Below are 72089 nucleotides of genomic sequence, written 5' to 3' on the forward strand. Positions count from 1 at the left end.
AAAATACATGAAACATTCCTTTTTTCTGCTGCCAGTTTGAGGGGAAAGGGCCTCCTTTCTCTGGAAAGGAGAAAGTGGTGGAGGAGAAGACCCCATTTGGTGGGGAAGAAGAAGAAGAGGGGAGTGGGAAATCTGGTGTGGAAGTTGGAAGTGAGTCTAGACATGAATGGGAGGCTCCTTCTGGACCAGAGGATAAGTTTGCTGTGGGGGATACTGTTGCTTTTTGCAAAGCTCATAGCTTATGGTGAGGAAGCCACTGAAGTTAAAAGAGAGCGAGCTTCTGTTAAGACCCTCCACCAGGGAAAGTGAGGCAGGAATTTCTCCCCACGTCTCAGGAAATAAAATCTCTTGGTTGTGTTGTGTGTCTCTTTGGTGTGTTATGTGTTGGCGTCCTCTTAAGTTTAGTCTCTCGAGAAAGGGCAGGGGTGACCATCCTTCTTTTCCAGGACACGTCCTCCATGTCAGCCTTATGTCCAGGAAGGATTCCAGAATGTCCTCCTTCTCAGCCTTCTGTCCAGGAGGGACTCCAAAATGTCCTCCATGTCAGCCTTCTGTCCAGGATGGATTCCAGAATGTCCTCCTTTTCAGCCTTCTGTCCGGGAAGGATAGCAAAATGCCCTCCATTTTGAACGTGACTGAGAAGCCTGGCTTTACTTTTCTGTGTTTTCAGCTTTTTAATTTTGGTCACGTCCTCCACTATTATCGAATGCCCTCCCTTTTGAGCCTGACCGAGACGCCTGGATTTCTATTTCTGTCCAGGAATCCATTGGTCACGTCCTCCATTTTGTTTGAATGCCCTCCATTTGGAGCATGAGAAGCACGAATGTTTATTTCTATGAGTGTAAAATTGGTCATGTCCTCCACTTTTCCCGAACGCCCTCCATTTTGAGCATGTCTGAGGAGTGTTTTGGGCTTCTTCTTTTTAAACTTTTCGGCCACGTCCTCCATTTTGCGCTGCCCTGTCCTCCTTCGCAGTCACCACATCTAGCCAACTCTGGGTTTACTCCGCCTCTTCTACTCCTCAGAGGCCCCTGAAGCTGAGGCGGGTGTGTGTGTGTGTGAGGGTGTGTGTTATCTTCCTTCTCCACACATTTGCAGCACTGAGGTAAAAAGAAAAAAAAGAAAGCAAAAGAAACCAGGAAAAAGTCTCCAAATACAAAGTTTCCAAAAGAGAAGGAATATCAGAGAGAGAGAGAAAGAGGGAGGGAAGGGAAAGGGAAGGAAGGAGGGGGGGAAAGAAGCCACAACAACAACAAGAGCAGCAACAACAACGCCTCTGCCTTGGAGTTGCCAACTTGTGGGGCTTCTCTTGCAACTTGGGCGCGTGTTTGTGTGTGTGTGTGTGTGAAAGAACTGTGTGTGTTTTTGTTCCTTCAGGGCCCTATTGCCTGGTCGAGGACGAAGGGGGCTCTCGGGGTTTTTGCTACTCCAAGGAGAAAGCTGGCAGATGTCCCAAGCCAGGGATGAGGACCTTCTTCCTCAGGGGCCTGAAAGGCCAGAAAAGGGAGCCCTGGCTGGAAAGGGTGAGTGAGTGGCTCTTTTTCTTTGGACATGACACGTTTTGTGCAATGAAGTTGTGGGATGTTGTTGTGTGACTTATGGCGACCCTAGGATATGCGTCTCTTCTCACAGGGTTCTAGGAATAGTAAAGATCTGTCACAGGGTTCTACTAAAAGGCAAGGAATAACCTTAGCAACAACATTCATTTGTCCAGGTTTCAGATACCTTTGCAACTCCAGTAGCAAGAGCAATCTCTAGACTGGGCTTGATTATTATCTCATTTTCTCAATGTTTAATTGTTGGTGGTTTAATGAACAAGACGTATTTTAACTGTATGTTGTGTATTTTCTGATGTTGTGAGCCGCCTTGATCCTACGAGAAAGGCGGCATATAAATAAAACTTTGTTCTTATTATTTCTATAGAGCTTGTCAGGTCAATCTTTTTTAAAAAATTGGACCTGCAGCTTCCTTTCCATACACAGAGGATTTGTAATTTGAATTGACATCCTCACATACCAATGACACACGTGTGTGTGTGTATGTATGTATATATGTATGTTTGTACCTGGCTTCCACTCCACCAAATGCATCTGAGGAAGTAGGCAGAAGTCTAAGAAAGCTCATGCTGCCCATTTCTTCTTCAGTTAGTCTCAAAAGGTGCTACAAGATTTCTCTATACAATGTATACACCAATTGCCCCCCAACTAGTTGGGTACTTTCTGGCCAAGTTTATTCAGGGGTGTGGGTGTGTGTGTGTTTTGCTATGGCCATCCTCTGAGGCTGAGAGTGTGTGATTTGCACAAGGTCACCCTTTGGGTTTCCATGGCAAAGCCAGCATTTGAACCCTGATCTCCAGAGCCATAGGTCCAAAACACACTGCAGAAATAATCCAGTTTGACACCCTGCGCTCAGTGCTAGGGAATCCTGGGAATTGTAGTTTGTTGTGGCACCAAAGCTCTGACAGAGAAGGGCATAATGACTCACAAAACTACAGTTCCCAAAATTCACTAACATTGAGCCAGGAGAGTCAGAGCAGTTTCAAATTGGATTATTTCTGTATTGTGTTTTGAACCATAGTCCAACAAACTATTGCACCATGGAGGACACGAGGAGGGTGAATTTCCCAGCACACAGGATAGTTGTCCCCTTCCACAATTTGTTTTTTGTTGGGAAGGGAGGGAGTGTTTTCTTCAGACTGCTGAGAGGATGCCTTCCTTGCTTCCATTTCCTCCCCTCCATCTTTGCCAGAACACTAGATGCATTCATAGTTGTGCCTGGTTTCCTAAAAACTTTCTTTTGGCCTTTTGTTTATTGCCACATTGGTTACGCCTCCCAAATTCCTAGGCGAGGCAAAGGAATGCAGGAGCAATACTGCTCGACCTCGATCACCTTGTAGGGTGGCTTTTGAAAGTTTCAAGGTGCGATGGGGAGATAAGATGGTTGCTCTTGGATCTTCTCTCCTCCTGCCCTTCCCTCATCTGCAAGTTGCAAGTCATTCACATGGGCAACTGTTCTGGAGTTTAGTGTTGACATTTGCCAAAACAACAACAACATCTATGTGGGTCCTTATTGTTGTGTGCCTTCAAGTCATTTCCAACTTACAGCAACCCTAAGGCAAACCTATCAGGGATTTCTTGGCAAGATTTGTTCAGAGAAGGCTGTGCCTTCCTCAGGCTGAGAGAGTGTGACTCAACCAAGGTGGCTTTTCAAGAGTCCTAGTCCAACACTTGAAACCACCACACCATGGTCATTTGGGTCATTCCTTCTCTCTTTTTAAAAGCCATTGGGGTCTTTACTGGCTTGAAAGAAAAAGTTGTTTAGCTTTGCTCTGGAATTAAACAGCTGAGAGGTTTTGAGGCCAGTAAATGTGATGTTGGAAGAAGGTCACATGGCAGGAATTTTGTTTATGTGCAGTGCTCTGAAGGTTTGGGAGGAGAGAAGTTGGATTTGGGATCTCCTTTTCTTTACATTGTGTTTAGGCCATTTTTTAAAAAAGACAGTACACAGCACACTGGCCACTTTTTCAGTTTTATTGTTCTTTCTTGGGCAGTTGACATGTAAAGGAAAACTGTTTAACAGCTGTTTGGTAGGAACCTCAGTTTGTTACATTTTTGTGGCAATATTGCATTACTGCTAGTAGCAAACGAAACTGGGAGATGAATTGGAAACACAAGAGTATGTGATATGGATGGTCATTATCATTTTTCCTGCTTGTCAAAAGTACTTAAGTGGATTACCTTTGCTGTGGAGCAGTTTCTTCAGTGTTTTTAAGAGTTTATACAGAAAATCAATGAAAGCTCAGTCCAGAGCATGTTTAAAATCCAGAGCATGTTTACATAAAGTTACATTGGACTTTATCACTCAGGGACCTATGTGCATCCATCTTGAAAATGATTAAAGTCTCTGCATCCCGGAAAATCACACAAATATACAATTGATTATCATACGCAGAGCACAACCAAGCACTAAAAGCGCATTGCTAATGAGAGAAAGTGGTATAAAGCACATTTGGTTTTCAGACAAATGTGCACAAATCCTGTTGATGGTTTGGGAATAACTTTTTTGCGCATGTGCACAGAAGCAGCAGTTGCGTTACCAGAAGTCACCCAGAGTCACCCACAGAAATAAACAATCTTAATTAAACTATTTTATTTATAAAAATATATATACTGTACTGCCCATACTTTCCAAGAAATGGTCTCTGCTTCCTGTCAGGGAAGGAAGTTGCTTTTTCTAAGAAAAATGTACATATGACTGTATGGCCCAAGAGCCATTAATGCAGAAGTTAGTGCATCTGGCTTTTCTATATAGTTGGCCCTCCACATTTGCAAGTTTTACTTTTGTGGATTTGATTATTCACAGATTATTTGCTGCCACCTCTGCTGTGATTTTAATGGGGACTCAAAGTCTTGTGAGACTGAGTGAGGCTTGTAAGTCCCTATTTAAAATGGGGTAGGGCAGCAGCAGAGATGGCGACAAGTTCCACCACCTACCCGCTTCTGCCTTATGAAGGAACCCCGCTTCCTCAAAGGCATCTATAGGGGGTTGAATCTGCAGATTATACTTTTATTCTGTGTTAAATGTGGCCGGGAGGGGGTTAGTGGTTTTTGCACTTTTGTGGGATTCCTACACTCCCTAACCACAGTGAACGTGGCGGGCCGATTGTACACACAGAGAGAGGCTGTTTTAGAATCATAGAATCATAGAGTTGGAAGAGACCGCAAGGGCCATCCAGTCCAACCCCCTGCCATGCAGGAAATTTAAATCAAAGCATCCCCAACAGATGGCCATCCAGCCTCTGTTTAAAGACCTCTAAGGAAGGAGACTCCACTACCCTCTGAGGGAGTGCATTCCACTGTCGAACAGCCCTGACTGTCAGTAAGTTCTTCCTAATGTTGAGGTGGAATCTCTTTTCTGTAGCTTGCATCCATTGCTCCAGGTCCTAATCTCTGGAGCAGCAGAAAACAAGTTAGCTCCCTCTTCAATATCCCTTCAAGTATTTAAACAGGGCTATCATATCACCCCTTAACCTTCTCTTCTCCAGGCTAAACATCCCCAGCTCCCTGAGTCATTCCTCATAGGACATGGTTTCCAGACCCTTCACCATTTTAGTCACCCTCCTTTGGACATGCTCCAATATTGAAGGATTGGTTCCCCATCAATGTTAACAGTATGGTGTATAGCTGCTTCACTGTATGTGAGGTTGGACTTCTGTCCAGACCACAGCACATGGGAGAGAGAGATGTGACTCTTCCACCCCATCAGAATCCTGATGAAAATGGTTGCTCTTTTACATTGAAATATGCTGTAGGAAACACTTCCTAATGACAAGCTACATAAGGACAGCATGTGGGCATGGGTGCTTTTTGTCAGTACAGTACCTGTGGTACAGTTAAACCTCCCTTCACTTACTGTAGTTCTAAAGGAAATTGTGTGCTACTATGCCAAGGGTTAAATACAGTCGACCCTCTATATCCACAGATTCTGTACTCAGCTTGAACGTTTGTTTTTTTTTAATTACAAAAAGCAAACCTTGATTTTGTCATTGTATGTAAGGAACACCATTTTACTATGCCATGGTATATAATGAGACTTGAGCCATTTAATGGAGACTCTGGAACAAAGCTTACACAGATACCAAGGGCCTACTGTATTTTAAAAATCTTGATTTGGCTGCAAGGTATACTATTAATATAATATTTATTTTTACTCCCTGAGGAACGTTACCAACATTGTCTGTTGTGTTGGCTTTTGCCTTTTCTGTCAAGAAACAAACAACAAACAAACAAACAAGTTCATTGAATAGCCCAAGGGCCGTTTCAAAATATTCAAAACATAGTAATACAAGCAATACCTTTTCTGTCAAATGTGGACCTCAGCTCAGTTACACATGTCCTAGTTCAGGGATGGAGAATGCTATGACTACTTTATTGTAGTTGGTCATTTGAACTATGTTAGTCTGGTTTTGCTAAATTCCTAATAGATTATCTGTTTCCAGGCTACATTTATAATGTGTTTTTTTTTCTAAAAACAGTGACTGAGGCCTAGATATTGTAGAGACTGCTCTTCTCCGTACGTGTGTCTATGTGTGCTCCATTTGGCAGCTGAGACCTTGCTTTGAGTGCTGTTGTCCAGTGAAGTTTGAGGGATGTCCACCAGGAATAGATCAGTTTCTGTACTGGAATTTTCCTAGAGAGGTATGCTGGATCTTGACATTGTTTTTTTAGATATCAGGTGAAAGTTCTGGCCCTTTGAAAATATTTAGGCTTATGTTGATTTAGATATATATATATATATTGATTCTTGTTTTAACAACTTGTATTATTTGTATGTTTTCCTGCTGGAAAGGGGTTTTTATTACACTGTATTTTTTGCTTCTCTCTTGGCCCTTTTCTCTTGGTGTTAATGTTTGTATTGTAGTGGCAGAAAATCTCACTCCACATTTTGGTTTTATTAATGTGATTTATATAATCAGCATGTAGAAGCTATGAAAATCTCATCTTTCTACTGCTCAAATAATTAAACTGGTATCATGAACAGTTCTACATGAGAAAGCCAACTGCACTAACCTACAGCACTTTAGGTTCTACAGTTGTCCCTCGACATTTGCGACTTTGACACTTGTGGTTTCAATCATTTGTGAGGTCAAGGCCACTGCACATGCACTCCTCCTTCTCATCCCTCCTGGGCTTTTCCCCTGGGGAGGGAAAAAGCCTAGGAGGGAGAAGCTGGGAAGAGTGTGCTTGCCAATCCCACCCATTTCCAGGATGGAGAGCTGCCTCTTTCCCCAAGCAGCTTTCTGCCTTGGGAAGGGGTTTGGGGAAAATAATACCCCACCCTTTTCCAGAACAGGGAGTTGTCCTGGGAAAGACAGCTCTCTTGCCTTGGGAAGGGGTTTGGGAAAAGTGAATGTGCCCTCTTTCCTGCCATTCCAAGCCTTCAGAGAGCTCCCCGGAGCTTCTTGAAGCCTTGGAAGGGAAAGAGGGAACCATGAATACATACTCCCTTGCCCTTCCAGTGCCCCAGAGAGCTTGCTAGAGCTGTTTCTTTTTTCGGAAGAGAGATGGGGTGCTCCCGCTTCCCCACTTTGTTTGCGAATTTTGACTTTCGCAGGTAAGCCCCCCCCCCCCATGAATGTCAACAGTTGACCCTAGTATTTGAATAATTGGGATATATGGATAGTTTCTATCCTGCCCCTTTTTTTCTACATTAAATCTAGGATGTGCATTTTCTGTTCTCTGCAGGCTTAAACTCATGAACCTTTGAGTTGTGTTTGCATTGGAAAGTAGGTTTTGTTTTGGGGTTGTTTTTTGGGCGGAGGATTCTAAGAGTTTTATTCCTTTAATCCCTGCAAAGGTGACTTCTGTTCTAAGGAATACTTTATTGATAAGATAAAAAGATATCCTTCTTGATAAAAGTTTGGACATTTCCTGAGTCAAAATCCAATGTTGACTAGTGAGTGTAAGGTAATATAAGAGGACTGTCTCCTTCCTCTCCTTCTCAAAGCTCAACATCTGCTCCAACTCTTATTGTAGAAGAATCAAACTAGTGTTTCATACACTGAAGCAGCTTTGTGGTTTCTTCTCAGCTTATGAGTACCTGGTTTTCTTAAAACCCATGGAGATACAAACTACTTCTAGTAAAAAGTAATCTGCATATGGCCAGAGGTTATTGTATCACTTTTCACAGTGAAGGCACCTTATGGAGAATGCTTCCCAGAGTGCGTTGTCTGGTGCCTTCCTATTTTGACATCAGGGAAAGACTTTTCATATTCCCAAGTTTTTGGGTGCAGTTTTGACTCTTGACTGTGTTATGTTGTGTTTATGAGTTCATGCCTTTTAGTTCATTGCATTCTTTTGTATTTATATTCTCTTTGTTTTGTTCTTTTTTGGTAAACTGCTTGGGGAATATAATTGAAGGGTAGTATAAAAATGCTTACAATAATAACTTGAGCAATTCACTGACAAACTCTCCCACAAGTTGATCCAGAAGAATGCCAGGCAGCAGCACTGTCCCTCCCTTGTTTCTCACCATTGAGGAATGGCAAACATACTTACTGTTCATGGTTTGCTGGTAGATTTTGAACCAAACCCATCTTTCTGCTCATTGCATTATTTTAAATATCTAAGTAATGTTGTATGACAAGTCCTTCCTTGCCATAACAAAAAACATCACAAGAGTGGATTTTGGTCTGATAAATGCCAATATAAATAGCAAATACTGGTTAACTAAAGATAATCTCACTCACAGTTGAAAAAAATTATCTCTGAGTAAGAATTAAGATTTGGCTGCTCAGGTATAACAGCACTGGGCAAGAGAGCAGGGCAAACCTTCTGCAAGTGAAGACAAGTGATAGCCTAACTATGTGAGAACGTAGACTAGCAATTCTTAAGCTATTTGACATGAGAAGCAAATTCCTTTTCCCTAATGTGACAAAGGTCAAGAACCATATTTGTGCCTATTGGTTGCAATTGTGTTTTCTTTCTTTCCTGGAAACTTGCGGCAGACCAGCAGCCAATGATTTGTAAACTGCCAGTACTTTTAGACCCACCATATCTATCTTGTAATGCACTCAAGGTGTTCTTTCTTACACAGTCACCTTTTTTGATTAGGTACTGGGCTATAATCTCAGACCAAGTCAGTAGTTGTGTTAGATTTGCAGGAGAATGCTCATGGTAGCAATTCATATGTGCAAAGTTTTGTCTGAGACATGACAACTGGTCATTTGCCTAGTGAGTGGATGGGTTGTGTGGGAAGGGATGACTGGCTATTTTCCAAAGAGAGTCAGAGTTAGCTGAGTCATTGCTTCAGTTAGTGTTCAGATTTATTTATTTAATTTATAAATTGTGTCCTAATAGAGTGTTTGGAGCAATGTACAAGGAATTAAAGCAAAGAAGTGCAAAAAGTTACAATAAATATATAAAAAACAAGTAAAGTCTAAAAGAAAGCCATTCTGAGTTTATCAGTTCACTGGAGCCTCAATGTAAAAGGATGGATTTCATAGTACTCCCAGATTATTAACCTTTTCATGCAATTGGTCTGTAACCCTGTCTATAAGTAGGTACCCCCAGGTTGCAGTAGCCACCCACCACCAAGGTTTTTGTCTTAGTAGGATTCAGCCACTGCCTTGTGCACTACACTAAAACCTCTAATATGGACTTATTTTATGCTGACTCCTGTCCAATACAAAGTAGTTTTTTATTCATTCTTGTCCAGCTCATTGTTGAATCATTTCACTTCGAAATGAATATTAATGTGGAGAACTAGCACAAACAATTACAGGGATCCAATCAACGTTGTTGTTTTTTTAAAGATAATATTTTGGCTTTGTAACACCATCAGTTTATTCCCACATTCAGTCCATAATGCTAATTCCTTGTTTGGTAACTGGTGTGATCTGAAAGTACCCTAGAGGTTAGGGCCAGAATAGAGTGGCAAGAAGGGGTGGCTCCAATCCACCTTGAACCCGGCCCAAAAAGGAATGGAAAAGATTCATTCCTTTTTTGGGGCTGGGAAAGAGGCACTTTTCCTGGCACCACCATAGTCTGAAGCCAGCCATCTTCAAGATGCTCTGGCTTCATGCTGCATGTAAATGCAGCACCATCACAGTGTCTTGAAGTTGCTCACATCTGGGCAGCCGCCTGAAATCCGGTCAGCTTCAGGTGGCTTGGCAGTGTGCGGCTTTAGTCGGCCCCCCCCCCCTTGCTTTTATAAAACATTCATATGTAACTGATATTGCCACTTTGCTAAGGAACTTAGAACACACTGAAATCAATTCTTATGTTGGCATGCATGAAATTTAGTGGGAAAGGAGAGGAAATGTAAATATGGAATCTTGATTTTGAGTAACATTCAGACTCTTTAAAAGACAGATAACCTATGGACAGGTTTTTTTTTTTTTTTTTTTTTTTTTTTTTGGTAATTCAGGACTTCAGTGTTTGCCTTAGTTGTAACAGTAAATAAATTACTAACTGATATTACTAAACCCCAATGTTTCACAGTCGTCATTTTCCAGCATTCTATATCACACTTTACTGGCAATGTTGTTTGGTTTAATGTTATGACTGATAGGATTTTTACTCATTTACATGCTCTACTGTTGAGCAAGTTACTAACATTTAAATATTACTCATCAGTGATTACTAATACTTTCAGACAGTTCTGTTGTGCAGTTTTCTGAAGTTAAAATGTTCATCTTGTGTGATTTATTAGTAACAACTAAGACATTAAAAATTTCTGGAATATCTTCAATGGTAATACTGTACACTTGTCCCTCCACATTTGCGGCTTTGACTTTTTGAGGATTTGATTATTCATAGATTTTATCAATATGTTCTCACTAGGGATATCTAGGTCCTTCAGTGCAACTCTGTGGTCAACTTTAACAAAAAGTCGCACTGAAGGACCTAGAGATTCCTAGAGAGAATACTCCATTAGGCATTCGTAGCTTCTCCAGCACAATTCTATGGTCAATATCTTGCAGATACTGAACACAGAGTTGTACTGGAGGACCTAGGTGTCTCTCAAGTAAAAAAAATAGTGTTTTTGTTATTTGCAGTTTTTCCACATTCACGGGGGTCCTGTGCCCCTAACTCCAGTGGATGTGGAGGGACGAGTATACCACCAAAACACAATGCTGCTTTCAGTTTCATTGTGAATAATTTCAGTTAACATAATGAATGCTCATCTGTCAATGACATCTTTACTTCTGAAATCAAAACCTAAAGTACAGCCATCTTGGGATTTGCTTAAGCTGTGTTGGTCTATTTAGTCCATTGGTCCCCAAACTGTGCCCTTTAAGAGATTTTGGACTTCATCTCCCAGAAGCCTCAGCCATGTTGGCCAATAGTCTGGGACTCTGGGAGCTGAAATCCAAAATCCCTTAAAGAGCACAGTTTGGGGACCGATTTAGTCTAACTTTTTCAACTTGGATTCTTTTTCCAGCCAGGACCTAGCAGCATGAACAATTGAGATAGAGTCAAAACTTTCCATGTAATTGTCATAATGTTAATAGGCAAGAAGCTGTGCTGTTTTGTTGTTGTTGCTATTGTTTTTTTTCCAAATGTTTGTCTCTTTGTCTGTCTGGGCAACTGCTATGGAGCCTTCAGAGAGTCTTCTGGTGCCATTCACAGCTCTTGCATACATACATATACATTTTACATACGTTGAATGCAAGTGTTTAAAGTTTACATTGCTAAAGTATCTGATGTATCCTTCTTAAATCTGGTTATTGTATGGAAATTATGTGAAGTCGAAGGCTTTCATGGCCAGCATCCATAGTTTTTTGTGGGTTTTTCGGGCTATGTGGCCATGTTCTAGAAGAGTTTTTTCCTGATGTTTCGCCAGCATCTGTGGCTGGCATCTTCAGAGAATGCCAGCCACAGATGCTGACGAAATGTCAGGAAGAAACTCTTCTAGAACATGGCCACATAGCCCGAAAAACCCACAAAAACCTATGGAAATAATATTTTCCCTTTAGTTACAGTAGGTTTTCCTATTTTAGACTTATATAGTCCAGGTTTGGGTAGTCCAATTACTAAAGTCATGGTGACTGCTTCAAAAGTTGCCCCAGTAAGTACAGTCAACACTCCACATTTGAGGCTTTGGCTATTGCAGATCTGATTATTTGCAAATTTGATTAATATAATAATAATACAGTAATAATAATAATAATAATAATAATAATAATAATAATATTTATGTTTCCCCGCCTCTCCCATTGGATCGAAGCGGGGTTACAGACTGTGTGAAGGTACATCTACCTCCATATTCTAGGATTCAACCATCCATAGATTCAGTCATCCATGGCTTGAAAATGTTTTTTAAAAAATCCAAAAAGCAAACCTTCATTTTGCCATGTTATCTAAGGGATGCCATGTTATTATGCCATTGTATGTAAAGGTACTTGAACATCCATGGATTTTGGTATCCATGGGAAGTCCTGGAACCAAACTCCAGCTGATACCAAGGGATCACTGTATATGCATATAAGAGAGGGTTGACACATGGCTCTCAGGAGTGGTAATCCTTCAATTAAGAAGGTTACTTACTTTTGTGTTATAGGCTATACAAGAGTCAAGGAGGTTGCCACATAGAAGGAGTTTGAAATGGAGATATAAGTAATAGGTAGCATCCATGGCTTGAAAATATTCAAAGAATGTATAAATTCCAAAATGCAAATCTTGATTTTGTCCTTTTGTATAAGGGGCACCAATTTACTATCTGTTGTATTTAATGGGACTTGAATATCCACAGATTTTGGTATCTGCAGGAGGTCCTGGAACCAAACCCCAGCTGATACCAAAGGCCTACTGTACTGACACCCAATCATGTAAGCTACAGCCACATATTTCAAATGGAGTGTACTAAGGATCTGCAGTATGAGAATGATGAAAATGTTGCTATTGCAAGACAAGCCCATGTTCTTTGGCTGTATATCTTAATGTAGAAAGGAGGTTGAAGAGGAATCAATTTTCTTAACTTCTTACAACTTTTACTAACAATCTTATTAAAAATTGGGATATTGCTGTTGTGATTATTTTACTTAATCAAAATTTATTTGCTGTTACTTAATTCCTGCACCTTTAGCCATGTGCGGGAAGTACAATCAAAATAAAATTGTGGGAAATTCTCAGTAATCAAATAACTTATAAACAAAGAATAAATCTTGTTATTGCTAATCTTTGTTTTCTCTAGAAAATGTTGATGGTGACAGAACAGCTGTAGGAGAGCGAGACATAGCAGAGCCTTCAAATAAGCAAAGCATACAAACAGATACACAAGATCAGCCTGTTTGGGGAAATTGCACTGACAATGACCTCATCAGAAGTAAGTATTTCCAGAACTAATTGTTGCTTATCAGATATGCTTTTTATTTGTATTCTGGGAACAGACTGTTCATGTAGATAAATGTGTGTCAGATGCATTTGTCCAATATCATATCCATGTCAAAGGAATTTCTTCTCAGGAATGTTTATGTTAGTCTTCACCATCCAAAAGTCAAAGTCATGACACAAACAAGCTTTTTTGGTAACTTGAATGAATGTGCATTTATACCAAATCAGCTATAGCATTTGTGTCATTTATATTTTAGAACACTCACTGTATTCTGCTTTTCACTGATCCATAGCAATACAGATATTTATTGTACAGAACAATTTTTTGAGTTATTTATGTGCGCGCACACACACACACACACACACACACCATATAGTGTGTGTGTGTGTGTGTGTAGAGAGAGTATAGTTCTAGTTGTATGTTTATGTACAGTATATTTAGAGTGAGCCCTGTGAACTTCTCTAGATATTGTTGGACTACAAGTCCCAGGAGCTTTGACCATCATAGTCATAGATGAGGAATGCTGGGAGTTGCAATTCAGCAACATCTTGAAGACTGCAAGATTCCCACTGTTCATGTAAATGTACAGCAGAGAAGAATGTACCTTAAGATATGCTATGAAAACAAATTATTGAAGTTTTCATGTAGAGTGTCCAAAAAAATTACACATGAGCAATACGCTGTGTGGCACTCATAGAATTTGGTTATTGTAAAGCATGGGTTTGTGTCACAGTGTGTCTCACACTGATTGCAGCACACTGGATTTTATTTATCCCATTGCTGCCAACAATTATGTGATGGAGACACTCGAACTCAAGACTCTCTGTCGTGTTCCTTCCATTTCGCCTTTCTCAGGTGCCACTCTTCAGGAAGAAAGAGCACTCACTATTTTGAGTGTTCTTAGCTATATAAGTATTGTCAGTTCCTGGTAGCATTTTATTTATAGTTTCTTAAAAACCCTCAAGCGACCACATGTTCAGCCAAAACAATAGAAAACTTTATTTACAAGATGGTTGGTTATAGTATCCTTCTAAAGTTTGGTATTCAGAATTGATATGGTGTTTATTTGCTTTAAAGGTTACAAAGATTTACAGTATCTGTTATTCTATTCTATAAGTGGTCTCTAGGTTACAGTTTCACATAGGACTTTTGACTGGACTCTGAGCTTTAAAACCTTGTTGATACTTTATGATTTTCACAGCCACACCAATGCAACTTCCACACTAGACTTCTTTTAAGGCCATACACTACTCAAATGGTTTATCGTGGGTTTCCCCAGCCTTTTCCTGGCTGTAATCCCTCAGGATTTTTCTGGACACCTTTTACCAAGGACTCTCCTAGTCCTTAACCTGGGTACTCAAAACCCCCATCCAACTACCCCTCTCAGCAGTATACCTCAGACACCTTGGCTGTTAAAACCCTTCAGGGTCTAATAAACCTCTAACTCAGAACTCTGTCTCCATCTGGTCCCTATCTAACTCATACACATTCTTCTCTTCCTATTTATACTTGCTCCTGGGAGTACCCCCACCTGTTTTCGGCCAAGCTCCCATTGAACACAGTGGAACTTATTTTTTCAGTAAAGATGTAGAGGATTGCACTGTTACAGTTTAAGTGAATTCTGCAATCCTGTGCAGAATCTTATTGGGAAATGTGGTTGCCTTCTGTTTCAGGAAGGACATGGCTGTGACTAGGCAGATGGATAGATAGATAGATAGATAGATAGATAGGCGCTCTACAGACGGGCGCCATGGAGCGCCGTCGTGACGTGCGAGGGGCGGCGCTTTCAGACACCCCTCGCATTTGACGAGGGCGTCAAAATGGCGGCGCCCTGTACACATGGGCACCACCATTTTGATGTGACGGACGCCTAGTGTCCGCACGTCCCAGTGTCATTGTGACGCTGCGAATGCGCCATTGATGCACTGCGGCGTCACAATCACGCCACAAGAAGAACCTGGTTTTTGCGGGTACTTTTTGCTCCGTGGGAAGCCCCGCGGTCTGGAGGCTGCGGCTTCCCCGTGGAGCAAACCAGGGCACCAGGATACCACCCTTTTTGGGTGGTCTGTATCCCGGCATAGATAGATAGATATCTGCAAGCAAGCATTTGAAAACAGATGCATCATACTGAAACTGTAAATGCATCTGTGCCCTCCAACCCCAGTTTGATAACTGCTAGCTGAGGTTTGTTGCACAAAGCATACATAGGTTTCAGCTTCTTCAGTGTTTTAGTATAGCATTATAGTTGTGAAGCTCATTCAGCTCCATAATGTTAGATAAGGTACAACAAATAATTTGATTAAACAAATGCCTGATGGACATGATGGATTTTCAGTGTTTAAAATTGGTTCCGTGTCTATGTATGGATTTTCCCACACTTTTCTATCCAAAGTATGTGAATCTTTAGATTCAGTGTCTTGTGGCACTCCCTTGAACAGCAGCAATTTCAGCTAAATGTTGGTCAGTCTCTGAGACTGGTTTAGAGAAATTTTAGCCCATTCCTTCCTCCAGAATTTAGATGTGATTAGGTATGGACTTTGATGAGGCCATTCTAAAATACAGGTTTTCTTCTTCCATCAGCCATTCTTTGATAGATTGCTTGCATATTTAGGATCATGGTTGTGTTGCATGACAGATCAGACATTCTTGCCTATCATCTGCTGCTACACCGCAGTATGTATTTTTGTGAATGATGACAAAATATCCAGATTGTGAGGTGGAGAAGCAGGCTCAAACTATCATGTTCCCACAGCATGCTTGATAGTTGGGGGTCTTTTGTTTGATCTCATTCTTCATTACCTGACATTTCTCATTTGGGGCAGAAAATACTACCTTTGACTTGTCTTATCCAGATAACATTGTTTCAGAGGTCTTAGGGATAATTTTTAGCGATCTTTAGCAAATTTCGGATGGGTAGCAATACTATTTTTAGAGCAAAATGTTATTTTCTTTAGCTCCTATCTGATAAAAAACATTCTTATTCAGTTGATTCCTGATATTTGAGTCATAAACACACACATTAGCTGAAATGAGAGTGATCTGAGGATCCTTGGATTTTCTAGATGGTTTTAATGCTAGATATTCTTGGTGATTTTCTGGGTGATTCACTGCTCTATTCTTAAAGAAAGCTGCTTCTGCCGGTGGATCGCAGTGGAAGCCTGCTTCAGGTACGAGATCCTGAGGCTGGAGCAGCCTCTGGCAATTCCTTTTGGCCCAACTGTTTCGCCCCCTAGAGGTCCATGTCTAAATTGCAGTGCAGACTGATCCTCTAGGTATGTTGTCTAAGGCTGCAACCCACACTGCAGAAATAATCCAGTTTGACACCACATTAACTGTCATGGCTCAATGCTATGGAATTCTGTAAACTGTAGTTTTGTGAGACATTTAGCCTTCTCTGTGAGAGAGTTCTGGTGCCACAACAGACTGCAATTCCCAGAATTCCATAGGATGATAGTTGAAGTGTCAAACTGGATTATTTCTGCAGTGCAGATGCATCCTTAGACAATAATTTCTTGGTTTCTTTTTGCTTTGCCCTTTGTGCCTGCAATATGAAAATAACATTAATATATAGTATATAGTATATAGTTTGGAATACTCACATTTTCACTAATAATATTTTATATTTATGTTGTGGAACTTAATTAATAAATGGAAATACTTTTTTAATTAAAAAATTAAGTATATTTTTTAATATAGTTGCATGAGACCCTACAATGAGTACCCTTATTTCATAAAGTCAGGAGGGCAGTATCCACAGATTGAGCCTACTTTGAGGATTCTTGACATGCACTGTTTCTAAAATTTAACTACCAGATGATAACATTTTAATGAAAATTATTCTTTAATTTGTGTAGGGCTTTAACTTCACCTAAATCCACTTTTATTGCTAGTGTTTTTAAAATTATTTTGAGGTATGAGTATTTTAATAACTGTCACTTTTGTTTGAAAAAAGATTTTTTTAAAGCTCTTCATTTTATTCTCTGTCCTCAACATTTGTAGGCTTACCACCTGCAGATTTAAACATCTCTGGCTAACCAACCCCATTGCTTTCAGTGGGCACATGTCATGCCTGCCATTAAGGATAATAGGACTCGAGGGTCTTTCTTTTTTACTATCTGTAGGGGTAGGGTCGTTTGAAATGGATCCCCTGCAGATATGAAAGGAAGACTGTATATTGTTTCCTGGGTTGTTTTCTTTAACATTTTGTAATTTTTAATATTAATTAAAATGGTTATGTAATTACAAAATGATGCAGTGTTTTCAGAAAAATGTAACAATATGAAATAGTTAGATGCTGCAGGCTTCCTTTACTTAGTTACAGGAATTTACAGAACTTCCTAGTTTTTCCTCACAGAAGAAAAATGAACTGGTATAAGAACAAAGATGAATGGAGGGGGCAGGTGAAATTTTGAGCTTGAGGAATTAGTATGGGCAATTAGCTGTGATAGCATTGTTTCAGCAGATTTTTGTGCAAAGCAGTGTTCAGTTCCAGCAAGAATGTTTGATAATTTGCCAATATTTTTAGTTTGATTAAGTGTGTGGCATAATGTGTGTGCATAAATAAGAAATGAAAATTATGACTTTAAAACAACTTCTTTGTTGCACAGAATTTTGCTCTGTTAGTAGTGTACTGCTAGACATGAATACAGTACAGTGCTTCTAGCTGCTGAGAATTAAAATAGCCATTCTGTTCAACACCTATATTCTGCCAGTGAAGTTTAGAGTGTTCAGCACAGTATGAGAACTTTTTCAGTTTTAAGTTCAGAGGGCTGGATTCTGCTGTACGAATGAAGAAACGGGCTTCTGTATTTGGCATGCAAATAAATGGGAATGTTCACAAAAGGGCAGTGAATATCGGAAATAGTCATGTGTAAAAACATCCTGTGTGAATCAAAGACTGCATTAGGATGACTGCTTATATGTTTTTGTGCAGCACATATTTTTCATATATCATCCTAATGACTGACTTAAACTACATTGGAATTTCTCAGATAAATAAAAATAGTACTGCACAGAAAATAGAAGGCCCGAACAGACAGGCCAAAATAAAGCTGGTTTGGGTCACTTTGGAGGTATGCTGTTTAAAGATGTATGTGTCATAAGAGGCTGGAAGCTGTCCAAAGCCACCCCCCAGTCCTAAAGTCTGGAGCGCAGCTTTGGCACAGCTTCTGGCTTTTAAAGATGCGTGCGTCGTTTCAACAGCATACCTCAAAAGTGACCTGAAGCAGCTTTATTTTGGCCTGTCTGTTCAGGCCCAGAGTTACTGAAAAAGATACATGATTGCTTTGGAACACACAGCATTTTTTAAATTCAGGAATTTTTATAAAGCTGACTTGTCAGTGAATGTTCTTTTCTCTGTCAAATCAAGTCTAAAATTAATTGTAATTTTGTCAAGAACTTTGGCTTTCATTTACTGTTACTATGATTTCCAATTGTTTCTTTTCTTTTTCAAAAGGATTTTGTATCCATCTTTAGTTTCAAATGTTGTCTGCTGTAACAAATAACACTATAAGTGTTTCCAGATGTTTCCTCCATTTTGAAATGGCACTTTATTATCACAGGACCTATTTTATTAGTAAAGTTCTACAAGTACAGTTATCATGGTGACCAACGCTGTAGTGCAGTCTCCAGTCAAAAGAAACCACAGTATTTACACCACCCCACTTTTTAAATTAAATACCTGGCATTTACCTGGCATTTAAATACCTGGTACACTGTATCCAAAAGGAAAGAAACGCCTCAGTGGATGACTGATCAAGCTCTACAAGCAGTCAAGGACAAAAAGAAACAAAAATGAATGATGACAGAAATAGAACAGAACCTTGAATCCATATGTACAAAGTTTAAGGAGAACTACTATAATAATCAGAGCAATGAAATAGAAACTAACAACAAAACAGGAAGAACAAGAGACATCCGGTGAAATCTGAGAATTTAAGGGAAAATTAAAGCCAAGAGTAGGAATGCTCTGTTACAAGCAGGGGAACATATATTACATGACCAAGAAGAAATAAAAAGATGATGGAAACAATAAACAGAAGAACTATATAAAAGGGACAGATTGATGACAGATTCAAGAAGAAAGAAGAATTATATGAGGACAAAGCTCAAATTTTAAAATGTGAAGTGTGAGCTGCACTCAGAGCACTTGAGAGAAATAACTCACCAGGAGCTGATGATATAGCTGCTCCAAGCTACAGAGACAGAATCTACACAATTTAAACAAAAATATGTCAACAAATTTGGAAAACAAAAGAATGGCCCACAAACTGGAAATGCTCGGTATATATTCCAGTCCCTTAAAAAGGAGACACCAGGAACTGCAGTAATCACAGAATCGTTCCTCTGATTTCTCATGCAAGCAATGTAATGCTTGAAATTCTACAAAAATGACTCTTACCATATGGAGCAAGAATTGCCAGATGTCCAAGCTGGGTTCAGGAAAGGAAACAGCACTAAGGATCATACAGCAGACATACACAGGTTAATGGAACGTACTAAGGAATTTCAAAAGAAGATCAGTTTTACAGACTATAGCAAACTATTGGATTGTATAAATCAAGAAAAACCATGGCTCTCTTAACAAAATGGGTGTGCCTCAACATTTGCTACTTCTGATGAACAGTCTGTACTCAGGACAATAGGTTAGGTTAGGATACAGAGAAGTAGGGGCAGCCAAGGCTGCATTCTATAAACCTATCTATTTAATTTGTATGTGAGAACATAACAAAAACCAGGATTGGACTCAAAAGAGGAGCAGAAGGGAGGAACATCAACAATCTTAAAATATGCAAATAACACCATAATACTAGCAGAAAATATCAGAGATAAGGAATTATTATTGCAGAAGGTCAAGGCAGAAAGCATATAGACAGGTTTACAGCTGAATATCAAGAAAACAAAGAGTATGACTACAGATGATATCCATAATTTTAATGTAGATGATGAAGAGATTGAAATAGTTCAAGATTTTCATACTTGGGCTCAATCATCAATCAAAGGAGAGACTGCAGTCAAGAAATCAGAAGAACTTTGGGACTTGGAAGGGCAGGTAAGAAAGAATTAGACAAGATCCTGAGGTGTCAGGATATGTCATTGAATACTAATGTTAGGATTGCCCCTGACTTTGTATTTCATATATCTATGTATGGTTGTGAAGGCTGGACAGTGAAGAAAGCTGATAGAAAAAAAATCAAGTCATTTGAAATACAGCTCTGCAGAAGAGTTCTGAGAATACTGTGGACTGCTAAAAAGACCAATGGATGGCCACCCCATTCATCGGCCACACAGTCACACGTGTGATGCTCCACCAGTACAGGGCATTGGTGCATTGGTGTGCCAGTGATACATTGACAAAGCACAATCATGGAGGACCTTCATACATCCCCCCTTCAACCCATGCCAGACTGTCTGGTTTGTGTATGTTGTAATTATATCTGTTGGAGTTATCAAACTTTCACGACTTTGCTTTGCCACAGTCCTGTGCTACTGCTGGGCTGTTTATATGCAGGAGTGAAGTTGTGCTTTTTCCGGGCTAAGCTGGAGTATCCTGGCTTCTGTTTGCTCTAGTTTTTAGCCCCGGTATGCAGCTTTGTTTTGGCTTCCCCACACTTTGGAGGCATGCATCATATAAACGCCCCGCTTCTTTATTTTGACTGCCTGTTTCACTCAAAAGTCAACACATGCTCAATTATTTCAGTACGGGCATCTATATGATCCTGTTAAGAAAAGAAGTTCTCAGATTCTATTGTCTACAATCTACACTCACATTCTGAGATGTAAGTGTTTTGTTCAACATTTAGTAATTTGTTTGTTTTTCTAGTATATTTTTCCTTGGTTCCACTAAGATGCTACTGCCAAATTATCATAATAAGAGTTAATTCTGCATAATTTGTTCAATATTCTATGGCAATAAGCAATATAAGTTGAAGAAGCAGTAGGCATGGGAAAGTCTAGTCCCTTGTACACTTGTTCAGATTTAATCTTCCGATTGCTCAAACAGAACTTCAGCTTTGTGATATTTAAGAAAACAAGACGCATCTCCCATATATTCAAACTGTCATGAATAATTGATTAATAATAATCCAGTTCTCAAGATTAAATAGCCTATTATATGCCAAAGTTTTACAGATAGAAAGGTCACTGCCATCCATCACTTCAGCTTCAAATTTATCCTCTTCTTCACTAAACATCCACCTGGTTCTTTATGGAAATGGCTATTTTCATCCATATGAGGATAAACTTCTGTTGGGTATATTTTACCATCTTATAAGCCTGCTATGGAGTAAGAGAAGGAATTTAATTGACTGTACTTATAAGGACCTAACATGAGGCAATGTATAGTGTATTGTTTTAAAAGTAACCTCCCATAGTATTTGAGAATCTGGAGTGGCTGTTTGTAACATCCTCACTTTGGACACTTTTATCTGATTTTAAATGGGTCACCCTCTGCTATCAAAAGATGTTGGTCCTATTAGTAGAGATGATTCTGAGATGGATTGAATGTACAGGCATTCTATCATTCAGATTTAATAACTTTACTTTCTTGGGTAAAATGTGTGTTTGCTAATTTTCATATTTATATGACTGGGATTTTCATGTTGTGTATAGTTTTCTGGGAGTAAGCCCCAAGGAACATGTAGCTCAACATGCAAAGAACTGTATTGCAGTCAAGACTCTGAAAAAAATTAAGCAATGACAGTGTCATCTTTCAGCTAGGCCTAATTGTTTATCACTTTGATTAACATTGATTAGAAACTTTGAATTTTTATGTTTTCCAGGTGAACTATAGCAAGCAGTCTGCTTAATTTGAAGTAGACGTCTGATTCTAGTAAATTAGCCTTTCGTAGTTATCATGCATCCTCAAGAGCCCCATCAAAAATAATGCTACATTTTATCCATAGATGGAGGTTTCAGGATAATTTGGGTGGTAATTCATGATAGTTTCCTTTTATCAGTAGTTGTATAATATAGAAGAAATAAGAACCTGCCCACATTCCTCCTGAAATAATACCGGAGAGCGAGTGGATGAGTTGATGTTATGGTAGTCTGCAATTTTCTGCAGTAATGATATATTCAATTAGCCATATTTAGCATTTGAAATACAAAATTAGCTACTTTGTCAAAACTGAAAGGCATGGTATGTACTCTTACTACTCTTACTATTTTCTGCTTTAAAAATATCCATTTCCAAAATGATCAGTACTTTGTAGAATACTAAAATATTTAAAATACATTATATGGTAATCTCTTTAAGTACCCACAGAGGCATACTTATCCTTTACTGTATGATGATACTGTGCACTTGGTGTACATATGAGAGATATATCTGAATGAAATAGATGCAGTGAAAATTTACATTTGAGTAGTTCGCAGGACATCCTTGCATGAAAAAACATACAAGACCACAAGAACGTTACTTGTCCTTATGAGTTTGTGTACCAGCTTCTAGCTGGAATAGGCAACTGAGACAAGTATTTTTTAAGAAAAATTACTGAAGAAAAAATGGGTGTATAGCTAACTTAAATTAATTTACAGATTTAAACAAAGTGGTGGGTAGTGTATTAGTAGCCTACTGAAAACATGGAGGCCTCTTTTGTGACAAATCACGTTACCACACTACACTCTTATAGTGATACTATTCCACTTTTCCTGCTCTGGCTGCCTCCTGTTACATTCTGAGGCTTCTAGTTCAGTGAGGCCTAATAGGTCTCTTGCTGAGAATTCTAACTGCCCCTCTCTAAACTTCAAATGCCAGATGCAACAGGGGGCAGCTAGAGCAGTTAAAGTGGAATAGCATTACTATAAGAGTGTAGTGTGGTAATCTACATACTGTTCTTGTGTCACATAAGTGCACATCCATACAAGTGCAGTCGATTGTGCCTCAAGTATTGCTAAATCCCAGTGAGTGGAATTCAACTGTAACAAGAATTCTAGAAGGGATTTCAAAGTTCACTGGAAATAGGAAGAAGGAATATAGGAGATTATTGCACACCAAAAAAATGCATCCTGTCCCCGATGGGATATGGTCACGTTTTGGATTGCAAGGGTTTTATCACACTCAAAATTGCTGCCGCTGTCACCAGCCGATTGCAACCTGCATGCAGCCTGGGTCCCAGCAGCAGTGGTGTTTTTGGGTGTGATAAAACCTGTTTTCAATCCGAACACGATTGTATCTAGTCAGGGATAGGATGTGTGGGTTTTAATTTTTTTTTTTTTTTTTGGTGTGTGATAATCTCCATAGTTATGCAATATTAATTCAGGATTGGAATTCAGTAGTTGAGTTTCTCTCTTGCCCACACCATACATATTATACTCTAACTCACAGACTTCATATGGGGCTATAAGGGGTTTTCTTTGGCTGTTTTTGGCCCTTATTTCAAGACATGCGTTTAAGAGCTTTTACAGTTAGCATCCAGTGGAATTGTGTTAGAGAATAAGGCCCGAGACAGATGGGCCAAAAGGTCCGCCATTGGGCTGTGTTGGGTGTGTGGCGTTTAAGTACCACATGCCCTGAAGGCAACCAGAAGACATCTTGATGCCACCCCAACCTGGAAGAGCCGGCCTGAAAAGGAGCAGAAAAAAAAAATCACTCCATTTCAGAGGCTGGTTAGAAACAACAGCGATGGACTGGATTGGTGCTGCAGGCATGCAATTGCTGCAGTGCCAGGAAGGCCCTGACCCACTCTTTTTGGGTGGTCTGTTTTGCCTCTACATTTTAAATAAAAATATTCCTTAGTTAGAGTGGAAGTATATTAGATTTGGGTTGTTCGTTTGTTTGTTTTTAAAATCTGATTTCTATAATTTGATTAGGATATAAGAACTGGAATTCCTGTTCCTTGCAACTTATACTTGAAAATCCAGGTGTATATTGCATCCTCTGTGTGATTTTAAGCTATTTCCTCTTGTGAACTAGATAAGCAATGTTTAAAGAGTACTTCACCTAAAAATAGTCACACCTTGACCTGACACTGTCCCATCTGCTATCAGTATACCAAACCTTATAAAGCCTGAAAACAGTGGGTCGTTTTTCTCTGCATTGGTGAATCACTGGGCAGTCATCCATAGCTTACACTGGTTTCAATCATCCATAGGTTGCAAATATTAAATATATATATAAATCCCAAAGAGCAAACCTTGATTTTGATATTTTATATATGGGACACTATTTTACTATGTTATAGTACTTAATGGGACAAGAATCTGTGGATTTTCGTATCCACGGGGGTCCTGGAACCATTTCCAGGTAATGTAGCGAAACAAACCACAGTGGATATCAAGGGCCTGCTGTACACTTGTGTGATATGTATACATGCATGCATACAGTATTACAGTGGGCCCTGAGTGTCTGGTAGGTTTTGGTTACAGGATCCCCTATGGATACCAAAATCTGTGGATGCTCAAGTCCCATTAAATACCATGGATAATAAAATGATGTCCCTTATATAAAATGGCAAAATTAAGGCTTGCTTTTTAGAATTTATATATTTTTTGAATGTTTTCAAACTGTGGATGCTTGAATTTGTGGATAAATAATCCATGGATAAGAATGGTCAACAGTTGACCATTCTTATCCATGGATTATTTATCCACAAATTCAAGCATCATGGCCGCTAATGGGTAATGGGAGCTCGGTATCTTGAATGAATAGAGAAGGGGGATAAAGGGTGCATACAGACCTGCCATTTCCATGTAATGCAGAGGTAGAGAACCAGTAAGTCTATGAATGAGGCAAGCATGCTAAGGGTTTATGGGAGTTAAGTGCAACAACACCTGGGGGGACGTCAGTTACACATCATCTGTAAAGCCCTGATATGGAGTCTGCATGTGTGTGTAGTGGATAAGAGCTGTGTCGTGTGGACATTACTGTATATTTGTGCTCTATGTCCATGTAGGGAACAGTTAAGTCTGTTATGTATTGGGAATACATGTAAATATGATATAAATAAGCAGTGCCATGGCAATTAATTTGTTCATTTCTGAAAAAGAAAATATCCACTTTTAATTGTAATGGACTGTCACCTGTTTTTTATATGCTACATGAATTTTATTATGACATGAGAGTATTGCTGTTCTTCAGAATGTTGAAGATAAAGGAGAATGTTCTATTGATAATCATTGCCAATTCAGTTAATTTCACAAGACAAGGACTTCTGAGTAGCCCAGCGTCTGCTATATCGAAGCTATGTGAGCATAATGATTTTATAGAGATTTATATCTTGCTCTGTGAACTGAGAGGAGGATCAGAATTTTAACTTGCAAGGGGGAAGAAATACAGCATAGATAATTTCATTCCATTATGGCAGTCTTTGCCATCTCCTTAGTAAATTTTCTGATATAAATTTACAAGCGTAAAATCCCCCCCATCCCTTATCAGTTTTGCAAACTGTAGTAGGGGAAATGGTATCCTCTAGTCTAAGTAGTATGAATGCTGTGACTGTTAGAGGGCATTGAGAAGAACTGTGGTTCTGGTGCCAAATAGCTTACATGTAAGCTCCTTTTAGGGAAGGGAATGCACAACTTTTTCAACAATCCTTGAATACGTCTTGCTTTATTGTAGTGGAATATCTGCATGATGGGCAGATAAAGAACTGCTATAATAATAATAATAATAATAATAATAATAATAATAATAATAATAATTTATTCCTATTTCCCGCCTCTCCCTGCGAATTGAGGCGGGATTGCAACAAACAAATTATTCCAGCAATAAAAACATATCAGATACATTCAATAAAAAATAGCATATTATCAATACAATAAGGTTAATAAAATACAATTAACTTTTGTAAAAAATAGTAATGTAAAGTCATATTGTAAATATTGTGTTAGGGTTTGTTGTTATTGTAGTTGTTAATTGCTGTCAAGTCAATTTTGACTTAAATGCAAGAAAGTCACCCTGTCATCAACAGCTCTACTCTGGTCTTGCAGACTCAGAGCTATGACTTCCTCGACTGATCTGTCCATCTGTTATATAGTCCTCCTCTTTTCCTGCTGTCTTCTACCTTGCCAAACATTATAGTCAGCCCTTAGTGTCTGTGGTGGTTCTGTTCCAGGCCCCCATATGGATGAAAAAAAAACCCATGGACCTTGGCCATTAGGAGTCAGTGGGCTTGCCATCTGCGAATGCTTAAATCCGCTGATGGCAATCCCATGGTTGGAGAGGGCAGGCTGTATTGCCTTAGCTGGTGAGACATGTCTTCCCATGTCTTTTCATGATGTGTCCAAATTATGACAGTCTCAGTTTAGTTATCTTGGCCTCCAGGGAAAGCTTAGCCTGATTTGCTCTGTGACCCATTCATTTGTCTTTTTGGCAATCCATAGTATCTGCAGAAGTTCCCTCCAGCAGCACATATCAAATGAGTTGAATCTCTTCATATCAGTCATCTTTACTGTCAAACTTTCACAACCAGACACAGGAATAGGGTTGTCTAGAGTTGAAAGATAAAGAGGAGTTCCTCTTGTGAAATTGTTTTTAATAGGCAGAGAAGGCTGCAGGTTCAAAATAGTAGAGTGTTTTTAGATCCTACATCTATACAATGTGTCCTCTGTATTGGCGGACTTGCCATCTGCAGATTTAATCATCCATGGATGGCAAGCCCCCGTTTTTCTTAATGGTGGCACGTGCAAGCACCATGCTGCCATTAACAAAAACAGGACCTGAGCATACTTGGTATCGGCGGGGGGGGGGGGGGGTCCAGAACAGATCCCCTACAGATACAGAGATCCAACTGTAATCAGTCTGTTAGTCAAGTTGGACAATTTACTTATTATTTGTAACTAGACATGCCTTTCTTCACAGACATTTTGTGGGGATGCCGAGGATGGTTTCCCAAATGGGAGCAATTCATCCTTAATAAATGTGGAAATAATTCTTGCAGAAGCTTCCAGAAATGATTTCCTTCTAGAAAATGTGTTTTCCTGTTTTGACTTAAAATTAGCTTCATAGCAAGCCATTTTTTTTAAAAAAAAAATCTACCAAATTGTTGTCTGAGAAGAAATGATTATATACAACTTTTATCTGCTATCCTGCTGCAACTGGGATGCCGGAGTAGAACAGAGTAATCTGTTTATTTTCTACCAGTCCTCACAGCCATTTGCCTGTTCAAAATACCTCGTCACTGAAGTGAGGTGGCCAGTTGAATAACTAAACTTTAATAAAGCTGATCTATTTACTACAACTCAAAACCAAACTGTTACCTTCTGAAGTATAGGATGGTCACTTAGTTTAAAAAGTTTAAGGTTATAGTGCACTGCTTGCTACCTGGAACTAAGCTCCCCTAAATTTGCTGTGGATCAGGGGAAGCAACTCTGGAAGAATAAAGGATTGCATTATCCCCCTAGGAAAACTTGGAGAAGACATACCTCTCCCGCAAAAAACATTTTTAAAAAAAACCTTCCAAACATCCTCTGTGGGACACATGACTCAAGCAGAGAAAAAGTAGGAGTGGCCAGATCGCCCCAGGACTACCACGGGACCAAGCCACCAGACACCATGGGACTGAGAGTGCCTGCTGCCGTGGTCCTTAGTGGACCGCAAAAAGGAGCAGTAAGAAATGGTTTTGGCCTGCGTTCAGTGGCCTTGGCACAGCCTCCGAGCAATCAAGTGCACAACCTGCCCCCAGATTGGCACAATGGTGGTGGCCATTTTGGGTTGTCTGTTTGAGGCCGTAGAGACATGTTTTTCGGTCTTCGTGGGTATCTAGAAGACTTTTGTAATATTCTGAGGCAAAAAAAATTTTTTTGACCCCTGGAGGATCCACAGGGGCTCCAAAACCATGGAAATGCCCTCCATACCCCCTGGAGATAATTTTGAGCACTTTGCAAAAAAGAAAAAAAAACCCCACATTTTCTGACCTCTTGGGGGGCCTGGAAACCACAAAAATGAACTCAGGGGCACATACAGCCTACAGGCCTCACTTTGCACACTCTTTCATGGAAAGAGGTTGGACTGGATGGCTCTTGCGGTCTCTTCCAACTCTATGATTCTATGATTTCTATAGTTGAATGTAGTTCATTAGTAAAAATTCATGGGTTTGTGTCTTTGTATAGTCATGTCCATCTGCTCTGAACTATGTAATATTGGTATATTATGAACAAGTACTAAACTGTTGGTATCTTTGACAGCACTTCTGGCATCTAGTGCTGATTGCAGTATTTCTGTGTAATGTATACTCAGTATAGTATTTTGGTATGGTAAACCTAAAGTACTGTCATAAAACAAATTAACTGAAAAAACAAAACAAAAAAGGCACATGTAGCAGTACATAAAGAAGAAACAGAATGAAAAAAAATCCTTAGAGGAATAACCACTTCCCTTGCGCTGAAACCTCATAAATTTTTATGTGACAGAAAACAAAACACCCTTGATAATGTGATTAATGAAGGTGTAAGGTGCTGATCAAGAATACTGATGTGTAAAATGTTAGGGAGACTATAAATTAGTGTTATAAAATGTTGATCACTATTGTAATTGGTCATTAAGTGAGTGATTCCAGTTAAATATAGTGAATGTCTTACAAAACTGGAGGTACAAATAGTGATTTCTTCTGCATCGTCTGTAAATGTAACTTCAGTATAGTTTCCTGGAATTTCTTTGTATGCAATAAACAGAATGTTTGATTTTCACATTGTACTGTTGTGGACAGAAATACGTGCAGCAAGATGACTGCGAAGATGATATTCCAAGGATTGTTGTCTTACCAATAATATAGTAGCTGTAACTTGATCTTCCATTTTGGCAACAGAAAGCTGATGTATTTCTTGCAAAGTGGTGTAGTATGTGTTTGAATGTGTAAACACATGCATGGAGAATTGCACAATATTTGGCTTTTCACTGCATCAATTTCTTCCGAAAACTGATTGAAAACAGTGATACAAAAATGGAATGTTGTCAAAATACCTGTTTTTGTAGAAGAACTCTCATAATTCAGTTTGCCTTTGAATATAACCTTTGTTAAAACTTCAGCAGGTGCTTGAGGTACTTAACTTTTGGCAAGGAAATGGCACATGGAAACATCAGTCTTTTTGCCCTTGGGATACTTGTCTTCTAACAATTGTTCTTTGTAATTTGATTTATTAGAAAATTACACACCAGACTACCCATCCTTTAATATGAGTATAGTTAACTAGTTCCATAAGATTCTTCTTTTATTTGGTTAGCTATTTGGATTCTGTTTTTCTTACTGTGCAGATCCATTTACATTTGTCATCTTCGTTTCACTGAATATTTATTTTCTGACTGCTCATAGCTTAACAGTAAAGGGTTGATGATTTTTGGCTTAAACATCACAGCACAGAAAACAGGAAAACATCCTACATCAATCTTCGCCAACTTGCTGCCCTTCAGATGTGTCATGCTGCTCAGATGTGGTGACATCACGTTTATTCAGAAGGTTGTGAGTTGTAGTTCAACTCATCTAGAGAGAACCAGATTAGGGCAAAGTGATTTGTTTGTGTTCTGAAGTCCTCTAGAAGGTCTGCTACAGATTTGTCCCCCAAGAGTGCTCTTTTCAAAGTTTCTATCTCCCTCAGGATCCTGCCACACTACAGAAGTGAAGCAGCTTGACACCACTGCCATTACTCAGTGCTGAGGAATTTGGGGATTTGTAGCTTTGCGAGATATTTAGCCTTCTCTGTCAGAGAGCTTTGGTGCCCCACAAAACAGTAATCCCAGAATTCCATAGCACTGGGTCATGGCAGTTAAAGTGGTGTCAAACTGCTTTATTTCTGCAGTGTGGCACCAGCTAGGCAGCCAGCCAGCCAGCCAGCCAGCCAGCCAGCCTCCTTCTCTCCTCCTTTTTCCTAAAGAAAGATAGTACAATATAAAACAGGCCTGTGAATGGTTTAAGGCCCATCCGAACAAATAATTCTCAGTATGAGTCTGCCCCTGGCCCCACAAAAAAGTCGACTTTCAGTTTTGCCAAACCATTTCTTCATAAAGGAAATCCTGTTTTATCATAATCTATTTCTTGTAAAACATGAGCCGTTCCAAGAAAATAGTTGATGGCTGGTAGCTGATACTTCTGTTTTCTTTGTAAAGTCAGCATGGTATAAAAAATTCAGTGAGAAAAAATGATTTTAAAAAGATGGATTGTACCTTGATCATTTCTTGTTGTTTAGTTAATGTATGCCTTCTGTCATGCAGAAGGTGCAGTATATGCTACTTATTTCCTAGGAAATATTCAAAAATAATTGCTGACAAAAGCCACTTTACACGTTGACTCAAAGGTATATCTTGTAACCTGAATGTTAATATTCTACATTGTTTTTCAGAGCTACCCATTGAAGTAGTTTGAAGATTTGAACAGAGGCTAGTCAGAATTCTGAAGTGTTACATTTTTATTGGCATAGTATCTTTCTGGCTCACACAGACACTGTGAAAACCAAAATGGATTACATACTTTCAAATCAGAATATATACAATTTTAGGTTAGTGCTCAGAAACTGGGTGACAGTAGTAGTAGAGTGTTATTCATATTGGCCACATAACATTTGCAGAGAAAAACAGTGTGCTAGATACTTTCTCTTGTCCTTGTTCTCCCTGAGTACATAGCCACTTGCATAACTAGAAACTGCATTGGATTATCTCCATATGAATGGTTGCTTTTCCTTAGAGCAGACACACTGAAATGAAGGAGACTAACTTTAATCTCATTGAATTCTATGGGTTTGGTCTACAAAAGAGTAACATTGAATTTAGCCTTGTAGTCTAGAACAGTGATTCCCAAACTCTGGTCCTCCAGGTGTTTTGGACTTCAGCTCCTAGAATTCTTGACTGTTGGCCATAGTGGCTGTGGTTCTGGGGGTTGAAGTCCAAAACATCTGGAGACCCATCATTTGGGAATTGCTGATCTAGAATTAGGTCTCTATGACTACATCATTGTTACAACTAGTGGAATGATACTACTTGATTCCTGTTGTTCAAATACACCTCACCAGCTCATGTGTGAACAGTATAGATTTGGCAACATTTGGCAGTTTTCCTACAAGGAATGCTTTTCATGCAGTAAAGTCTTTCTTTTCCAAGAGTTCTGGAAAAGTTATAGTCTTACACAAAACACAAATGATTTCCCAGTTCAAATCTTTCCCTGGAAAATCCAGTAATATTGGAAACAGAATATTATAATATTTTAAAATTTATTCCAAAATATTCTAATATTTTAAAATCTAATACTGGAAACTCCAGTGTTTTGCATGGATTCCATTATATTTCTTGGGTTTTAGTCTAGTGAAATCATTTAAAGGATAAATGAAAAGATGACACAGTCGTCTGATTTAGCATTAATATGCACAACCTTGTGCAAGCCCATAGAAAGGCTTAATCCTAGGCACTTCCCTCTTCTGCACTTAGTTTAGTTTCACCAGTTCTGGGCTTGTAATGTTTGAAACATAAATTGCTGTATAACGTATAGTTACATGATATGTGGTTTGACACTAGCTTATTTAGCAGCTGGTACAGTTTACTTTAAATCACAATTCATGTGATTGTCATGTGTAATGACAAACTAGGTACCAGGGTCAGCAAAATTGAATCATGGTTTGTACTTTCTCCCTGTTTGTGGAAGAAAGAGAAGGAAGGTGTATCATTTAGCCTGAGGTTTTGCTTGAGTTTGAGATGGTTGTGCATGTGCCATTAAACCATAGGTGAAACTGTGTTTTGTCTAGATACGCTTGGACTGCAGCTCTCGGCTTTCCTTACCATTAGATGTGCTGACCAGGGCTGCTTGGAATTACAGTCAGCAGCATGTGGAGAGCTGCATGATTCTTACCTATGCACTAAGTAGATTATTGCATTACACTCTTACAGTGCTGCTATTCCACTTTTACTGCTCTGGCTGCCTCCTGTTGCACTCTGAGGCTTGTTGTTCAGTGAGGCCTAAGAGCTGTCTGGCTGAGAATTCTAAATGCTCTCCCTTAAACTGCAAATCCCAGAATGCAACAGGAGGCAGCCAGAGCAGTTAAAGTGGAATAGCAGCACTATAAGAGTGTAGTGCAGTAATCTCCTAAATCATAGTTTAATGTTATATGCAAATCAGCCTGTTAAAAGAGCCTAATAGCTTCCCATATACTTTGCACATGCATCTTTGTTCTTCAAAGAATTATTAATTCATCTTATACTTGCATAAAATTGTGTGCAAATATTAAGTAGCATTTTTAAAGTAGAGAGAAAACAGTACTGTGGATAAAATAGCACAGTGCCAAATGTTTTATCTATTTCACAGCCTGTATCCGATTATTATCCAAACATACAGTGGGGCCTTGGTATCTGCAGACTTGCCATCCATGGAATTGAGCATCTGCAGATGGTAAGCCCACATTGTCTCTAATGGCAGCCCATGAATGTGGTTGTGACACCATTAGAGACAGCCCCCCCCCCCCCACTGTCCCCAGTGATGGTGCATGCACATGGCTGTGCCACCATTAAGGGTAACAGGACTTAACCTGAAGTCCCATTGTCCATAATGGCATGGCTGCGTGAACACACTGTCATTGGGGACAGTAGGACTTGAGCTTCTGTGGGGTGGTGGTGTTCCAGAATGGATTCCCCACAGATACTGAGGTTCTTTTAGAAGAAAATATGCTGATTCTAAAATACAATAAGTATGAGATCATTATAAAACTAGTGTAATTGTCTTGCTTCTGCATGTACAGATTTCACCACTTTTAATACAGGTTGAATCTCTCTCATCCAAAATGCTTGGAAACAGAAGTGTTTTGGATTTGATTTTTTTCCTTCAGAATTTGGAATATTTGCATAGGGATGATGAGATATTTTGGAGATGGGACTTGAGTCTAAACATGAAATTCATTTGTTTTATATACACCGTATACATATAGCCTTATACACGATATTTTTTAATATGTTTGTGCATGAAACAAAGTTTGTACACTGAACCAAGGCAAAGGTGTCACTATCTCGGTCACTTATGTGGACAGTTTTGGTTTTTGGAGTATTTTGGATTTCAGAATAAAGGATATTAAGGATATTTTGTAGTACTGAAATGTGCTATTCTTCCTGAAATTATTATACAAAAATAAAAGCATACTCTTATAGCATGGAGTACTATAATCTTCTACTACAGTATGTCTTAACTGACTAAAAGAAATAACCAAAGGCTCGAATTTAGTTGGATTCTGAAAGATGATGCATTTTAAAGGTTATGTTCTAAATTCTAAAGTCTGTTTTTTAACTTCTCCCTTAGCCTTAGGCAAGCCACTTTCTTAACCTTAGTCCCTTATCTGCAATATGTTAATAATAATCCTGGTCTACTGTGCTGGGTTGTTGTTAGAGCTGATGAAATAATGTGCAAGATATGCTTTGCACACTTGTGAAAAAAGTGGTTTACATGTATTTACATACATGGTTTACATGTTTATATGTACATCTGATGAATAAAGAGCTTGGTAATTTTTTAAAATCTAATTCATGGGCTCTTTTACTTTTGCTTATTATCAGGCATTTCATATCTATGTCCAACTTCCCAAACATTACAGATAATTTTTAAAAGAATGGATCACAAAATAAACCACCCAGATAAACATGGCAATTTGTATATTACTTTTTTAATTTTTGCATTTACAAGTAAATGTTAGTTTCATGTACAAACAGTAATGCCTTCAAATATAATACCCTACATTTTATTGTCCTCATTGCCCTATATTCATAGGCACATGAATATATTTTTATTTTGTTTGATAGTTTCTTACACACACACACACACACACACACAGAGAAAATAAATAGATCGTCACACACAGAGACATAAATTGTATTTTAAAAAGGGCTTTTTGGTCAGTTGGAGATATCAGCGAATTTGAAATCTGAATGGGGATGTGCATAATCATTTTGTTCCAAGTCTCCAAAATCGTAGTAATAAATACATGCTAAAATACTGGAAGTATTTTATGTTATCTACTAATCTCACAATTAAATTACTGTGTAAAGTTGGTTAAGTAACACAAAAGTTATTATATTAAGATGTGCTTTATGAAGAGGCCAATGACAGTGCTGCAGTGAAACATGTTAATAGATTATATGCTGCAGCGATATATTGCCTTTTTATTGCTTTTCCACAGACAGCAGATTCATGTATAGTTATTACTGGCTACATTATCTGCTAGTTTTCTATCAAAAGTGATTCATTCTATTGAATCATTAATCCAGTTCTTACCATTCTTGGTGAAAATTCACTAGTATTAACACTGTATAAAACATTGACCTAAATCCACTGGTTTTGCTATACTCAGAGAAAAAATTAACCATGGAAGCACTGTTTCTTTAAACCCGGTGCTATTCACTGTGGACATGTAACAAGAATGTAGCCTTTTATGTTGTGGTATGTACGTTTTTTGAAATGTATGGTTGGTGACCAGTGCCATTCTGGATTTAAGATGCTGAATGCTCATAAATCTAATACTGGAAATATTGATGTGTATTGCATTAGTTACTGAATGAGAAGAATAAAATTTTGCTCATACCTAGTGTAAAATGGAGTCTTTTGTAGCAGCACATGGTCTGTTTAGAATGATATAACAGACACTGAATGTTCACATATCAAACAAAATGCCATCATTCTGTAGAAAAGAGGTGTCAAAAAGTTTCTTTGTACCTTTAACGCATGTGATTATGTAGTACAAAATGCAGAGTTTGTAAAATTTCTTGAATATACAGGCAGAAAATGAATAATTCAAAACAACTCATAAGTTCTACATTCTATTGTATCTTTTATAACGCAGGCAGAAGATAGCATTGTGTTCCCAGTAGAGCTGAATTTGCACAAGTTACACCTCTGAAAATGCCAGATGGTCTATGGTCTACTTTTGAGAGCTGTCACATATGTAAAGATTTGAAAAAAAAGAAAGAAAGACAGCTGAATGAGAGCAGCGGATCATTAAAGGGAGAGTGAAAGTCCCTGGGTATCACTGTGTTTTAAGAAAGCAGTGTGTCGTTTCCCGTATTACGCTTCTTTTTCTTTTCCTTCTTTTTTTTTTAAAGATATACACAACCTTTAAAAATAAGGTAAAACATTTTGGTTTTAAACTGGATGGTTGTGGCTTAATCTTAAAAACTGTCAAATGATTCTTATTCTTCATACGAGAATGCAGTCATATGGTTCCTAATTGGTTTCAAGTGTATTTTAACCATAAGATTCAAGTCTCCCTAGTGAAAAATTATCAATAAAGTTAAAATAAATTTAAATTGGTATAACTAATACATTTGGGGGTTTTATTCACTTTTGATTTGACCTACATATCTTATGTGAATACTCTAAAGCCAGTCAGCTAAAAAGTTTTGCGTTAATATTAAAAGACTGAAATAACAGTACATTGGGAACAGAATTTATCTCCTGATGCTAGTGAAAATAATAACATTGAACTGATACAAATAAATTGCATGGCTCAATTTTTCTCAAGACTTTGCATTGCCCATTAATTTGCAAAATAGACCTGATGTTTAAACCAGAAAATAAGATCATGTGTCATGTGTTGTTCTATAACATGGAAATGTAAACAGTTGCAAACAACCACTTCCAATTCTGCTACATTCTAAAGGTCATAACTGTCAATTCCAATAACATTGTCATTTAGATTTACAGAATTCTTCCTGTGTTCTCTCCACTTACTTATTGACAAAGGATAATGGCTGTCCCAACAACTGAGTTATTGGTGAAGCGTAACATTTTGCAGTCAAGAATTCCAAGTACTGTATCCACTTGCCATGCTGTTATATGGAAATATGCTTCCACATTCCTGAAATGATTACCTCTTTATCAATACTCACAAAGGCTGAAAATGGAACAAGATCAAATTAGTGTCATATAGGTACAGGGAATGTTGAATTCTGTTTTGTGCCAGTGATTGAGTTGCATCTGCCAACACATGTAAAATATTATTCTATTTTATGTTTTCACAAAAAGTTTCTACGGATGTTTCATTTTGTCAATAAATTGACAGAGTTCTTGTGGTCTTCGTAGATATTTAAAATGAATGCATCCATCCATTAATGATTGGAGCTTTAGGGTGTCCTTAGTTCTAAAAGGTGGAGTTGACCAAATTAAAATATTTGTCAAGTCTTGTAAATAAGATGATGAGAAAGGTTCTTTTTAAAAAAATAGACTATCTGTCCACACACCTAAAAGACAGAGACTGACATTTGATAGAACTTTTTTTGCCTCACAGAAGCACTTTGTGATTGCCATAAACAGGCAGGTGACTTCAGTCAGCTTTCTGTATGCACAGATTATGCATCCACATATTAATCTATCCATGGTTTGAAAATATTCCAATCAGTCAATCCAAAAAAGCAAACTATCAGTAGAGTAGCAAAAGGGGAGAGCATGGTCATCCCGGGAACACCTAAAAGATGAACTGATCCCCTCTAATCTTTTTTCTGCAGTGCTGCTTTTGACCTTTTTTGAATGCCTGGGGTATCAGAGAGAAAAACAAACAGAGTATTTCAAGAGGAGAGCCAAAATACCCTAATGACACCAGAACCTGTCTGATCTTGTAAGCTAAGCAGGGTCAGCCCTGGTTAGTACTTGGATGGGAGACTGACAATGACTACTAAGTACTATACTTCAGAGGAAGGAACTGGCAAAACTACTTATGAATGTATTCCTAGCCTAAGAAAACCCTATGAAATTCATTGGAGTCGCAATAAGTCAACAGGTGGCTTGAAGGGGTAAACACACACACGTTAAGAGATTTGGTTTTTAAAAAACCTTTTAGTGACTGACTAAAGAAAAGAGAGAGCTTGCATACCTGATACCAGCTAATCACCCTTGACTCATTTTTTTCTTTTTCTTTTAAAGCACAACCTCAACGTTTGCCTCAACCAAATGCTATGCCACTTGAAAAGCGTAAGGAAGAAACTGGCAAAGTACAAAATGGCCATCCATGTTTGAACCACACAAGTGGATTTCGCAATGGAGTCAAACTTGGTGCACCAGATTACAGTCGAAGGTTTTCAGCTCCTGTTTCCCAAAAAATGCACAGAAAAATTCAGTCCAGCTTGTCAGTTAACAGTAAAAGCAGCAAGAAAAGTTCTACATATTCTCATAAACCAGGTTCTTTACCTGAAGGTAAGTTAAAACTTTTAAAATAAACTGAACATGGAATAATCAAACACCATTTCTACTGATAATTATACAGTCTGCTAAAAATAATTGAGGACCATAAATTGTGTTCTGGAAACAAATAGAAATTATTACAATAGAATACAAGTTGCTACCCAAAAGGAAAATAGTAAGTATTTGTAGGAAATCAAAATGGGAATTTTCACTGTTGAGCATATGTCAGCCATATGCTGCTTTGGGCAGCAGGCTAGGGCAAGTGAGAGGTTTAAAGGTCCGGACACAATTTTAGACAGACAAGATATTAAACCTTTGCGGTGGTAGAGACTCATTCCTGGGCTAGTAGGACAATAGGTTATAAGAACAAAAATAAGGAGATGAAGGCAGGATATACATTTTGGATCCAATCAGCAACTTTATTTTGTTGTTGTAATGAATTAAAATGAATTTTGAAAAGCTTATATGAGGACAATGCAATTTTTTTCCAATTTCTTTTGCATGTCATATCAGTTTATAATACTATATGGTCCAATTGTGGCAGAACTAAATTTATCCATATAAACTTATCTTGGTAGCTTCCTTGTCTCCTCCAGCTACCCTGTCTTAAAAATTTACATTACAGAACATTATAAACTTACATTTACAGGTCATTGGTGGCTTAACCAGCCTTCACTAACAGAATTGGGCATGGAATCCATGCAGCTCTCATTGTGGTCTGATTTAGGAATTAGGCCCTTGCAGTATTAATGATTTCTTGTAGTGGTTGGGAAAAGGATCCAAAAACAAATCTGTTAATATGAAAAGGTATTAGAGAAGTAATTTCCCACAGTTACTTAACATTTTGTTTACCATGAACCCTATACAAATAACCATGCCTATATATGTAAATGTTTTTACATTAGTGTTAGATTTCTAAATGTACTAATCTAGAAAAACGTATTTAGTCATACTCATGATTTCACTTAACATGGTATTTGTAAATTATTCTCTCATCCTTAAAAAGACATATGCCTGTATGACAAACTTATCTTGGTTGCTTCTAGGAGTAGTCAAAATTCACCTTGCCCCCTGTTTAGAAAGAGAAGTCTCGGGGAAAATTTTATCTTTGTTTTTGATTATCTGAGATCTACTGCTACTTCATGCAGTGACCTGGCTTTGTTAAATGTGGTTCTTTATCACACTTTCCATGTGGCTATTGGGTTTTTCATATGATCTTTTAGGATAGAAACTTAAAAAAAGGAATAGATTTGTAAGCTTCTGATATAGTTGGTCTCCTCTGAATAAGTCTCTTCAGACATATCCCAATACCTATCTCATTTATTCTTAACTACCATTGTCTATGCTGCTAACTGAAGCAATTGCCAAGGTTCCAGTTTGCCACACCTCAATGTTAGGGTTGAAATGAACTCATGTATCAAGGCTGCTGGGGCCTAAATACCCTAAAGGCATCAGAACCTGTCTGATCTTGGAAATTAATCTGGGTCAGCCCTGGTTAATACTTGTGTATGTGTGTATGTGCCTTTAAGTGACCTGTCAACGTATGGTGACTCCATGAATTCTTCATAAGATTTTCTGAAGCAAGGAATACTCAGAATGCTTTGCCAGTTCCTTCCTATGAAATATACCCTACAGACCCTGGGTCTGGCAAAGCACTTCTAAGTATTTCCTGCCTCAGAAAACCATATGAAATATTCATGGGATCACCATACATTGGCAGGCGATTTGAATGCCCATATACACAAGGCTGTTATGCAACTACTTGCTTTGTCAAAAGAAACCCACATACACAGTGAATAGAATAAGTTTAGTATGCAAAGTGCAATAGATGTGATGCCTATGTTAATAAAAGCAAGCAAGTCAGGAATGAATCCTGAGAAATCATAGAGAAGGTTTGCTAGTGAAAAAGTGGCCTTATGAAATCAACTGGAAAAGAATACTTCCTCTGAATGTCCACAGTGATTTTATTTGTTTGTTTAGAAATTCATGTCTTCAACTCTTGACAGCTATCATTTTTGAGAGTTTGACCAGATTACTCCTAGTACTTGTTACATCTTTAATCCCTTCAACCTCTTCCCACCTTCTTGCTCGAAGCCGGTCTCTGCATTTCTTGCATCTCTGTTGCTCTCAACCTCCGCCAATTTGTATCTCCCTCATCTCTGCCCTTTCATATGCTTTACTGCTTTCCACCACTCACTTGAGTAATTTAAGTGCCACTTTCCTGCTTTTCTGACAGTGTTCCCACAGTATCATCTAGGTTTTGGAGCATTGCCTCTTCAGCTGCCAGAGCGCTAGAGGTACTTCTGTGATTTAATTTGGAGACATTACTTTTTCTGAGTGGACAGTGCATTTTCTTTTTTTAAAAAAAATACTGCTGTGTATTTGACTGTAGTGTTTGTTTTGTAGCTGATTCTTTTATCTAGCTCACTATGCCAAGTGTAGTTATTTAATGCAAGCAAAATTAGCTGATTTTTGCTTCCAAGAGGTATTATCATCTTCAGTGTAGGAAGATAATTCAGCACCTGAATTCAGCAGCTACAGACTGATAAGGCTAGAATTTTCTCTTTCAACATGCAGCTTTGAAACACATACTGTTTTCAGTTGCAAACCAGTCTACCAAAATAAAGTGTTTAAACCTAGTTCTGCCCCCCAAAGCAAAAAGTCCAAATTGAAAATAAAATGTGCAATTATATTTGGGATCTTCCCAAATATATTCTTCCATACTGATTGACCTGCACCCCTGGGGTTTTTCTCCTTGTTTGGTTTGCTTATACTAGCAGAGCTTGACTGATGAAAAAGACATGGGAGAAGCCTAGAAGAGAAATAAGACACAGATGGGAACAACTGAATCTTTCCTGCCCTTCACCACCTGCTTGCCCTGTGTTCCGAATAGAATTTAAAACTACTCACCTTTTAAATTTCATATCCCCTTCAATCTCATTATTCCTGTTCTACAATCTGCTACTTTTCAAACATCTCTTAATGGGCTTGTTTTGTTTTGGTACCAAAAATATAACTTCACTTAAAAGTAGAACTCTAAAGATTGTTGAATGTTTTCCCCACTTTCCCCTTGCTTAGGTGTTTGGGTTTTTTTAATGGTGTCGGCAGTATGAATACTATGCTATCATTTGAGCATTTTTTGAAACCTGATATAAACATATATAATATTTTTGTGTATCAGTAACAAATTTTGAAAGCTTTTTAAAATATATTAAATAGATTGGCTGAGGTTTGACTCTTTTACTGGAATTCTTACTCTTGGCCTTCAATATGTCTCCCTCTGCTGTCTATACAAGTCTTGTATCCCCTGCTGAGACCTCTCTTCCCATCTCTGCATGGGCCTTGAGTAAAGCCTTGTTGAGGACCTCAGCTGCCACTTTGATAGTGGTTTTGTCCATTTGATTCTTGCTGTGAGAGATCAGAATGCTTGGAGGGTTTCTTTGAATTTATTGATCTCTGTATGAATACAACTAACTAAAATCTGACTGGGGTCAACATTTTGTAATTGAGTATAATTGCCATTAAAGTCTTCCATGGAGACTTAAACATGCAGTTGCTGATCTTTTAACCAAACCATACAGTCCATGATTTAAGTTCTTGCTGAAGAATTAAAAACTAGCTAGTCTTTACCAAGTGATGCAAAAGGCACTCATACTGTTGCAGATCTTTTAAACTTAGGAGCCATACAGACCGCCCCTAAGGGGTGGTTTGCAGCCATCTCTCTCTGCACTGGATTGGGGCCGTGGCAACTGCACGCCGTGGCCCTGATCTCGCCTTTCCACAGCAAAAAGCAGCTCTTTTCTGTGCTGTGGAAAGGACATTATAGCTGCCAGTACGCAGCTTTTCCGTGCTCCTTTGGTGCTGTGTCATGCAAACGCAGTGCCAGAGAAGCGCTATGATGCCATGCACCGTGTGGAGTGGCACGCGGCGTCACGTTGCCCTGGGGTCGGAGTCAGTTAATGGCCTGTCTGTAAACCTCCTAAACGTTGCTTAGAGGTAGACTGATAGCAAGCATTATTAAAGATAAAGTACATCTTCAGCATATAGAAAAACAAGCTTTGCTAATGAAGAAATAGTATGGCTTCAGCAAAATAAAGTTCTGCTTCACCATATATTATATATGTATATATATGTGTGTGTGTACACACACACACATACACACACACACACACACACACACACACACACACACACACGTGCACCCATGCTGTACATGTCTTCTTGCGGTGCATGCACTGTGCTGCACCACAGGCTCGTGCCCCAATCTTTTCAAAGGGACGCAAGCATATGCACTTTCCCCTTTGCATGGGTGTGGGTGTGTGTGTGTCTGGAATGGATCCCCCGCTTAAAGGAAGGGTCCACTGTATTGTATATATTTACAGTTTTGAAGTAAATCATCAGAAATATAAGCAGGGGTGATTTGGTGATGTTAAATAATTGAAAAGCTTTTCACAGAAGCTAGATGCTTTTGAATCATGGATCACTTTACAAATGAACTGGCAAAGGCATATGAAATAGAAGGAAGATATAAAAGCAATGCTACATAAAATTCTAGTCTTCGGGTCTCTTAATAGTATATTGTTGAGTTGAAAAAGATGTAGACAGAGACAACCAAAATGGTCAAACAGGTTTGAATAGTTTCTTTCTGAGAAATGGCTAGAAATATTAGGGCTTTAGATGAGGAATGTAGAACATATGGCTCTCAGGTATAATTGGACTATGTGATTACCTGGATGTAAGGACAAGTAGTAAGGCTGTTTTCATCTGTATTCCTCTAAATTAGCAATACCATCACTCTTTGTGTTTTTGATAACTTTTTTTTTCCTGAATATAATTATCCTTCTCAGAACTTCCTTTTGAAACTAATCAACAACCAGGTAGCCTTCATGTGGCTAAGGCCAGTGTTCAGACTACACTCAGAAAGCCACATCAACTCTAGTTAGAACTTTCAATCATTCAATGAAATTGATTGGCAGTACATTTAAGGGTTTCAAAAAAGGTAACAGTTATTTATGGAATCTATGGTCAGTGATTTAGAACAGTGTTCTTCAAAGTACTACCCCCTGAATTGATACCTGTGCCAAACTATTGGCTGATGGTCCCTGGAGTGCTTCAAGGGAAGAAAGAAACAATTGCATCCAGTGAACAGTGCCAGTCCCTGGCACACTGGGGGGGGGGGGGGGGGATGCTGATCAGAAAGCTGGAGAAGCACTGGTTTAGATGACTTAAAAGGGACTTGGGTGAAATTCATATAGAATTTGCTTATCCATGGCTATTATTAGCCTTACAGCTAAATGGAATACCTGTGTTCAGATGTAAGATATACCTGAACAAAGGAGGGTTTGCAGTTTATTGGTTTCCTAGAGGTTACTAAGTGGTTTCTGCTAGAACCGGTATGTTAGACTCTTAACATTATTCAACACTGATGTTCTTAACTTTGGCCTGGTACAGATGGGCCAAAAAGGACGCCCTCATCACGTGTATGGGGTGGCGCTTCTAGACACTCCTCACCCCTTGCACGTGACGAGGGCGTCCTTGTGCGTAGTGATGACATCACTGCTGCGCGGCCTCCAGATGAAGCTGCACAGCAGCCACATGCTCATGCTGCTGCCAGCTGTTGGCGGCGGTGCAAAAAGGAGCCGCTTTTTAGTGCTCCTTTTTTTCTCATGTAGCCGCATCACGCAATTTGGTTGCTGTGGCGCAGCTACAGGGAAAAGAGAGGTGGCTCCTGGCCGCCTCTTTCTGGTGGTCTGTACCCTGCCTATGTTCTGGTGAACACTGTGAAAGTTAAAAATCAATTTGTTGTTGATACTGTTAAAAAAAGTACTCAAGAGATCAAGCTTCCTCTGTGCTTTACCAACTTTTAGCAGTTCTATTTGAAGCTGCATTCATTTAAATTTTAAAGTGCTTTGTCTTGAGTTATCTTGAGAATGAAGGTTTTTCAATAAGAGGGTAGTTGGTTGTTGCTATTTGCAACCCCCTATCCCATGATCAAGTATTTCTTTGAATGTCTTGGAGCTTTAAAGCATTTGGGGATTTGTCTGTTTACAGCCAAGAAAAGCCTGTAATGTTAAGGGTATTTGCTTAGTTTCTGTAGCATACAGCTTTTGGTTCTAATTACAAGCATGTGATTTCTTGCTACTGTTTAAATTCAAATAAAAATGAATCACCACATTTTTTTAACCCAGTGGACAGTTTTAGAGAATAGTTGAAGTGGCAGTCCCAAGGGTAGAAACATTGCCTCTCTTTCCTGTAACAATGGGAGTGACGATATTCTAATTTTGAGGAAGTGGAGGCATGGGATCCTAAATTAATTTCAGTTTGTTATGCAATTATTTTAAGAACCATACCAGAGTGGCATATTTACTCAAGAAGATCTTATTCAGAATCCTGATTCTGAAGATAGAATTGGCTGTAATCTACAGTTGCATGACCAAGTATTTGCATGTTCTGGGGCAACATTTGAAATGTATTCTTTGAACAGCAGTCACCCATATTGTTTTTACAATCCCTTTTTCAAACACATAATTTCAAATTTGCTTGTGCTATGTGATGTAGGAGGCTGCTTTTGAGAAGATGTCTAGCAGCATTCTGTGGTTTGGTCCCATGAGTAGTACCCACACTGGCCATATACAGCATCAGTGAGATTGCGGTATTGCAATTTATAATCTAAATTGAACAGAAAATATATGTGCCAGAGAGGTTGTTTTTTCCTTGTGAGGTTGGCATGGACTAACAAAGTATAGCTCTCAGAGCACCTAACCTGAGTGAATGTGCATACAAAGGAGATTTTGAAAAACAATTTGCATGAACATCCATTAATGGTCTGCGCAGTCAGAATCATTATAGTGCCCCTATTTCTCTGTGTAAAATGGACATTCATAGAACATTTTAGCTTTTGCTAATTAGCTAAGAATGTATTTAGATCAGTGTTTTCTCTCTGTCTACATAAATGGAATGAAGTGTCACTTTTCAGAACAAACTGAAATTATCTTTTAAAACAGGAGTTATGATCACACCAAGAAAGTGCTGTAGTGTTTTCCTCCCTGCCTTTTTCAGATTGAGTTTTATTTTGAGATCATGAAACACTGAGCCATTTTGGCTCATATTGGTTCATACCAATTTTATTTTGGCTACTGACATTTCATTACAATAGCTATATTGAGTCTCCCATGTCTGAAACACTTGGAACCAGAAGTACTTTGGATTTTGCAGTTTATCAGATTCTGGAATATTTGCATATATATAATGAGATGGGACCAAGTATAAACACAATATTCAATTATGTTTCATGTATACCTTATACACATAGCTAGAAGGTAATTTTATCCAAAATATTTTTAATAATTTTGTGCATGAAACAAATTTTATGTATACTGAATAATCAGAAAGCAGAGGGGTCACCGTCTCAACCACCCATGTAAAACAGGAAGACTTCTTGAGAAATTCAGTGTTCTCTACCTACATAGGAGCCTGTGGCTTCATAAAGGAAGGAGACATGCTAGATTCCAAGGAAACATCTTCCTTGAATTGCAAATGGACACTAAATTTCCTCGACTTTGAAAATCTACCAGTGACCGCATGGCCAAAGGGGGAGGTGCCAGCCTGCAGATAGCCCTCCTTACCATCTGAACTAAGACTAGAAACAGAAAATGCAGGCCTATGACTAACATCTTCAATTATTTTCTCCTGTTTGCCTGATGAAGAAGCCAGTGTGACTTCAAAAGCTTGCAACATGTAGTTGTGCAATTTAGTTGTTCCAATAAAGGTATCATTGATTCGATATTATTGGATCTGGAATTCCAGATAAGGGAGACTCAACTTGTATATTCAATCTGTATATTCTGTATATTCACAAACACTTTGTCTTTGTCTCACTGACATTTTCTTAATCAGTTAAAATGTTTTGCAGTGTTCCTTGGAAACATGTCAAAAAATAAGGTTTAAATAAAATAAATATTTTCCCCTTTAGCTTTGCATTCAATTGCTAAGATGTAAAATAATTACTTTCCCCTTTAGCTTTGTATTCAATTGTTAAGATGTAAGCATATTTTTAAAAATTCAAAATTTCAGAATGTCAAGGCCCATACAACTATTTGATCCTCTGTGAACCTCCTTTGCATTAGAAAAAAAATCAGAGAGGAAACTGTGTTAGATTTATTCAAGTACAATCTCCATGACAACAAGCTAATTAATACCCATCAATCTAGCTTTGGTCCTCTTCACTGAACTTGTACTCCCTAGCTTCACTTCACACGTCATATCTGGTGAGCTTTGGATGAAGGTCACTTGTAGGTACATTTATTCTTCATATAAAGAACCCCATTTAATACACATAAGCACTCTTACCTTTTTTTAGCTTACGTGTTTTTCTTTCCCATTTTGTTAGTCATGATGACTTTTCATGCTACATTACGCTTTAAGTGTTTGTGCATTCTGTCCATCAATTGGAGATATTTGATAACAAATGTGAATAAAAGTATGTAAAGGAAAATGTATATATGTACAAATTATAAGCATTTTATGTTAGTCTGTTATTTGTGAAAAACCTTCTTTCTAATACATTTTGCATGTGCTGATTCAACTAAAACAATGCTCGTATTAATACTTTAAAGAAAATACTTTTTTCATCCCTGCCTTAAAAAATTGACATTGGTTACATTTCAGTACAATTGCTTACAATATCATTAACCAACCAAAATGTAGTCTGTAACTTAAGATACACCCACAGACACTTTTAACTGTTTTGGCACTGTCCTATAGCATCCTGGGATCTGCAATTTGATAAGTTACCTAGACTTCTCTGCTAGAGATGTGTAGTATTGCATTTAATGGATCTAGACTTCTCTTAGCAGTACCTCACCAAACTACAAATCTCAGAATTTATAGGATAGAGCCATGGCAATTAAAGTCAGGCTCCAATAAATGTCTAATACCGAAAAACTCTGAAAGTTTGCTTTCTGGAAGAAAAATCTGAAAAGAAAGAAAGAAATCCCTCCTGTAATAAAACACTGGATGTGGGGCGAGTACTGTATCTTGTAGTTGAATGATAGTGAGGTCAGTAATGATATTAAAGAATAGCTCATGTAGAGAAGTGCTCTGCAAAGATCCACTGCAGATATTCTGGGAGGTACACAGATTTAAACACTTGGAGCTCTCTGTTCTTGTATTGTCATAGGGTGGTGGTGTTTGAGCTTTTTGAACACAACAGATATTTATTTTCTGATGAAGTGGGAATTGAGGAAGTGTGAGTAATATGTGGTTCTCCTCCTTTTACTGCTTTTATGTGAGGAAGGAGATGAGAAAGAATTTCTTGGACATGGGGTGGAGGAATATTAACATTCTCTTCCTCTTTTACATAGGAGCTAGAAGTGGTGGCAGAGGAACCATAAATTGTACCTCTCCTGGTTTCTGTTTTTTCAAGAGCAGGTGTTCCCAAACTGGTCTCCTCTCAGTGTGTTCTTTCATCATCCCTGGTGACCATGGACAACTTAGATATAAGCTCACTTAGTACATTTTGTAGACAAATGTTAGAAGTAGGTCAAGAATCTAAGGTCCGGTACAGATGGATGAAAAGTGCCGATCTGTGGGCAGGGTGAAAGCTGAGCGTCCCCATGCTCACAACCCTCCCCGTGCTGCCCGGGCACCATAATTCCTCGCCCCCGTCCATACAGGGTGCACAACGATTATGTCCGTGCGCTGCAGCATCCAAACAGCACCGCACTATGCAGACGTCATCATTGCATGCAAGCTGCATCAATGACGCCCAACATGCAGCACAAAAAGAACCCACCAGGAGTGAATGCAGGTGGCTCAAAATCTCTGCAAAATACAAAAGGGAACCAGTGGGAAGCATGGCTAGAAAGATGATCAGGAAACTAGTTCACCTGTGGAATGTAAGCCTATTCTCTTCTGCTCCAAACAGAGTAAAAAGAATGGATTATAGTGGTGAAGTGGTGGGAGACTAGAGCTGGGGCTAGGTTCAAATCAGTAGTCAGATATGAAACTCATGAAAGATCCTGGTCTAATATTATATCTTTGATCTTCAACAACATTATTGGGGTAGTAGGATGATGAAAATGGGGTGGAAGAATGAGGTATGCCATCTTGAATTCCTTGAAGGAAAAGCACAATACAAATGCTACAAATAAAGGCTGCTAATGTAAATGTAATGCCAGGCCTAAAGGAGCCACCCAACTGTCCACTCCTCTCTATGTGCTAGAATAGATTTGCTTGATATTTGTGTCTCAATAGTTTGGGTGGTTGACTCAGTCCTTTCATTAAGTACAGTATGTCAGCAACTTCTTGCTATGTTGGTATGTGCTAAAACAGGTTAAAACCTGTGACTGTTCTGCTTCTTAGTGCTGGGCCCCTGAAAATGGTTAAACTGTACAGCCTTTAGGCAGAAGACAAAGAATGTGAACTATGTAATGTGGACAAGAAGAAATGGGATTTTTTTTATTAGTGCCCCTAAAGATCAGTCTTTCTTTCCTGTGTATAGGACATAACAGAGTGTAACATTAACTTACTGTTTTTTGCTTTCCCCTTCTCCAACCTGCTCCCCTCTGCCACACAATTTCTCAAGATTGCTGTGTGCATTGTATCTTGGCCTGCTTGTTCTGTGAATTCGTCACCCTCTGTAGCCTTGTCCTGGGACACGCATCCTGTGGCGTCTGCCCAGCTGAAGCTTGCTGCTGCTGCTGCGGAGAAGAAATGGGAGATGACTGCAACTGCCCATGTGACATGGACTGTGGCATAATGGATGCCTGTTGTGAATCATCAGACTGTTTGGAAATCTGCATGGAGTGCTGTGGGATTTGTTTCCCATCATGATAAGTTCTTATTTATCCCTTGTATTATTTTTATCCTGTATATAAAAAAGTGAGAGATTTCTTGTGTTTTATGTATGTTTGTATGTGTGTGTTTAAATAATCATTTCAAAGAACACTGTTAAATGCTCTCACAGCAACCTAGTTACATGCACTGTTGATAGCATTCTAAAGAAGAAATGCAAGCCTGTAAGAACAAATGTGTCATGCTAATTTTCTGCAATTAGTGGTTGCCTTTGTAAAGTTTCTTTCTAGATAGAGGAAACAGCCATTTGATTATCATTGTGCCTTGATAAAGATATAAGATTGAGCCCTTTAGAAGTACCTGGTTTTTGTTTGCTTTATGAGTTGATCACTTCTTTTAAGTTCCTACAGGAGATGGAAAGAAGAAACAAGGTCAGAGCTTACTGTTAACAGCAAAATTAATAACACCCATGGACAAACCACACCATGCCATGTCAAGCTGCACCTCTTCATTTTTTCCCCTGTCTCTACACCTTGCTTGCTCACCATTGCACAAACACAGCACCTGAGACTGGAATTATCTCCCTCTCCCTCCCAGCTGCCATCCTATTGAGTGCCCTGGGTGACCAGCCACACAGTTGCACAAGCAAAACGCCACACATACAGTGCATTGGTACACCCCGTGATACATTGGTAAAGCACAATCATGGAGATCCTCCATACCTGCCCACTTTCCCCCTTTCAACCCATGTTGGACTGTCTGGTTTGAGTATGTTTTAATTGTATCAACTGCATTATAATTTGTATTATAGAGTGTGTGACAGCTCAATGATATGATGAGTCAGTGATGCAGCTGGTCACTTATGCATCTGTATGTTCAAATGAAAAAATATACAGTATATGTAGCGAGCAATGGCACCAGCTGCTGAATCTCACTCGTCCCAGGGCACATGCTCCAGACTGCTTCAATACACTACTTGTGCTTTCCTGCATTCCAGTACTTGTGCTGTGCTGCTTATATGCTGGTGTGATGATTCGTATTTTCCACATTAAAGTGGAGTATCAAGGCTTCTTTTTACTCCCGTTTTTAGCCCCAGAGTGCAGCTTCATGTTGGTTTCCTCCTGGTTTGGCCCCATGCATCGTATAAACAGGCAGGTTTCAAGTCAGTTTGAAGCTGCTTTATTTTGCCAGTGTGGATAACCTCACAGTGGCATATACTTATATTAGATTCTGCTTGAAAATAAACATTTTCTTGATGAAACTACTATGTGCCTTTTACATTTTAATTTAATGTGAAAAAAATACATTGTCACCTGTATTTTGCATTATTAAATGCTTTGTAAAAGACATCAGTAATATTCTAGTTGATCTTTTACAAAGCTTGGACAGCAGATACCTTTACCAAACTCCTTTTTACAATACATTCTGGTGTAGGTCTTTTCCAAGTAATCCTCCGGCAAGCTGAATAGAATTATAGTCTTAAAAAGCTTATTCATGCCTACCAAATTGTTTTTATACAGTTGGCCTTCCATAGCCACTGATCTTGCACCCACAGATTCAATCATCCACAGCTTGCCAATATCCTCCCCCCCCCCAAAAAAAATCCAAAACGTAAACCTTGTTTTTACCATTTTATATAAGGCACATCATTTTGCTATGCCATTGTATGTATAATGGGACTTGAGCATGCATGGATTTTGATATCCACAGTGAGTCCTAGTACCAAACCCACTATACTATATGTAATGATTTTACGGACACTAATAATGAACATGAGGGCAGGTTGCAGAAGAAAGACATAATGCCTTGACTTCCAAATCCTCTTCCCCTCTTCTCATAAGCAACTATCAGAAAACAGTTATGAAGACAAGCTCACTGTAGTCTAAGATGGTCAACTGTTTATTCCTTTTAAAAATAGCCCAATGTGTTTTGGCCAATATGCGAAAAGGTATGTTTTCTTCGCAGGCTAAAAACAAATACAAATATATTGTAGGTATTAAAAAGACAAAACAGTAAATTAATTATTTCCCATAAAACCTCATAGGAATGCAGTATCAAAGACATACATATTCTTCAGCAGAGATCACTGGAGTTGTAAACATATTCCAAAACACAGAACTATTGAGCATTAAAGGAACAAAGTCCATAGTTATATATACATATTCCAGATGGTTCTTTAAAAGGAAGAACCAGTGATACGTGTTGGAATTAACTGTATGTCCGGCATTTTAATTCATGCTAACAAGATCACATTTTAAAACATCAGTAATGTGTAAAAACAAAAGAGTGGGATAAAACTGGCTGTCTAAAAGGAAGTGAAACTAGTTTGATATACAAGAAGTGATTTTCCCATACAGAAAGTTAACATGATTCTAATGGAAGGAAGTTTCATGCAGTTTTTGGTTTTCTGAAGCAGTGCAGTCCAAGCTATCTGGTGGGAGGGGCTGGTACTGTATTTACATCAGTTGGCTATAAATCTTTTTCCCCCCGGAAATTCCAGGGACCAGTAGCAACCAGTCCAGGGACCACAAATTGCAGAAGCACTGCTCTAAAGGAGATGAAATATCGTGCTCTGGCTTTACATGATGGCTCTATACTGAATGCTTAGGAGCATATTTTATATTTAATTGTAATTAATTCTTCTCATGATGTAATGAAAATTTGGTTCAATAGCATAGTGTTAATTTATCTTAGCCTCTTAAGGAGTTTTTCCTGTGATTCATTAGTCTTCCTGGTCATCCAGTTGTTAATTGTGAGACACAATTTCCCAGTGATGTGTTGGCTTTGGTAATTTTGGGCCTAAGTCTGTGGACTGTATTTTTCTTTAAAATTCCAAATAGAGCATCAGCCATTTTGTTTCATTGTAAAGACGATCCACGTGTAGCTAGAAGAATGAAAGGCAAAACCTGAACTTACAAACACTGATTTTCCAATACTTACTACTGAATTGTTACTGAAAAGGAAAACTTAAGCAGCTACTTCTATATTTTCTGGAACTACTTGTTTACTTCTGTTGTATAATGATGCAGAAGGAATATCTTTCCTTCTTCTGGTAGTTGTTCCCATTCACATTTATTGCTGCTACTTTGATCTGTTGTACTTTACAGAGGGAAGAAACCTGTATTACAAATTTGGATTTGATCCAGTTGTATGTTTGCAGAATTATTCCTCCTCTTCAACAAGGGTTGGGGGGAACCTGCTGAGTAGACTGTGGGACAGAGGTCTAAAGGGAAATGGGAAGGAATGTAGAAACTAAGGTGGAAGTTCCTTCTGCATCAGCCATCAGTGCTTCCATCCAGTTTTCCTTTTGCCCCCTCAGGTCCCCATAGATTACAGTCCACTCCTTACAGCAAAGTCTCTCACACTTTGGGAGGGAGAGTGTTTGTAAGCTGGTAGGGAGAGGAAGTGGTGAGGAAATTATTTTCCATATTCAGAGCACCTAAAGAAGGCAAGTTTTTTGGATCCAACCAGATGATCTTACACTGTTGTTATTTCAGTAATATTTTAGTAACAGAAATTTTTATTGCAAACTTAATTGGAAAAGATCAGAAAGCTCAAACCAGCAAGGGATGACCGATCTGAAGTATACCTGAAACTGGAGAAGCAAGTTAATTTAAATGGCAGTGCCTGGAGGGATGTTGTCTTTTTATTTTTTATTTTTTTTAAAGCATATCACCTCTGAAAATGTGATGGTATTACTCTCCCTTGGTAATCAAGAGAGAGTAATAGCACACTGGGAAGTCTTTCCTATTTCAGAACTGGCAAGTGTGCATGTATTTTGGAAAAGAGGAGATACCTTTCCCTGAGTAAACTTGCTTTCACTGATACGTAAGACACAGTAGACTAAACTAGGTTGCCTTATCCTTTATAATACCAGGTAAAATAAAGAGTATATTTAAGGAAATGAAGAACAACTTTGTTGATTGTACACCTCTGCTGCAACCATCATTATATGGTTTTGCCTTTTTCCGAAGAGTATTATGTATGAAGCTTTCATTAAACAGGAATATTTAAGGAGAGTTCAGTAACTGTCTTGAAAATGAATTTACTGCAGTGTTGTGGTTAGTAATATATCTGTTCCTATTATATTTTCATCATTTTTGGATAGTATTTTTGTTTTTGTAGAGTATTTCATGAATTGAAATTATGTTACATTATGTTCAGGTAAGAAAATTCTGGAAAAAGTAGTTGGTTCCTTCTCCCAGCAAGTAATTTTAATACTAAAACAAATGCAATAAATATTTTTTCTGATTTGTTGTTGATGTTTAAACATTACAGTATTACATTCCCCTAATCCCTCTTTAGATGACTTGGAGTTATTAGAGTATTAACAGTTTTATTCCAAAAATGAAATTTTGACTGTGTAGTTTGACATGCAAAATATATTCTACTGTTATGTGCCACAGGAATATTAGCAGTTTGTGATATTTTTCTCTGCAGAAGAGCATACTAGGAACTTGTCTGTTGTGCTGTTTATTTAAATTCTTCATCTTTATGTCTTTCAAGACTCAAAGCCATCTTTAAGGTATCTGTATATGATTAAATGTTGAGTTTTCCAAAACAGTTGAAGTTGAACGTATAGTCTTTCCATTGAAGAAAATATACAGTTCTCCACTTAAAACACAATGTTGAACTCTTCCCTGTTTTTTTAAAAGTTTTTGCTATTTGACCTTTCTGTTAACTGGATCATTGATATAAAACACTATTTTGAAATAAAGAAATTTATTTTGAATCATTGCTTACTACTTTTATTTAGTTTTGTCTTTAATACCATGAATATACTAACTGTAGAAAGAAACTGTCAATGTTTTTAGTTTGGTTTCCTGTTACACCCATAACTGACTATCCTGTTTGTTCACTGAAAAGATCTTGGATGTTAAAAGTGGAATAATTTACCCCTGCCTAACATACTGAACTTTTAAGTTCTCAAAGAAATAATTTTGGTCACAGTAATTTCACTCTAATTATCTATAATATGAGTACTAAATGACCAATTTAATCCCCTTTGTAATTCTTTTTAGGTGGAGTGACACCTAAAATTGCTTGATTGCATTTGATATATTTACTGAAGTGTTCTTTTTCAGGTGATTAAAACTTAATTCACCAGCTTGAATACCCAGTAGAATGGTCTTCCCCAACCTAGTGCCTTCCAAATATATTAGTCTACAAAATTAGCTTGGGGTGACTGGAACTGGAGAATGTGAGGTATCTTTCCTTTTCTGGATGTAAAATAAATAACCTATTAGATTAGTTCAGTGGAACATAAGCATATTGTGAAGCATTCATAACTAGAATAAGGACATTATTGGCAGTTTTCTTCCTTTCCCCTAAGGGTAACTTCCCCATGGCTTGTATCAAGCTACAGATTGCTTTATTTCATATTTACACTATTCCATCTCCTGGAAACCACTGTTAGACTCAGCCTTGGAGTTATAGCTTTTTGGCAGTTCGCAACAGTACACAAATACTGAAGTGGCAAGATCATATTTTTCTTCATCTTTGGTCTAGTTGACTTGCATCACTTGATATATTATATATCAAGAGGAGAGTTGCCTCCAAATGCAAACATGCTGCTTGTGGGGACTCCAGGGATTCCAGATTGAATTTTTGAAGACCCTCCCCCAAGTCCCATAAAACCCTGCCACTGAACTCAAGTCACAATCAGAAAAGAGTTTTGAGTTGCAACTTCCACCCAATTTTGCACCTGAATATGTCATCCACTGCAAGGGTGAAAACTGCCTGTCCAACCTTGACACACAGTATTCCAGAAAAAGACAGACTCAAATAGTTTTGAAAGTGCTTACGGAAATACTAAATACATTGCTGCTTCAACCCAACACCAAAAGCTTGAGGTGGGTTTTTTTTTTTTTTTTTGGGGGGGGGGGAGCCTTTTTCTTAATACCAATCCTGAGTGGAAAATCTAGCAAACAAAAAGACTTCTAGCCAAACAGAGAAAAAGGATGAATGGGGATACTGGGTGGGCAGAAAACACTTTATCAGAAGCTTTGCTAACTGAGACATGCCTGTATTTCTAAAGATATTTTCCATGAGAGTAAGAGGGCTACATTGAGAAGCATATGCCCAGGATCTCCTTGATTAATTTTGCATGTTTGGTGCTCTGCATTCAGCCTCCTTTTTAAAAAGTCAGATAATAAACCTTTATTTGCAGGTAGGAGATGTTGTTCATTCTGGCATCACTATTTTCAGTTTGTCATCTCCATCTAATTTTATTTGTCACATTCCTGATTGGGCCAAACCCACAGTTTATAATCTTTTGTGTGCTTCCCTGGAGATAGATCCCACGAATACAGCATGAAACTTACCTTTGAGTGGACATGGATAGGATTGTGCCAAGAGGTATCTCTGCATGATTATCAGGGATTCCGTTCCACTGTGTCCCTTTTATGTGTCTTTGGGATTGTAGCTCAAGGTATTGCCAAATGGAGAAGGCTGGAACTTTGTCTACAATGCTAGTTAAATTGTTTGAATAAAAGGAGTTGAAGAGCTTGGGAAAGTTTATTTTTGGATTGAAACCTCCAGAATCCTCCAGCTGTTATGGCGAATAGTATGGTGGCTTGGGATTCAGAGAGCTGTAGTATTTTTTTTTTTTTAAAAAAAAACACTTTTCTGATTTTTACTATTTCACTGCCTTTCCAAAAGTATGTCCTTAATGAATATTTATTCCTAATTCTCCACCCAACAATAGCATAGGCAGTTGTCTATCATGTCTATCCTGCCTACAATCCTTGGCATTACTCCCAAACCTACCCTGCCTGGGCCCTTTAAAACAGTTTTTAGGGAATGCATGCGAAGCTGTAGTGGATTTCCCTCAATGCAGATATTTTCATTATCTTTTATTATCTTTTTTATTTATTTATGTTATCTTTTATTATCACTACCAAATTTTTTATTGCTGTCCTCCCCATCCTAGAGGAAATGGGGAGAAAAAGTCCCCTCCTGCCATGGCTTCAAAATTTTCACAAATTATATATCCCAAACCCTGTGGTTTATTTTTAACACAAAAGATTGTATTTGTGTGCACTGAGAGATGCTGATATTATTATTATTATTATTATTATTATTATTATTATTATTATTATTGAACTATTTCTGGCTCATGCACAAAGGGAGGCTTTGATTTAAACTGAAGTAAATAAAGCATTCACCATTTCTATAGTAGCTAAGGGGTAGAACACTGTGTCTACTCAAATCCCCCACCGTATAGTGCAAAATTAGTTTAAAATAATTGTTTATGGGGCCATGTAATGCTTTCTTCCTTGTACCGTTGGCTTTCTCGTCGTGGCTGTGCTCAGCAAAGTCCTTGATTGAGCATTTGAAAGTGCATAAGAGAAGCTTCGTGCTGTATTTACTAGAAAAATCATTCATTACTTATTAAAACCATATTTGAAAATAATTCTGAGGTCAACCATGCACATTCCATTTGCTGTCCCTAGCTGCATATATTTACATTATAAGCAACCTCATTGCTTGCATGTTTTCTTCCTGTCTTATACATTACCTACTGGCTTGTCTTTTGGAGATGCTGTAGGCCACTGTTAGCAACAAGTGTAGCAGTGCCCACAACTCTTTTATCTTTTCTTTCTGTACTGCCATTTAACACTCCAGTTTTGAGAAATTAGTGAATCAAATCCCCATCTCTCTCCCTTCCTTTAGTAACTGTAGCTGTGTACATGTGTGCAATGTTGTATAAAATGCTGTATACATGCAGCATTTAATATTGAAAGTCTGCATTTATACATCTAGAGCACGTAATGTGTTGGGAGTTTTGTTCCTAAAAACTTTGGATTCTATAAGAAAAATATTGTTAATAATTTAGAACACAGTTGTCATAGTGTATCTAGTTTTTCCACACTATATTTTAGAAAAGATGTAGTGTAACATGACATTCAAGGATGGTTGTGGACATGGTTCTCATGGTATAAGAAGAGAGGCTAACTGAGCTGAACCCTTCCTTTGGAAATGACACCTATATGGTGAGAATGGGAATGTATTTCATCTTAGCTCTGGGAATAGTGCCTTGGTGCTCATGAAAGTAAACCCATGCTGGCACTGTGCTACTCTCTTGTATAAATATAGACGGCACCAAGCTGAATTGTTGATGGCCGATTCACCATTGTTGTGCCCCTCCAGGTTAATTTTAACTCATGGCGACCCTAAGGCAAATCTATGATAGGATTTTCTTGGCAAGTTTCTTGCTATTGCCATTCTCTGAGGCAGAAAGAGTATGACTTGCCCAAGGCCACTCAATGGGGTTCATGGCTGAGTGGACAATCGAACCCTGGTCTCCAGAGACACAGTCCAACACTCCAACCACTACACCATGCTGGTTCTATTGATGGCAGACATAGATGTCCATATGTTCTTCTTCCCACAAGTGAAATGAGTTGCCACCAGTCAGATCAGCCTTTACCTTGTGGCAGCAGTGGGGTGCCATAATCAGTTCCACCCCTACCACCATTCAGCAGAGTGAGGCAGCTAATTCAGGCTGTAGTTCTCATGAACCACCATTCCCCAGTTAGGGAACACAGTTGTGTTACCCCACAGCTTTTCCTGCACTTCCTGAACTAGTCTGCTTCCCTCAAGTGCACTGGAAAATATTATCCTGTCATCAATATTGAAGTAACATTTAACCCTCAGTCCAATCTGCTTCTGTACATGGAGTGGCGGGGGAACTATCCTATCCCTATGCCTGAGCAGCAAAATACTGTATCTTGTCACAACTGAATATTCATGACAGTTTTCCTGTGCTTTTCATCAGAAGGGATTAGAACTATCTCTCTGTATACTGCTCCCAACTGATGCATGTTTGCTATGTCCTTTCAGTAAAGTTGAGGCTATTTGATAGTGCCAGCCTCTTTCTTCCTCCCTCAGAAAGCTCTGTTTGACAATCACACACTGTGAGGCATCATTTAAAACATAATCTGTCACAGTGCTGTAGGAGAGATGCAGATGATGAATTAGAGCACGGCAAAAATTCATGTGTGTATATGATTATATAAAAGTCACCTGTGTTGTACTTATACTTTCAGAGACTTTTTGGTCCAAATCTTGACTGGGCATGACCAGTCAAGTATTGTGGTTCCAGTTTCCCTTCTGGTTGTAGATGGAACACAGAAAAAGAACAATGAAGCACTTTTCCATTGTGGTAAGCAACAACCAATGGCCAGATGAACTCATCTGGTGGAAATCAACTCTACAAAAGACCCATGTTAAAACCCCTTCTTCTAAAAGTGGGGGAAATGCCCCAGGCGTTTTTGTTTGTCAGAACACCTGGCAATGGCAAATGATATACAATTGGATCTCCATATCCATGGATTCTTTATCCACTGACTCAACTATCCATGGCTTGAAAATATTCCCAAAATATATAAATTCCAAAAAAGCAAACCTTGATTTTACCATTTTACATAAAGGACACCATTCTACTATCCATTGTATTTAATGGGACTTGAAGATCCATGGATTTCGGTATCTACAGAGGGTCCTAGAACCAAACCCCAGTAGATACCAAGGGCCCACTATAATGATATTCATAATATGTAAATACATCAGTTTTTTGTGACATGACTGATATGTGAACATATAATTTGCATGCCCTTTCCAGACATAAACTTTTGCTAATCTCCAGTTGATGGGAGAGTTAAAAAAATTCTCCTTGAGGCAATCCATATACAACCTCATACACTGACAATCTTTTTCATAGAAGAAGAAGATGAGTACATTTTTCTTAATGCTGGGAAATCATGTCGTCAGTTACATTCATCGAAGTGTATTAGAAAGAAACTAGTGAAGTGGTGCTCCAATCCTTAAAGTGTTCAGCCGGCACACAGCCCATTAATTTTCTTCAGCGTCACATTGGCACTGCAGTTTGAGGATTGCACTTTTTAATGTAAAGTGAATTATGTTTAAACAATATGGTTTTGCCAGTGTACCTATAAAATATACCCCTCAATATGTCAGTTCTGTGATGTGAAGGCAAGACTCCTTGATTACATAATAGGCTTCAAGTGATGGCTCATAATCTACAATAACCTTCAAGGTCATGAGTACTGTCTGTAACATAAGGAATCAAAGAGTTAGTAAGGGAGATCTCTGGTTTGGTTGAGGGTAACTGTCTTCACCAGGCTTCGAATGTAAGTGGGAGAAGGCAAACTATGGTTGAATAGTTTATATTCAGTTTTGTTAAACAAGAAAGATTAATTAACTATATTTACACAATTACATTTTGGTAAACTATTACTGCACTTTAACTGTAACACAGTCTTGCTAAAAACATATTAAGGAGCAATCCAGAAGCAATTTAGCTGCTGAAAGGCATTATTTTGTAATTATTCACAAATTAATGAAGAAAATTAAATTCCAATCACTGGGAAAAGAACGAAGCAATGGTGAGAATCAGAAGTACAGATTATTTAAAGCAAAGCTGTGAAATGCATAATAGAATTAAAACATTCTTTTATTCAAATTCACTGCTTAAAAAAGAACAAGTCCATCATCTTGAAATTTGACTTGTAGCTTGACATTAAAAATAATATGAGTAGAATTTTCAGTGGGGTAAGCACAAAACTAGTTCAAGTGGTGTCACTCTCAATTAATGTACTCAGGTGGTGTGCCCATTAAAATTCCCACTTGTGGGTTCTGTTCTCTATGCAAATGGGGTCATTACCCGGAGAATTTAATTGGGTGTGACACTGGGAGTAGGAATTTTCCTTTTAAAATAAACCCAGTTGCACACATTTTCACTAGGAATTTGATTGTTACATATCTTTCTATTGTTTGACTCTATAAATATTTACCAAAAGTTGGGGTTGTCTTCACTTATTTATTTATTTTAACAGGTGATTCATAATGCATCAAAATGACTTTATATTACTCTCGTGTCTTGCAAATGTGGGACTTGATGTAGGCTTTTGATTCCGTATGGGTATGTGCTTTGTTTAACATAGTATTGTGATTTCTTTTTGTCTCCTTTCAGGCCATCCCATGGTGTTTTAGCATGAAAAAGTACCATAACACTGTTTGGAAAGTGTTGGCACCAAAAGGAAATGCAATGTAGCATTCCTGCATTTTTCTAATTTTCTTTATATTTAGTCTAGCTGTCAGAAAATTGTGAGGCCAAGTTTTTGAGAGGTTTTTTTTAAAATACAACCTCATGATTTATTTTGTAAGCTGCCTACAGTGCTTTAAAATCGAATGTAGGTTGGGTTTTTTAAATCTAAAACCCAACTATATAAATAAATATGGCACATTCTTCCTTCTATGAATGCCCAAAGGAAAGGGTGAGTCATATAAGACGGACAGCAGGAGTGTAAACAGTATTCTCCAGATATTGTTGGACTGCAACTTTTACTTCCAGAGATTTATTTCTTTAATGTACCAGGGCACTCAAAAATGGGCTCATTGTAGCTGCTCAGGATATTACCAGGTTTCTGCTGCATGTGTCACTGAGTCTTAATCACAAAATGTGCAGTGTAGCTTCTCACATTCTAGCTCTGATCCAGGCAATATTTATTACTGCTGATCGATTTTGATTATTAAGTGTGAATGTGCTTATCCCACTGTTTTTAGCTTCATAATGGGTTTCAGAAATAGGTTTCCTCCTTCCTCCTTTCCTCCAGAGATAGATTTCCTCCTTCTCTGGAGGAGAAAAACACGACAAAAATTTCTTAAATCAATGAAATGAATATTCCAACTCACTCATTTTTGTTCAAACCAAAATGAAATTTGGGGAGCTAATGCCCACCTGTTGCTTGAGTTGGTTGAACATGCTTACTGTGCTCATATTTGTGTGTTTGTGTAAAGGCTGTTGTTTCCTAAATATCTGCATGACAATCAACAACTAATTTGACCAGCTAATGTGAAGTAGACCCACCAATTTGAAGAGGATTGTTGTAGAGCCCTTTAAAACTATACTGGAAAGGGTGTAGTTATACAGGTGGATATAGATTAACTGAAGCACAAAGGTGATGAGGATATTATGTAAAGTCTAGGGTAACAAGTGTAAATGGGAATGTCTTCAAAGTGGTGGGATGAAGAATCTACTTGGTTCTAACTGTTTGAATAACAGTTAATTTCTACTGCAAAAGGGTAAAATACACTTAATGTTAATTTGAAAGGCAAAGCTAAATTGAACTCCCTGAGAAAATACTTTAAATAGATGAACTTCCCCGAAAAATAAACATCATAGATAAAAAGTGAATTTGCTTAATATAAGAAGTCATTAAAAAGTGTGGGGAGGGGTTGAATAGCAATGTACTGTGTGTAAAGATAAATAGTCCACTCATAGAGCAATAAAACATTAAAGTTCACACATCCCGCAGGGACCTATTGAAAGTTTACATGACAAGCTCCAGTTTGACATAATAAAAGAACGTGGGGATTTCAGCTGGTAGAACCATTGTGGCTTTTGTTCACCATCTTGAAAAGAAATTAGCAGGCCGGAAGCTCCTGAGACTACTTTACACTTTAATTTCTCCTTGTTGCACTTTCTGGTTTGTCTGCTTCTGCAGTAGTAGGAGTTAGGACAAAGAGTCTTCAGGACTTCCTATGACTTCAAGTTTTAGATGGTGAGATCACATTTTGTAATACAGTACTCCTCTCTTTGTGCTTGTGTTTGTATGCATACATGTAAAAAAAAGGTGTAGTGGAGAGAGAACTCGTGGTAGAACTTTCTTTACATGCTTTATTTTCTTAACTTGTAGGACTTTTTAAACTGCAGGGCATTCAAAAATGGCACCCCCACTTGCATCATAAAGAGATCAAGACCTCTTTGTCAAAATTTTTCTTCAGCATTTTCTGTCACTGTTTTGTGCTATACCATACTGTAAGCTCTGTGTAGTGAGACAACCAGAAAATGGCCAAGAGTATATCTTTGTGATGTCTGAATATGCTCTCTTATGTTGGGTAAGGCTTCAAGGTATCTTGAAGTTCAAAACTTTGGGGTGATATCTAACTATCTGCTTCTAAGCCATACATAAATGGGTAATTGCCCACATGGGCCAGTGGCACACACTTTTAAGCCACATGAAACAACTGCATTTATTGTAAGTATGTGCAAACTAGGAGATATTAATATGATGCAAGGACTTTCCATATCATTGAACATGTATGACAACTTAAAATCTAGTGCCCTAAATATGTTATACACGTGAGATGGGTACATATAAAAAGATCCTAATGATTTGCAGGCAGCATGTAAATGATAGACAGTTTTGTGTTATGTCTGTTCTTGCACTCGTCTTTCAGATTATGTAATCACCTATTGGTGCTTTAAAGGTCAAACCCAGAATCGGATATGAGCCGATAGTGTTAGCAAAGTATAAATACAACATTATCATAACACCCAGACTCTGTTAAAAGGCTCACAGATGTGTTTCAGACAAACCACAGTTTCTAAGTCAGATATGGGTGGGGAGACTCGGGGAGGAACATAGTGAGCTGAAACCTTTCCAAGCTTACTCATAAGCAGATCTGAGCAGATATCAGAGTGCTGTTTCAGATTTTTTTCAGATTTTTGTTCAAATATTATGAATATGGGATGAAAGATACAAGTTATCCCAAATCCAGAAGTAAATCCCCTATTGAGCACCTCCGCTGACTCCATGCATGTGCTGTACTAGGAATTTCTCATATGCGATGAAAACATATCTCAGAAAAAGTTGTTACTGACATACAGTCTACCCTCCATATCCACAGAATTTTTACCCATGGATTCAAACTTTCACAGAATATATATATATATATATATATATATATATATATATATATAGTCATTTTATATACAGAACATGGTTTTACTGTGCCATTGTATTCAATGAGACTTGAGTATCCATGGATTTTGATATCCACAGGGTTCCTGGAAACAAACTGACTATATTAGAATTCTCCCCCTCTCCAGTTTGTATCATTTTATTTATGTATAGGTGTGCATTTGCTATCAGTGTTCACACCAAAGTGTCTAATGGCATTCTGAGCTAGTAACTTCTACAACTGACATAGCACAAAGTTGCTGTAGATTATCATATGCACAATTTGATTGTTGCAGTGGAGACATCTGGTGCAAACATTTAACTTTAGTATGATAAAATTGCCATCACCCTGTCAAGAATGGCATTCATAATGCTGAAGTATTACTTTAAGTATAGTTTTTAAAGGATGAGGGAGTTAACCTGGAATAAATTTGTTGATCTGAGGTTTCAAATTGCCTCAGAATGCTGTTATTACTGGTATAGAAAATAGGTGCCTGCTGGCTCCATGGGGAATTAACTCACAGTGATTCTCTGTAATCTCACTAATTTAATCTGTATTGTTAAAGGAAAGACTGCTTTGGCTGAGAATGATACATATGCTCAGTGACGATCTTTCTTCACCGGAACTGTTCCACTTATGCTCAAAGAGCTTTTTTTTACAGGTTGTTTTTGAACTACAAAAAATGCAATTTAAGAAATGTGTGCTCTACACTGAGCATCTTTTATGGCATTTTTGATAACAATGAAAAGGTTCTTCATCAAATTCTAATTATGTTTGGCTTTTCCAGTCTGATCTCAGTTCAGTATAACTGAGCACATTGATTTCATGGATAGAGATTCATTCCCAAGCCACTGTTGCTGCAGGGGAGGGGGCTTCTTGTTGGCTTCCATGAGAGGAGGCTAGGAGGCTTTGCGCTTGGCACATTTACCCAAGCAATGTCACATGCAGGGTGTGAGGGAGGAAGCTATTTAAAGGCCCAGCACCCCCTCATGTGCCCTTCTCCTGATATCCATGATCAGTTCAGCATGACTGAGCATTCTGGTTTTAGTGGGTAGAGGTGTATCCCTTTACCCACTAAAGGTGCACAGAACCCAGTGTTGTATTATTGCCAGTGTTTAAGGGACTCTACCACCATATAGATACATGTAATCTGAATTCATACAACAGAACCTATGAACCATTCTGTGATAGCTTTAGTTCTGTATCTGCTCCAGCAGTTATGTGAAACATCAGTATAGATAATGTATAAATCATGTAAAACCTGGGTAGTTGCTGATGGTCACTGATGGTACCACCTCTGCATCTGCATCCCAGCAGAGACAGTCATCTCTATCATTTTCAACACTAGTTGGAACAGAAGTTGGTGAAGTTTACCCCATCCTGTTCTGGGCACAGCAGAAAAGAGAAAAGTCTTCAGAGATTATCACACTTGGAAAAAGATGCCCTTGTCACGTCTTTTTTCTGTTCTCATTATGTGATTGTGAAAAGATTTTCATACAACTCACACTTATCCAGTCATTGTCTTGCCTTTGAACTGCAATTGACCATGATTACATGACATTGTGCTTATCCTGTCATCGTCCTATCATTGAAGTGGAATTGTCCTGTCATTTTGTATTAATGGGAGTTTATGTTAATACAGTTCCACCACAATGACGGGATAAAGCACAGCATCTCTGAAATGCTTTTGCGTGATCGTGATAAGGATGGGAGAGCGATCTGCTTCACTCCCATCCCAATTCTGCCCCTGTGTGATAATCTCCTTCATCAGGTATGGGTACAAAAAGCTGCAGTTTCACCTTGAGGTTCCAGGCAACAGCCTAGGATAAGGGAGGAAAGTTAGGCCTGTTACAGACAGCCAAAATAAAGCTGCTTCGAGTCACTTTGGAGGTATGGTATTTCAATGATGCATGAATCCTAAGAGTCTGGAAGCTTCACCAAAGCTGCACTCTAATCCTTAGGACTGGAGCGTGGCTTTGGTGCGGCCTTTGGACTCTTAGGACGCATGTATCATTGAAATAGCATACCTCCAAAGTGACTCGAAGCAGCTTTATTTTGGCTGTCTGTAACAGGCCTTTGGTTCTTTAAAATAAAACTGAACTGCAGGCATAAATATCACTACTTTTAGCGATATTTGCCTGGTCTGAATCCAACTTTAGAAAGAAGAGTATTGGGATCCAGAGGTGAAATTTCATAACCTTCCCAGCCATCTGTTGTATGGCAAGTGTTTCATAACATTGCTCTTATTTATTTAAGCTAAATACTTTTGCAAGCATCTTCATGTTATTCACCCATAGGGACCATTTTACCATGCCTTTTATTTGTTTTTGCTTTTTCCTGCATCTTTGCCTTTTGCATCATAAATAGAAATAGGCAAATAATTGAAATATCTATAATGAACACATTGTGAATCTCGTCAGGCAGGGCCTTCCCAGTGGCTACTCCTAAGCCCTTAAAATCCCTTCTATGGGAAGACCATTTAGCTCCTGGCATGTCTAGTAGATTTTTAAAAAATTATTTGCTTTGCATATTAGTGTTGATTCATGAATGATGCACTCTGTTTTTGTATTGTCTTTTCTGTACTTATTTTATTGTAGTTAATCATTTTAAATACATTCTAAAATAAAAAATAGGATATTAATTATGTAAAAAGAAAAGAAGCAGACCATATAGACACCGTAAATATGGCACACATATAATGCACCATGGAGATTCCACATCATCTGTGAATTCTTATGCACCAAACTGTCGCAATCTGTTTTAAAAAAGAAAGAAAGAAAGACAGACAGAATTGTTGACTGCAAAATCCCTTAAGGTACAAGCATCAAAAACTCAGAAACACTTAAAATAAATACGTAGGTGTATTGGGTATTTAAAGTTCACATTCATGTTTCATTCAGCAATGCTCCATTGAATAGCCCTATAGACAAAGTCACAATAAGTCACCCTCCTTTGCAACAACTGAATTAGAACTGATACACATGTTATATACCTTTCAGCCTGACAAGTTAAATCAGCTACTCCAAATGCATTTTACCCTGTTCAAGAGCATTGGAAAAACTAGGGCATCAAGTTGAATTAACACATAAATAACAGAGTCAGCCCTGTAGGTTTTCAACACATAGGGATTCCCATTTTACATTAAAAAGTCTAGGAGAGAAGAGTTAATGCAGTCAAAGTAACCCAGAGTGAGCAGACAGACAAACTCAAAGACTGCCTATTTCCTCATTGTGAAAACTTTGCAAATGCAGGATAGGGGGCAGTGTGCAAATTGCAAAGGAATAATACTGCACAAACAATATACTCAGCCAAAACAATTCATCAACCTAAATGGATGGTAGGCAACCTAACTCCCACCAGTATGTGGGACTAGAATTTGCATGGGCCCAAAGCACTAGTTATTTTACCCAGTCTGTTTGGAGCAGTGGGTGAAAACATTTGAGGATGTGGTAAATGAGTACCTTATGCTAATACAGCTTTCCTCTGATGTAGGCTAATGTACCATTTTATATATTGTGACATGCTGCAACAAACAATTCCTTACAAATGTTCATACATATGCTGTGATTCTGAAGGGACAATCTATATGTAAAGAAGGAATAGAATTTGGTAGGAACTGAGATTCTTAATGAAGGTATCATTTCCACACCTCCTAAAACTTCCTGCAAGATGAAGCACATATTGCCTTGAAAATTTAAGCATTTTCAAGGTTATTGGTTCATTTCAGAGAAATAAAATTCATATTCCTAGTTCCTTCCTTCACGGCTGCTCCTTCAAATCTTAGACTGCATCTGCATGCATTAGTCATTAGGGAAGAATCCAAAAATTTCTGGAGAGTCACATGTTCCCTACTTCTTTTCTGAGGTCTACCAGTTAGCAGATATATATTTAATTGTCTTACAATCAGAGGAGGAATCCCTCCAAATGTTCTTGGATTGCAAATCACATCCCTTAACTTGGGCTATATTGATTAAGCCTAATGGGAGATGTAGGCCCTTTACAGAGCACCCAAAAATAGTGCTCTGCCGGCGCCCGTGTTTGCTGTGCGAGGGAGCCACAGCGGACAAACCGTGTGGCTCCTCCGCGCAGCAAAAAGAACCCGTAAAAGCGGGTTCTTCTTGCAGCGCATTTGTGATGCTGCAAGGCACCAATGGCACACTTGTGGCATCACAACCGCACCATGATGTGCGAACACTAAGTGTCCGTCATGTCAAAATGGCAGCGCCCATGTGTATAGGGTGCCGCCATTTTGACGTCCCCAGTATGTACTAGGGGTGAGGCCTGATTGGACACTGCATCCTCGGCCAACCCCTAGTACGTACTGGGGGTGGAGCCAAGGCCCGTCTGTAGTGGGCCGTAGTCTAACAACAGGGCACATGTGCCCCATATCTTTTTTTACCATAACATGGGCCACGTTCCTGCTATGATTTAAAGAGAATAGCTGATCGGGGTATATGACCATCATTCCCATTTGAAACCAGTTCTGATCCTACTTTGATAGATTTCTGTGGCAATAAAGTGAGGCAAATGCAACCCTCCCCCCCCCCCCCCCCCCCGTTTTTCCAGACACTAGTTTCCTAGCAGTTCTTTTGAAAAGAAACAATCACTGGAGATGCAAAGATGATTGACATGCACTTTGAAGTGGTGCAAACTAGTGGGGATGACAATTGTGCCAAAAAAGAAGTGATTACAAGGAGATTTTGGCCTGTTACAGACAGCCAAAATAAAGCTGCTTCGAGTCACAGTGGAAGTATGGTGTTTCAATGATGCATGCGTCCTAAGAGTCCAGAAGCCACACCAAAGTCATGATCCAGTCCTTAGGGCTGGAGCGTGGCTTTGGTGCGACTTCTGGACTCTTAGGATGCATGCATCATTGAAACACCATTCCTCCACTGTGACTCGAAGCAGCTTTATTTTGGCTGTCTGTAACAGACCAATGAAAAGAAACACTTTCATAGTGGGAATGGCAGGCCTTTTGGAATCAATTTACTAACACAGAACTAAAACGAATCACACACCGGTTTAAATGTAAGTGGGAATGAGCCCATGATAATCTATTTCATTTTCACTCTCTTTATTTTTCAAGTCACCATCTTAAGCTGCCACTTTTTAGTAGATGTTATAGTTTTCTTCCAAAAAGATTAAGTTAAGGACTTAATACATGTCTATGAACACAAATACCCATCTTTTCTTGTATTTTTGCAGCCTAGTGATTTTTCTCTCTTGCATCATTTCATGTTTATTTTACAGTCTGCTCAATGACACACACCTTGAGTCATTGGAATAAATCTCTTTTTATTTAAATCAAAAGCTTTCTTAAAATCAGTGACCTCCTTACACAGTAGCAGATTGCTTCTGCATATTTAGCAGCTTTGTTCATCATATATGGAGATGGACTATTATACAAAATCATGATTCAAGGACAGAATTATTCCCTTGATTGGACTTGAAATGTATTATTTTTTGTTGTCTGATGTCAAAAAACGACTTAATAAATATTACTGTAATTTATACGAGCGGTTCACAGGTCCACATGTTCCTAGGTGCCTTTTGAGATTGTGTTAAGGCTCCTTGTTTTGAAAATGACAATAGTGGCTGCTGTTTAAGTTTTCAGGGAATTTCTTCACAGTAGTTCATGCTGTGAACAGGTTTTTCTAGTTCTGCTGCTGGGCCTGCCTCTGATCTTTCTAATGTTGAGAGCAGTGCAGTCTTCCCTAGGCTCTCATATTTTCTTAACATTTACTTCTATTTTTAGTTCAAGGATATCTTGCCTAGCTGTGCAAAAAAGGAGTCACACCACCAGCAAAATGGACAAAAACCCTCCAATTATGATGATTTAGGTTCTTTGATTCACTCTCTCCTCATCTCCCTCCCTAGCTCTTCCAAACCAAAACACTTCTAAACAAAACAAAGTCTGTTTGTTCTGACTCAGATAGAACTTCTCCTGGTGAGAATGGCTGTGTTTAAGACTAAAAATGCATGAGCTGATTGCTAGCAGAACTTCCTTCCAAGGATTTGTGAAAATAAGAAATGTGCTGTTTGCTCAAATTTGATTGAGGTAGTTCTGCCAAAGGCCATTGTACACTCCCTCAATATCACTCTATCTTTTTATTTACCTTCCTTCTGCCTAAAAATATTTCTTTCTTTGTGGTTAATAAGAATGTTAAAATCCACAACACTAAAATCATTTCCCTGAAGCAAAGGACAAAATAGAGGCTCCCTGCCAAGTCCCAACTACAGAAGTTAAAGCAGCGGTTCCCAACCTTTGTTGGGCCGCGACCCCCATTCTGGGCGAAAGTCCCGCCTGCAACCTCCCTCATTGGTAGGGAGGTGAGGAAGGGGCGGGACTTTTGACTGCCTACAAGCCCCAGTGGGCTTTGTGGCCAGATGTCCCGCCCCTTCCCAGCCTCTCAACCAATCAGGGAGGCCACCGGGGAAGAAGGGGCGGGACTTCCAGTCGCAAAGGCCACTGGGGCTTGTAGTCCCGGCCCTCTTGCCTCCTCCTCGCGGGTGCCTTCGAGGGCACCCACGGGGAGAAGGCAAGGGGAGGAGGCGACCCCGGCCCTCTTGCCTGCTCCTCGCGGGTGCCTTCGAGGGCACCCACGGGGAGAAAGCAAGGGGAGGAGGCGACCCCGGCCCTCTTGCCTGCTCCTCGTGGGTGCCTTCGACGGCACCCACGGGGAGAAGGCAAGGGGAGGAGGCGACCCCGGCCCTTTCTCCTTGCAGTTGCCGGCGTTAGCGCTGGCACCCGCAGGGAAAAAGGGAGGAGTGGGAGGCAGGGGGGATCCCAACCTGGCGACCCCCAAGTTGGGAACCCCTGAGTTAAAGGGTTTTTTTGTTGTGCAAAAATCATTTTAAAGATGTGGAGGGGGCAAATAAAAAAGTAAAACAGAGGCGTGTTACAGGCAGTCTCGCACCGCTGCTGGTTGCTGCGTCCGGGAACCGCAGCATCCAAACTGTGCGGTTCCCGGATGCAGCAAAGAAGAAGTGCCAAAATGGCACTTCTTCCGCCCCGGATGAGACGCCGCGAGGCGCTACTCGCGCACTCGCGGCGTCACATCTGGTGCGCAACGTGCGGATGCTATGCATCCAGCACATAAAGATGGCGGCGCCCGTGTGTATAGGGCGCCACCATCTTTACACCCTCGTCATGTGCTAGGGGTGAGGCCGGTGTGGATGCTAGGTCCTCGGCCAACCCCTAGCACATGACGGGGGCGCCGGAAGAGCCCGTCTGTAACGAGTCTAAATAAATTAAATACTACGCTAACTAAAAACAAAATCAATATGTATAAGAGATATCCATAAACTACTATTAAAGATGGCCAACTATCCAGATACATGTTTATGCACTGTTCATGTCGTCACAGGACTAATGAAAATTAAGGAAGAAAGTGCAAAAGCAAGGTTTCCACCTGACATTAAGAAAATAAATATAATGATAATGAATGATTTACACAACTTTAAAATGGAAAATGAAGGCATTGGAATAGTTAAAAATTTTGTATGCCTTGGTGCAGAAATTAATCAAAATGGAGAGGGTAGACAAGAATTCAGAAGAAGACTGGGAGCCTTGATGCAAGAAAAAAGAAAGCTGAAACACACAGGGAGAGTAGTGGTTTTCTCCTTGCCTCTTTGCATGCTGTTGTAGCACTTCCATTCTCTTCCTGAAGGAGACAGTCATACAAGCATGCCTTTTGATGAAAAGAGATTTCCAGCATAACAAAAGACATGTTTTTACAACCATTACCTCAGAAAGTGAATGGAACGTTGCAATGGCATGCAGAGTAGTATGGAGAAAACCGTACTGTCCTGCTCCATTTCGACGTTCTTTTCTCATGTGATAGGGCTGTAGGATTTGGAAGGGATGCTATGAAGGACCTAGACAAGATCCTCAGTTGTTAAGATATGCAATTAATTACCAAAATCAGAATAACCTATGCCATAGTATTTCTGATATCTGTGCAGTAATGAAATTAGAACAACAAAGAAGGCTGTCAGGAAGGCCAGTCATATATGCCATATTATTTCCAGTTTCTGAAATGTGCAGAGCAGGACAGTTCTATGGACACAATGAATTGCTAAAAAGCCAAATACAGTAAATCATTTCAAGAGCAAATGAGGCCCAAACTCTTACTAGAAACCAAGCTGACTAAACCGAGGCTGTTGTCCTTTGGACATATAATGCTTGGTAGAGTGGAAAGCAGTAGGAAAATAGGAAAGTTGCACTACAGATGGATTGATTCAGTGAAGCAAATCTCAGCCCTGAGATTCCAAGGTCTGAGCAGGGTTGCTCAGGGCTCTTGGAGGTCTCGCATTCACATTATTTGCTCGCATTTGACAGCAAATAAAAATAACAACAGCATGTTGATATGCTGTAAAGTTAGCTATTGAAAGGGTTATGATTTTCTCACACTTCATCTGCATTCTTGAAATAATCCAGTTTGACACCACTTTAACTGCCATGGCTCAGTGCTATGAAATTCTGGGAATTGTAGGTTTGTGAGATATTTAGCTTTCTCTCTCAGATAGCTTTAGTGCCACAACAAATTACAATTCCCAGAACTCCACAGCATAGAGCCATTGCAATTAAAGTGCTGTCACACTGGATTATTTCTACAGTGCAGATGCAGGCAATGTCTGTTGAGTCTGTTCTCGGTCTCCCTGTACAGAGGGTGGAAGCTTGGCTTTTTCAGGATGAAATATATGCCAAAGAGCTTGAACAAGCCATTTCTATTAATTTCCAAATCTTGGCAAATAATCCAAGAATATATGTAATTCCATAAATTAAAAGATTGCTGCAAATAAATCTATTCATTGAAGAAACTTTCTCCCAATATTTTTTGTTTCTTTGCTTTTGCTTTCTGAGTGATTGCCTTCCATTATTATGGCAACACCTTTTTTTATTTTGGCCACAATTTTGGCCAGTTGACAGCTTGATTCAATGGCAAATGCCCTTCCTTCTTGTTTCTAGATCAGTTTCTGTCTTACTTTGTACTTAGTTCCTTCTGACAGAATTAACTTGTGTTACATTTAATGTTACATATGTCTATTCTGTTGTACCGTTTCTTTATGGAACAGTCTGGGTTCTCAGTAAGTCTTCCAGAAGCACAGTTTCTCAAAAGCCAATGAGTCTCTTGTTCTAAAGGCCTCGCAATTTCATGTTTGCTTTCTAAGTTGCTCTCCTGAAAAGCACTATTATCTCAAGTCGTTATTTGAAAATTCTATAAGCCTGTCATTTCTCCCCTTTCCTGACTTGCATTTCAAAGCCATCCGCTTCTTTTTATCATCTTGTCTACTTTCCCATTATAGTTATACATTATGATATTGAAGCAGCCTTTGATCGTTTTGTAGTTTGCTTAGGTCCTTGTGTAATATGCTCACTCGCTTGTCGAGGAACATGTTCACTTGCTTTTCTAGAAGACTATATGTCAGTAGGAAAAAAACCCTGAACTAGCCTAATCTCATCTGTCTATTTTTTAAAATCATTTGACATGTTTTGTCTACTGTATCCTATCAGCTTTCTCTCCTGCATTTCAGCTGAGTCTTTTTTTGATAATTAATATATCTACTCTGGGGACAATAATTAATGCACTTCCTCCACTCCTTTCATACCTTCTTTTCTTTGATACAGCAAAGTAAAACCCATTATTATTTTTCAAGTTCTTTTCTCCCTCCTCCCTGCTTTTTATATTACTGAAGTGACCCTAAAACATCAGCAATTTATTTTGCTCTGTTTTAGTTTTGAGAAAGCCATGATATCAGCAACATCAGCTTTGATTTTTATATTCTAACAGTAAAACGAACTCTCCTTGAGTCACTTTCTACATTTTCTGTATTGTTTATGATAGCCATTGTAATATGAAGAATGTAAGTAATGGTAGCATTTTCAGTATTAGGACATTTAAATACAGGTGCATTTGCACAAAATAGTTAAGCAATGTTTAGCAGGATGAAGATGAGCTGTAATAAGTCTTGGGCTGCTCCCACATTGCAGAATTAATTCTGTTTAACACTACCTTAAGTATCATGGCTCCATCGTATGGATTCCTGGGATTTGTAATCTATTGTGGCACCAGAGCTCTCTGACAGAGAAGACTAAGAGCCTATACAGACCGGCGCATTGTGCCGGCCTGTGGGCGGAACCAGGGTTCAGCGTCCACATGCTGGACACTCTAGCCCTGCCCCCAGGATGCCACTTTGGCATGCACTGGTCTACATGGTGCGCACTATCATGGCACAACTCCAGTGTCATAAAGCTGCACTGCTCTGGCTATGGCACCCCTTGGAGAGCGCAAAAAAGAGCTGTTTTTGCAGCTCCTTTTTGCGCTCTCCGGAGACCGGATTGGGGCTGTGACGTGCTGTTGCCACAGCCCCGATTCAGCCAGTAAAGGGCGGCTGCATGCAACCCATCTGTACAGCCCCTAAATCTCTCACAAAGCTACAAATTCCAGCATTCCATAACACTGAGCCATGGCAGTTAAAGCAGTGTCAAACTGCATTAATTCTGCAGTGTAGATACAGCCTGGGTTTGCATGATTTCTAGTCTTTTAATGCCACAGTCCAAACTAGAGACCAGGAGTCTGTATTTCCCTTTTAAATTAACCACAGTTTAGGATT

The 72089-nt window shown here is 38.8% G+C and overlaps 1 protein-coding gene across 1 annotated transcript; it reads left to right on the top strand.

Moving 5' to 3' along the window:
- The first annotated feature begins 1052 nt into the window (after positions 1 to 1052).
- On the top strand, positions 1053 to 52434 carry LOC149312274 (myoD family inhibitor domain-containing protein-like). The gene is made up of 4 exons (XM_089524324.1): positions 1053 to 1523; positions 12697 to 12828; positions 36651 to 36920; positions 47494 to 52434. Exons 1-4 carry the CDS (start codon positions 1448 to 1450, stop codon positions 47739 to 47741), a joined length of 726 nt encoding a protein of 241 aa, XP_089380450.1. The 5' UTR covers positions 1053 to 1447; the 3' UTR covers positions 47742 to 52434.
- The last annotated feature ends 19655 nt before the right edge of the window (positions 52435 to 72089 follow it).

The sequence above is a fragment of the Sceloporus occidentalis genome, unplaced genomic scaffold (assembly GCF_023333645.1).
Source record: "Sceloporus occidentalis isolate IW3139 unplaced genomic scaffold, rSceOcc1.0.p SCAF_5, whole genome shotgun sequence".
NCBI classification, from domain to species: domain Eukaryota; kingdom Metazoa; phylum Chordata; class Lepidosauria; order Squamata; family Phrynosomatidae; genus Sceloporus; species Sceloporus occidentalis.

Excerpts from the sequence above, each read along its gene's own strand:
- LOC149312274 (XM_089524324.1), top strand. The coding sequence starts at position 1,448 with ATGTCCCAAGCCAGGGATGAGGACCTTCTTCCTCAGGGGCCTGAAAGG. Across the intron at positions 1,524-12,696 it reads GGGAGCCCTGGCTGGAAAGG|AAAATGTTGATGGTGACAGA; the intron begins GTGAGTGAGTGG and ends TGTTTTCTCTAG. Across the intron at positions 12,829-36,650 it reads TGACAATGACCTCATCAGAA|CACAACCTCAACGTTTGCCT; the intron begins GTAAGTATTTCC and ends TTTCTTTTAAAG.